At 43.3% G+C, this 72,089-nt stretch overlaps 4 protein-coding genes across 10 annotated transcripts in view; 1 reads left to right on the forward strand and 3 right to left on the reverse strand.

Annotated features, from left to right (window-relative positions):
- LOC115538241 (interferon-induced very large GTPase 1-like) overlaps positions 1–41 on the forward strand; it is a 6,688-nt gene extending 6,647 nt beyond the window's left edge. The window contains exon 5 of the mRNA XM_030349909.1: positions 1–41. This exon is cut by the window's left edge and continues 2,000 nt beyond it. The gene's annotated coding sequence lies outside the window, so the exon portion shown is untranslated.
- A 28,977-nt stretch (positions 42–29,018) lies between these two features.
- On the reverse strand, positions 29,019–30,229 carry LOC115538240 (protein S100-P). The gene is made up of 2 exons (XM_030349908.1): positions 29,890–30,229; positions 29,019–29,274 (listed from the first exon to the last, which is right to left on the reverse strand). Exons 1-2 carry the CDS (start codon positions 30,031–30,033, stop codon positions 29,146–29,148), a joined length of 273 nt encoding a protein of 90 aa, XP_030205768.1. The 5' UTR covers positions 30,034–30,229; the 3' UTR covers positions 29,019–29,145.
- A 2,451-nt stretch (positions 30,230–32,680) lies between these two features.
- Positions 32,681–47,103, reverse strand: LOC115538237 (uncharacterized). 5 transcript variants are annotated; one of them, XR_003975177.1, is made up of 6 exons: positions 46,961–47,103; positions 42,794–43,180; positions 40,363–40,840; positions 38,756–38,869; positions 38,214–38,311; positions 36,202–36,477 (listed from the first exon to the last, which is right to left on the reverse strand). XR_003975177.1 is itself a non-coding variant. In XM_030349902.1 (5 exons), the coding sequence occupies exons 1-5, from the start codon at positions 47,016–47,018 to the stop codon at positions 32,881–32,883; spliced, it is 699 nt and encodes a 232-aa protein (XP_030205762.1). In that variant the 5' UTR covers positions 47,019–47,038; the 3' UTR covers positions 32,681–32,880. The 5 variants fall into 5 exon arrangements, 4 of the variants coding, with proteins under 4 accessions (XP_030205762.1, XP_030205761.1, XP_030205760.1 ...); XM_030349902.1 differs by lacking the exons at positions 36,202–36,477; positions 38,214–38,311; positions 38,756–38,869; positions 40,363–40,840; positions 42,794–43,180 and adding exons at positions 32,681–32,949; positions 33,204–33,301; positions 33,708–33,815; positions 34,165–34,530 and having other exon boundaries at positions 46,961–47,038; XM_030349901.1 differs by lacking the exons at positions 36,202–36,477; positions 38,214–38,311; positions 38,756–38,869; ... (1 more) ...; positions 42,794–43,180; positions 46,961–47,103 and adding exons at positions 32,681–32,949; positions 33,204–33,301; positions 33,708–33,815; positions 34,165–34,530; positions 34,814–34,926.
- A 7,412-nt stretch (positions 47,104–54,515) lies between these two features.
- Positions 54,516–60,280, reverse strand: LOC115538239 (uncharacterized). Of its 3 annotated transcripts, XM_030349904.1 has the most exons (6): positions 60,137–60,280; positions 59,121–59,507; positions 58,697–58,810; positions 58,172–58,269; positions 57,531–57,587; positions 54,516–54,725 (listed from the first exon to the last, which is right to left on the reverse strand). In XM_030349904.1, the coding sequence occupies exons 1-6, from the start codon at positions 60,192–60,194 to the stop codon at positions 54,714–54,716; spliced, it is 726 nt and encodes a 241-aa protein (XP_030205764.1). In that variant the 5' UTR covers positions 60,195–60,280; the 3' UTR covers positions 54,516–54,713. The 3 variants fall into 3 exon arrangements, with proteins under 3 accessions (XP_030205764.1, XP_030205766.1, XP_030205767.1); XM_030349906.1 differs by lacking the exon at positions 57,531–57,587 and having other exon boundaries at positions 54,516–54,782; XM_030349907.1 differs by lacking the exon at positions 54,516–54,725 and having other exon boundaries at positions 57,319–57,587; positions 60,137–60,279.
- Between the last annotated feature and the right edge of the window lie 11,809 nt (positions 60,281–72,089).

Genomic DNA, 72,089 nt, shown 5'->3' on the forward strand with positions numbered 1-72,089 from the left:
TTTTTCAAGTGGAACTGAATAAAATAATTTCCCATGAAGGATTGACTTGTGGATGGGCGTGATTTATGTTTGAGAAACGTTCTAGTTCAGATACTTTACATTATTCAGGTTAAAACATTCTAATGCTTTTGTGTAAGCACTTTAATTGTGAAAAATGTCCAACCAACAACAAAGCTGAAGCAGACATTTGTAGAGAGGCTGTTCAACTTCTATGTTGGCATTCACAGTTACATATATTATTTTATTATATAGACTAAAATTGTATAGACTAAACAAAAATTGAACAAGGTCCAGTTACTAAAAATTCCTTCCAAGAAAGGTCCAAACATCTAACCTACCACGTCCGAATAGCCTAGTTTTGTCAAATACAATCAACATGGCATATTTCCTTATAATTTCAGATGTATTTATTTTCAATTTCCAAATAGCTTACTTTTAACAATGAAAAACAAGTAAGACAAAGTAACGCATATTAACATTTTCAAGTAAACAAAACAGGTACATTAGACCTGCATTTCAAGTACCGTAAACATAAAAAGTGCATAAGGCCTACATGTCAAGTATAAGCAGAACAGGTACAGATCATTATTATTCGTCTAATAATATTAGATAATTATTATTTGTGTAATAAAGTTTATCTATTGATAAACAATTGTGAGTGATATTGTAAGAGAACATCTTTAGATGGGAAAGATGTCATCAGATCATCAACACACTTTCTTATCATAAAATATCCCTTGTTTTACTAAAAGAAATAAACTGTTAACAAAATAAGCCAAAACAAGAGCATTCAATGAAGATTCAACAAATTGATAAACCAAGATAGTCTGCGTAGCACCTGAAGAAAAATAAGAAAAGCCCCTTTCTCTTTTCCAGCCTCTCACTATGTTTACACACACAGATGTACCTCTCACTATATTTAAATGTTTTTTCCATTGACCTTGTGTTTGACCTACTCTGCTTCATTATTTTCTGTTTTTTTAAATAAGTAGCTAATCCTATTACAGTATATGGTGATGATTAATCATTTGTGATATCATATCCCCCCTTGTGATGAGTCGACTAATTATACTTAATACATACAGAGGATGCCAAGACGTTTCTAAATCCTATAAATGTCACTGATTTTAACTAGGCTAGTAAGTAAGTAAGTACAATTTATTTATAAGGCACATTTAAAAACAGTTTTCACTGGCCAACAAGCTGGTTTAACAAGCTGGTCACACCAGACCAAAGCATGCTGAAACAACTAGAATCCCTATGCAAACAAGCACTCAGAACACCAGATACAACATAAAAGCATTTCCATTGCTGCCTAATTCTAAAAAATAATATCAAATTTAAAATGGCGCGACCGAAATAAGAATGCTAGTTTGTGCTTGGTATACTGGCATCAGTGCTTGCATCAGTTTTTAAATCCAGCTTCCGCTGCCGCCAAACTCCGTCAAACAGCTTCTCTAGCTTTGAACTGCAACTCTTCGAGATACATGTTCAACCTCCTGTTCTATGTGCTTTGATCTACCGTCCCCCGAAGTTTAATAAGGATTTTATCCAGGATTTTTATGACTTTGTGGCGGGAATTGTCTTGAACACAGATCGCTTATTAATCATAGGTGATTTTAATATCCATGTGTGTTGCGACTCCCGGCCCTTAGTTAAAGACTTCTTGAATCTCATTGACTCTTTTAACCTCACACAGTCCGTTACTGTCCCGACGCAGGAAAAGGGTCATACACTAGACCTTGAATGGTGTGAGAATAGCGTGTTAGATAAGTACACCCCCCCCATTTCGCCATAATTAGTTTAACAGTCATTCTTCTTGTTTTTGTTTCATTTTGTAAACATTGTGCTCCATTTACCTTTACACAGGCATAGAATGTAATACATGTAGTACTTAATTTCCGCCACAGGGTGGCGGTGATCTATTGGTGCACTCTGTCCCGTGAAAGCTACACATTTTGTAGAGCAGTGTTGAAACATGGCGGACAGAACGTGTCTTAACCAAATGTGTACTTTGCCTGTGTATGTTTACAGGTGAGCAAACAATATAAGAGACATGAATATACATAAGATGAGCTGGGCAAGGGTTAGAGATGTGGGGAAGAGTTGGCAAGTTAAGTCGTGAATGTTGTATTAAAAGGTTGTAACGCCGTAATAAGCAACTTCTGCTAGCAGCTAAGCTAATCTTCTTGCGTCGCCATTAGGGTCCGGTCGCGGTACATTTATGTAGATGGTGTTTGTTTACTTTGTATGCCAAGGTTAAGAACTGGGAATAATATCAGGAGCCACAATGTGCTTTTATTTTGTGTATTTCCATTGCCCATTACTATGTCTATTAATATGTATTTTTGCGAATTGTGTAATACTTAGATTAGGATGTAAACAGACCAAGCTACACATTTTGTAGAGCAGTGTTGAAACATGGCGGACAGAACGTGTCTTAACCAAATGTGTACTTTGCCTGTGTATGTTTACAGAACTCATTAAAGGAACTACTCTTCAAGTCACGCTTGAGTTTATTTTCAAGTGTGCAACAATGGCGTGTTTGTGAAATTTGTGATGTGCCGATCTCAGACCATTTACCGGTGCTGTTCACTCTGACTCTGCCTTGCGCTCAGGCTTCAACGTACGCCCCGACGCGCCGCCTGCGCGCGCTGAATCCGTTGACCGCATCACAGTTTTCCGTCGCTTTTATTGACTCTATGCCTCCCACAAGTGACTTAGAAAATACATCTGCGGAGGAGATACTCAGTTCTTTTAATGCTACCTGCTCTAATATTCTGGACTTGATTGCACCTTTTAAAGATAGACGCCCCAAACCTTTAACTGGGCCGTGGCTCAATGATTACACTCGTACTCTTAGACGGCACACACATGTAGGCGTGCTGAGAGAAAATGGAAGAGGGACAAACTCTATGTCTCCCTTGGGATTTTAAGAGACAGTTTAACAGAATACCAGAAAGCCGTTAAATCTGCAAAAACCCAATTCATATCCAACCTTGTGTCCAAAAACAGCCATAGTCCCCAGGTTCTTTTTGTCACTCTAAAAAATCTCATAAATCCCTGCAACTCTCCTGCTGTTGCGCCATCACTCCCTTTATGTGAATAATTTCTTGCGTTTTCTATCGATAAAATCTCTGCAATCAAGTCTTCACCTCCTCTGTCCACCGTAGATCCAGCGGTGTATCCTATACCCTACTGTCTTCGAGCAGTTCTACCCACTGTTGCTCTCTGAGCTATCGCAGGTGGTTACAAAATTGAGACCTTCACAATATCCGCTAGACAGTATTCCTGAAAGATTACTGAAAGACGTGTCTAACACTGTTGGCCCATACATTTTAATGTTAATAAACACCTGCCTTGCCTCAGGCTGTGTTCCAACTGTTTTTAAACATGCTATAGTCCAGCCCATTATCAAAAAACACAACCTCGACCCCTCTGTTCTCTCCAGCTTTAGGCCTATCTCTAAGCTTCCCTTCCTCTCTAAAGTGTTAGAAAAAGTGGTTTTAGAACAACTGCAGCTACACCTGGATCTTAATGACATAACAGAAAAGTTTCAGTCTGGTTTTAAATCACGCTTCAGCACAGAAACTGCACTTTTAAAAATCTTTAATGATCTTCTTTTAACTGTTGACTCGGGGAGTTCTGCTGCGCTCGTGCTTTTAGACTTGACTGCTGCCTTTGACACAGTCGACCACCAGATTATTTTATCCCGCCTGGAACTCTGTGTTGGTATTGCTGGAAATGTCCTAAAATGGTTCAAGTCATATCTGTCAAAGAGAACCTTCTCTGTTCATCTAGGCCAGTACTCCTCAGCTGCAGCCCCATTAGTCTGTGTGGTCCCCCAAGGCTCTATTTTATCTCCAATTCTTTTTGCGTTATATCTGCTTCCCCTAGGTTCCATTTTTAAAAAACACAACATTTCTTTCCATTGCTTCGCAGATGACCTACAAATCTACCTGCCGTTAAAATCAAAAAAGGATTCCACAAATGCATTGTCAAACTGTCTGAAAGATGTGAAAACATGGTTGGAACTTAACTTCTTAACACTAAACAATAATAAAACCGAAATAATTTTTTTTGGCAAATCCGAACTACTGGATGGCATCGACAGTGTTCTTGGTCCCCTTGCCTCCTACAGCCACCCTTTTGTCAGAAACTTCTGAGTTATTTTCGACAATGGTTTTAAATTTAACAAGCAAATAAGCTCAGTCGTGAAGACAAGCTTCTTGCAGCTGCGACTCCTAGTGAAAGTAAAGCCGTATCTCCCACCAAAGGACTTTGAAAGAGTCATTCAACTGTTCATAATGTCCCGTTTAGAGTACTGTAATTCTCTTTACTTTGGTGTGGACCAATGTCTGCTCCGTCGCCTGCAACTGGTCCAAAATGCTGCTGCGCATCTCCTTACTGGGAAAAGGCGATATGACCACATTACCCCTGTCCTGGCCGCTCCTCACTGGCTTCCTGTGGTTTTTAGAATTAAATTCAAAATCCTGTTGTTTACTTTTGAGATTACTAAATCCCTACATGGGCTGGCACCTAAATATATGTCAGAGCTGGTCTGCATCCATGCTCCAGCTAGAGAAACTCGTTCAGCTCAGCAGGTGCTGCTGGATGTACCTAGGTGCAGACAAAAAACAAAAGGCGACAGATAGAGATGCACCGATTGCAAAATTCTTGGCCGATACCGATTTCCGGTTTTTAAGGAGGTCTGACCTGCCAAAACCGGTTTTTCCGATACCGATTTTCTAAGAAATAATTATAATCATATAATATGTTGATAGGTTTTCAATGTAGTGAGTCCCCGGGACCCACAGGTGGCGAGTTGGGTGGGTCCCTGAGAAATTCAATGGGTCCCGACTCCCCAGTTTAAAAAATGTGTTTCTTTTTTATTATTATTCTATTTCTTAAATGAAATTAATAGTGTTAAACTCAATACATGAAATTGTCATCTGAAAAGCGCAGCCATTTGTATGTGGTGAGCCACTGCTTCAGAAAAGTTCGCTTTTTTTGGGAGGAACATGTAGAAGGTTGAGGCAATTCTTCTGCAGTGGGCTCATCAGGCTCAGTAGAGGGGGAGGCAGAAGTAGGTACAGGCAATGTTGAGGTACTCTCTCTAGGCTGATCAGAGTCAGGGAGGAGTGCAGAGGTAGTGGGGACAGAAAATGCAGCTGCAATAGTTTGCTGACCTGCAATAGGTTTCATCTTTTTCTTTGGTGGTATTTTTGCGTTCTCTCTTCTCTGCCTGTTTCTCGAGAAAAACGGGATCTCGTTGGAAGCGCGATGTATGCGCAGGCGCCGTTTGGGCATAACAATATGTAGGCTGCCGTTCAATGTAGTTTTCATCACCACCACCGGATTATGTTTCATTTATTTCATTACAGCACGTCCCCTAAACGTTACAACATAATCGACACGAATGAGCACAGCATCGAGCAGTGGAAACGTGGGTTTATTTACTATGAAGTTTGTATTTTTAATTGTTGAAATGAAATCAGCGGTGACGAGCTAGTTGTTTTGGTAGCGGCTAAATTAGCATGTCGCGATACTTTGAACAGGGGATCACGTCTGCGCCGAGTAGATGCGCAGAGGGTTGAAACAGTGCTTGTCTGGTCTGCTCACAAGAAGGTTTCTTTGGCCAGTTACTGTGATTAAACACGAGTTGTTTAATGTTCACAATGTATCGTTTTTCATGGGGAAAATTAGATGCGTCCCCGGGACGCATGGATAGTGAGTTTAGTGCGTCCTTTCAGATTTGAATGCGTCAGGGACGCAGGACGCGTACCTAGCAACATGATCCCCCACGGCTTATTTTTGACTTGCAAGCATTACAAACAGCGTGTTTTGGGTCGTCCTGGCACACAGTGAAATAAGTCCAAATCAGCGACATGTTTTTCTTCCCGCGCTCTGGGCGCCTTGAGCTGCTACGCACCGCGCATGCGGGTGAGTTTGATCGGCCGAAAACCGGAAATTACGACAGTGACCGGCAGGTCACCGATTGTGGCCGATTGGATACAAAACCGGCTTTTTTAATCGGCGGCCGGTTGATCGGTGCATCTCTAGCGACAGAGCCTTCGCTGTGGCCGCTCCTAATCTTTGGAACAGTCTCCCCCTGAGTCTGAGAACTGCCCAGTCTATCGACCAGTTCAAAACGCAACTAAAGACTCACTTTTTTACATTGGCGTTTAATACAGATTAAGATTTTATTTCATCTTATTCATTGTTGTTGCTAATATGCAATTTTAAGCCTTCTTGTTTTTTGTTTTGTTTTTATAGTGTATTTGTGTACAGCACTTTGGTCAACTACTGTTGTTTTAAAATGTGCTATATAAATAAACTTGACTTGAAGAAAAAGGGGGGGAATTGTATCCAACATGCGTGGAGAAAAATATCGAGAGCCCCAGGGCTTTGCCCCGAGGCTCTCAACGGGGCTGCCATATTGTATCTGACTCCAGCTCTGGGGCCGTATTCACAAAGCATTTTATCTTACCGCTAGGAGTGCTCCTAACTCGCGCTAAAACATTTTACGTAGGAGTTTTTTCTTAAAAGTTATTCACAAAGCCGCTGAGACCTACTTTTACCAAGGATGAATCACTAAGAATGAACTTAGAGTGACGCGCCGTTGCTATGGATTACGTCAATTCTCGTGCACGAGTTTAGAAGCGGTCAGTTCGGTGATTGGTTGTTCAGACGAGCCCACACAATCACCGAAAAACAAGGAAATAGCCCTAGGCTATAAATGAATTCCTATTATTAAGTAGTTATAGTGCAGTTAGCAGAATATACGCATGATGACAATTTTGTGAAGACCACGATAATGACGTTGTAGCCTGCACGTTCAAGAGAGACGGAAAGCAAACAATAAAAATACGTAAAATTGAAAAGAAAATAAATGTTATGAACTACACAAGTGTTGACTGATTTGTGCCAAGGTGTTTACCTAAAATGTGTATTCAAAGTGATCCCTAAATGCCAGTCGACTCGGTTCCACACGGCCAAATTCATTGTCATGTTGATCGCCATCATCATCATCATCATCATCATCATCATCATCATCATCATCATCGTCTGGCTGTGGAATGTTCCTCCGCTTGCAGAGGTCGTGTAGAATGGCACACACAGTGTTGACTGTCCTTGCCCCTCCTGGGGTGAGGCGTATTTCGCCGTGGAGGACATGAAACCGACGTTTCATCTGCCCAATTCCTCTCTCCACAACATTTTGTGTATGTTTGTGTGCTCTAGCATATATGGAGGAAAACAGTACAGAATAATAAATATTGATTCAACAAATACAAGGCGTCAAATAGCCAATACGATGTGTTTTACACATAGGACTAAGCGTAATCTGCGTAATCACTTACATGTTATACTTTAACTGTGCTCCCGGTTGTGGATTGAGGTAGGGTGTCAAGAGCCACGTTTTGCATGGATAGCCACTGTCACCCAGCAAGTGACACCCAACTGGTACATCTCAAAAAGCTGCATCAGACCGCTCACCATTAAAATGCGCGAATCATGGGTGGCTGAAGATCCAGGCCCCTTTGCAACAACATCCAGTAGGCTATGTTAAAATTTGCATCAAAAACAACCTGCGTGTTGATGGAATGCACTTTCTTCCTATTGACGAACACGTCCTCGTCTTTTGATGGCGCAATTATTTTTATGTGCGTCCCGTCAATAGCACCGACCACACCGGGCATACCTGCAATTGCCATGAAGTTGTTTTTGATCCTGTGTAATTGTTTAATGTCAAAAGGAAAGTTTATGGCACGGCTGACTGATGGTTGCGATATTTTTAAATCATCGGCATTGCAAAGTTGCATTTCCCCTGTTGCTAAATAACGTAGTGTGGCCAAACATTTTATTTCGGGACTAATCTGATTATTCCTGTTAGTCTGGGATGTTATTGCATCGCACACTAACTCCACAACAAGTTTAATACCCTAACATTTCGTCTCGCAGCCATTTTAAGATTCTTTGTGAATAGGTCTTACTGAGTTAGGAGTCCTCTTGAGGACTTTTAAGCTCTCCTAGACTTAGGTGCTACTTTTAGGCCTAAAATACTTTGTGAATTGCTCTTAGTGAAAAAAGTTAGGAGTCCTAAATTTAAGAGTGACACGCCCATTATTTTTAGGAGTTACTCCTTAAGATCCTTTGTGAATACGGCCCCAGATCTCTATCTCATCACACCAGTGACAGCAGGGCCTTGGCTTCAATGCAGAATGCCAGCAAGCATGGACTTGACCGAACGTCAGCCGTAGAGCCGACCATTGCCTCCCTCATTGTGGCACCAGAGGAGGTGTTGAGGCCGAATGCTCGCTGTCCCAGGCCACAGTGTCGCTTCACTGATGACCTGTTAACAAAGTGCTATGACACAGTGGCACGTATGGGCCGTATCGGGAACTCCTTGTCCCATTTGATACTGGCCCTGTCTCAGTCCTTGCAATCATCCAGTGCAGATGCTTCAGTGCAGAGTCTAAGTGATACGTCTTTGCAGGCATTTGCCTTCATGACCAGAGAGCTTGGTAGGCTGATGGCGTCGCTTACGCTGGCTCGCCGCCAGGTATGGCTGGCCCAGTCCCCATTATCAGAGCCGGAGGACCCTCCGCACTCTCCCCGTAGTTCCGGGAGAGCTGTTTGGCCCAGCAGCACAACAGGCCTTGGATCGTGGCATCCAGGCTAACCAGACACGGCAGCAGTTTGCTAGCCTTCGGGGAGCTGCATCCCTACCGAGGCAGCAGCCTCCACAAGGTTATGGCACCAATCGTCCTCTGCCGCTAGCACGTCCTAGTGGTTATCCCAGGACCTCACCAGCTCCTGAGCGACCCTATCAACCCCGTCAGGCTCCCACAAGGCCAGCACCACAGGCACAGAGGGGTCGGGGGTCGGGGTTTCCCCCCTCCAGGCCCCCAAGAGGACGTGGGGGCAGGTACTGACGGCTCAGGCCCGGGCGTCGGGCGCTTCACCCAGCAGCACCTAATCTGCTGGGGAAGTTGCACTACAGACCCTTGGGTGGTGACCACGCTTTCCCAGGGGTACAATCTCCAATTCTGACGCCGGCTCCCAGTTTTCAGGGGAATCAGACTGACTACAGTCAGCGATCCCACAAGGCGACAGGCCCTCAGCCAGGAAGTATCCACCCTCCTGGAGAAGAAGGCCATCGAGATCGTAGATCCTCAGACACAGCAAGGTGGGTTTTACTTAGTGTATTCTTTAGTCCCAAAAATAGAGGGTTGGTTTCGCCCTATACTGGACTTACGAGGGCTGAACAGTTTTCTGATAGTATTGCCCTTTCACATGCTAAAGACAGCGGAAGTGCTCCAGGCCGTCGCACGGCAAAGCTGGTTACAAATACGAATACAAATCCTCCCTTATCTGGAGGATTGGCTTATTTGCGCTCCAACCCGGCAACAGGCAGAGCAGGACACTACAGCCCTCCTAGGCCATGTGTAAAGGTTGGGTCTTACAGTCAACTATGGCAAAAGTTGTCAAATACCCAGCCAACAGGTACTGTTCCTTGGCATAACCCTGGACTCCGTCCAAATGCTTGCCTTCCCGTCTCCACTGCGGGTAGAGGCCATACTCCAGATCCTCCTGCATTTTCGGGAGGACAGGAGGGTAAGGTACAGCCTTTTTCTCAGACTGTTGGGAATGTTGACGTCAGTAACGTCAATAGTGCCACTGGGCCTCCTTCACTTGCGGCCGTTCCAAGTTTGGACCAATGGCCTCCACTTAGATCCAAGGTTGCACGGATCCAGGAAGGTCAGGGTGTCCAGTCAATGCCTCCTGGCATTACAACCCTGGAGACGCAGGGCAAATCTTGCCAAAGGTGTCGCACTGGGTTCGATCCCCTCCAACGTGAAGTGGTGGTGACCGATGCTTCGCTCTCTGGCTGGGGGGCAGTGTGGCAGCACAGGGTGGTGAGAGGGCTCTGGAGTGCGCAGCACAGGACACAGCACATAAATGTGCTCGAGCTCCGTGCTATTTATTTAGTGCTCCACCAATTCCTGCCATATTTGAGGGGCAGACATGTTCTGGTACGATGCGACAACAAGTCAGCTGTCTACAATGTGAACCACCAAGGGGGCACAAGGTCGGCTCAGTCAGTAAGGGTTGCACAGCAACTTCTTGTATGGGCGTTCCCTTACTTTTCCAGCCTCAGGGCTATGTATCTTCCAGGGCCACAGAATACGGTGGCAGACTTTCTTTCACGCCAGTCGGGGGAGTGGCGACTCCACCCAGAGGTAGTAGAGGCAATTTGGAGCAAATACGGCAGAGCAGAGGTAGACCTGTTTGCTTCAGAGTCCACAACACATTGCCCTCTCTGGTTCTCTCTGTCAGAGACGAGTCCAATGGGACAGGATGCCTTGGCACATCCATGGCCACGTCAGCTCCTTTATGCCTTCCCGCCATTTCCACTGATAGGGTTAACTCTACACAGAGTTCAGAAAGGGAACCACAGACTCCTGCTGGTTGCCCCAAACTCGCCAGGGAGACCTTGGTTTCCAGTAATGTACAGGCTGCTAGACGGAGATCCATGGTGCCTGCCGAAGAGGCGGGACCTGCTCTCACAGCTGGGGGGCCACATCTGGCACCCCAGACCAGAGTGCCTGCAGCTATGGGTTTGGCCCTTGAGGGGCCTGATCCACTTATAATGGAATGCGACCAGGAGGTAGTTCAAACCATCATGGACTCAAGAGCTCCCTCCACCAGGGCACTTTATGCTAACAGGTGGAAGATATTTGCAAAGTGGTGTGAGGCACAGAAAGAGGTACCGGAGTGTTCCTCAGTGCCAATGATACTGCGTTTTTTGCAGTCCTCACTGGAAAGGAAGCTATCTGCTTCCACTTTAAGAGTCTATGTGGCTGCCATTTCATCCAGGCACATTAAGGTTGATAGCCAGACGGTGGGGTCTCATTCTTTGGTGACCCGATTTCTTAAAGGAGCCGAGCGGAGGAACCCCCACGGGCTGTCAAGGTTCCCTCATGGGACCTACCCCTGGTACTTGGAGCCCTCCGTCTCCCCCGTTTGAGCCCCTGGACCAGGCCCCACTGAAATGGCTGTCGGCGAAGGTGGCCTTTCTTCTAGCGATCGTGTCAGCCAAGCGTGTGAGCGAGCTTCATGCGTTGTCAGTGAGTGAAGAGTGTATACGCTGGAAGTCAGACGGCACAGGGGTGGCACTGTGGCCTAACCCATCTTTTTTTCCAAAGAGGCTGTCTTTGGCCCACTATAATCAGGTCATAGAGCTAGCAGCTTATGGCCCCTCACACCCACCGGATGAGGAAGCTAGTTCAGCAGAACTACTCTGCCCAGTGAGAGCCTTGAGATGTTACATACAGGAAACTGCTGGTTTTCGCCAGTCTGATGGCCTGTTTGTCTGCTACGGGGGCCCGAGGAAGGGGCAAGCGCTTTCCAGACAGAGGCTTTCGAAGTGGGTGGTGGAGGTAATTGAGGAGGCATACAAGTCAAGAGGACTGCCTTTGCCTCTTAAGATCAGAGGCCATTCCACCAGGAGTGTCTCCACCTCCTGGGCAGCACTACGAGGAGTGCCTCTAGGTGAGATTTGTGCAGCGGCCTCCTGGGCTTCAGCGTGCACCTTTGCCCGATTTTACAGGGTCAATGTAGCTGCTCACCACGCAGTGGCTGCAGCTGTTATTCAGGAACCCTCAGGCCCTTCCTAATAGGTGGGTACAGGATTCCTCTTGACTACGTTGGTAATAGTCATCCAGTGTTAAGCACTGCCTCTGGCGGTCAGTAAGTATGAAATAGAACGAGAGTTAGGTATGTAACTACGGTTCTATGAATTCTGGATGACCGCCAGAGTTCTCTGTCACTCGGAATCTTGCGAGAAGATTCTGAAGGGACATCTTGGAGAGTGACGTGGGCTTATATAGACGGGCGGCCCGACGTCATATCCGGTCACGTGTGACTTTGTTGATATTAAATACTCGACCTGCGCATGCGCGATGGATAACATCCAGTGTTAAGCACTGCCTCTGGCGGTCATCCAGAATTCATAGAACCGTAGTTACATACGTATCTCTCGATTTAGTATTCTGGTATCATAGTAACTTTTGGGTCGTTGATATTAGGGATGAGCTTTCGATTAAGTTGTCTTAGTCGATCGTCGGGAGAATTAACGATCAATTAGTCGATTAATCGTTAATATTTTACATTACGTTTTATTATAGTTTTAAATTATATTCAAAATGAAATGAAAATACAAATGCAGTGTGTTTTCCTCATTGGGATCTTTATTATTAGATGAACAACTCCAGGGGCGGCCCCAGCACATTTGGCGCTCTAGGCGAGCTTCACTCCTGGCGCTCCCCCCCCCCTCCACAAAAAAATAAATAAATAAATAAAAAATAAATAGTTTGTTAATTCCCCACGAAAACTGAATTGCAACCTTGAAAAACTGTTTTGCCCTGTAACTGCATTTCTTTCACATAAACACAACAACGATCGCAACGATGAACAAACATTAATTCAAGAATAAAATCCACGGAGGAAAAAATTGCGCCCCGGATGGCTTTTGCCTCTTCATTTTCTTGATTTCGTTCTTGATTCTCGATTCTTGAAAACACTCTAACCAAACGCCTTATAGTACTAATAATAATAATAATAATACATTTAATTTAGAGGCGCCTTTCAAGACACCCAAGGTCACCTTACAGAGCATATAGTCATCATACATTTTTTAAAAAAACAAGATATTGGGTAAAAATAAATAAACATAAGCAATAAGAAATAAATAAAACAAAAACAAGACAAAACAAAACAAAAAAACAATCAAAACAGTGATCAGTTAGACGTTGTGTGCGAGTTTGAACAGGTGAGTTTTGAGTTGTGACTTGAAGGGTGTAATGGTGTCTGATTGTTTTATGTTCGGGGGGAGGGAGTTCCAGAGCCTGGGTGCTGAACAGCTGAATGACCGGGCACCCATTGTAGTGAGTCGTGATGTGGGGATACATAGTAGTCCAGCAGAGGTTGAGCGGAGGGAGCGGGAGGGAGTGTATTCTTGGAGGAGGTCGCAGAGATAACTAGGGGCTAGGTTGTGGAGAGCTTTGTAGGTGAGGAGTAGGGTTTTGTATTGGATACGGTAGTGTACTGGGAGCCAGTGAAGTTGAATGAGGACAGGGGTTATGTGGTCAGATGATTTGGTGCGGGTGATGATCCGGGCGGCTGAGTTCTGAATGATCTGCAGTCTGTTGATGAGTACTAGAATGTTCTGACGAAACCAAGGAGGTAGGTTCCCCTTCCGTTTTTGATTTTTGGCTCATTTTACCCTAATGTTAGATTTATTTTTTTTAATGTTAAAATATTGGTTGGAGATATAGAAGGGGCGCAAAAATATGCGCCAGGAGGGAAAAAAAATATAATTGTGTTTTTTTTTTTTTTTGGGCGCATTATTTTGCGCTCCCCCTCTAGATGGCGCTCTAGGCGGCCGCTTAACCCGCCTGTAGGGAAGGCCGCCCCTGAACAACTCAGTTAAACCAGATCCGTTCAATAGTTATGCGCTACTCTGCTCTAAGCAACGGAGCATGCAGCTCGAAGCCGTTGCTCATACACATAACTAAAAATAAACACAACCCTAGTTTCTCCCCAAAATAATAACAATAATATATCAAAAAAACAATCATGTTATAACTTAACCAACCAGTCTACGGATTTTTGTTCAGAAAGATGAGCATGTTGACATGCTCTGGGGTCAGACGCGACCGCAGCCTGGTGACCGTCAGTCCAGCCGCCGAAAACACCCGCTCTGAGGGGACCGACGTTGCCGTGATGCACAAATACCTCCGTGCTAACTTGGCAAGGCGGGGGAAAACTTTCCACAATCCAGGGGCTCAGAAAGTTCTGTATTTCTGCTTCGATGATAACCTCGTCTTGAGGCCTATAGTGCTCCCCAAGAAGTCATTTTTTAAATCATAATGGTCCCACACCAGACTTCGCCGTGGCCTCGTCCGCTTCATGATTACATCGCCGTGTTCCAATATCCATACTGTACGTAGGGCATTCCGATTCAGATCGGGCGAAAATAAGTGTACTGAAAACGGTGAAATCGCGAAGTGTGTGGCGATGTACACTTTTCGTACTCAACGGCAGCCATCTTAGCTACGTAGTGGAAGGGGGCGGAGCCAGGCTGAGCCAAAGTCGGCGCATTTTCCACATAGCCTGCATTAATAATCATTTTATAGTTTTTATAGCCTTTTATAGCTGCAAAGCGAGATATATTGCGGGGGAGGAGCCGCAAATTTAAATATTGCCCCCGTGTGGTAAAATGTTTAATTGCACACTGCATTAGTTTAATCTATGAAAAATGTACGTAATCTACGAAATTCTTAACGATAAATTAGTCGATCGTCGATTAATCATGCCCATCCCTAGTTGATATGACTTTGGCCAACAATCCCATAAATCCCATGAAATCCAATAAAACACTTGTGAAAGTGGTTTGACGAATATTGGAGGAGGAGGAGCTCCCTTGTGAACACCAACGTTTCTTTCCACCAATTAACTCTCAACCATGGCCGAGATAAACACCATTGCAAGACTTTTTTTTTTTCTCACTTTGTTTATTTCATTTCTCAGGACCATTACGAGGCTTGTTGTAGAAGTACCAGAGACGTTGCAGAACTCAACTCCGTCGTTTAGGGATACCAATATCATCCAGAGGCGCACACAGCCTTTGGCTGTGATATTATATCATTTCGCGATTGCTCATTCGCCGGTCCCGAGTGCCGCAAAGTATCCTGGGAGGGTTCAGCAGTCGGAAGCACCAGCAGAACGTAAAGCCGATCATAAATTCGGGTGTAAAGTCTGCCTTAACCCTACGCTCGACGTAGCTAGTGTCAAACAAAAGGTGTTCTAAATTTTGGTTGCACCACCATAACTTAAGTTGTAACGTTACTAGTAGTGCATAAATTGTACCAGTGTCGCTTTTAATGACGTTTAGATAATTTCAAGCCAATCATTGACAGCTAACAATGTAAACAGGAAATACCGGCAAGTTTCCACCTTATCCGAGTGAAGACGTGTTAGCACCCAAATGAGAGGGCAAACAAACAACCCTGTCTCGTCAAAATTACGTTCCCAGAGAACTATTCGGCATTCTCAATTACGTTTGTCATAAAACGTATTTTGTCCGCGATTACGTTTTATTGAACGTATTGCAAATACGTTCGTCCTCAGCCTATTTTTGGCCATTTATTAACCTCTAGGATTATGTTTGGTTGAAACGTATCCCAGATAGGTTAAATGTAAATGTATAGCACATTATTGTCATTAAGGCATATCTTCCTTTCAGGGAACGTTTCATTTGACGTATTTTGTCTGAAAAATGTATCTTGGCCGTGAATACGTTTTATTGAACATATCGCAAATACGTTCGTTGTCAGCCTATTGTTTTGCCATTTATTAACCTCTAGGATTATGTTTGGTTGAAACGTATCCCAGATAGGTTAAATGTCAACGTATAGCACATTATTGTCATTAAGGCATAGGTATCTCCCTTTCAGGGAACGTTTCATTTAACGTATTTTGTCTGAAAAACGTATCTTGGCTGTGGATACGTGTTATTGAACATATCGCAAATACGTTCGTTGTCAACCTATTTTTTGCCATTCATTTACCTCTAGGATTATGTTTGGTTGAAACGTATCCCAAATATGTTAAATGTCAACGTGTAGCACATTATTGTCATTAAGGCATATTTCCCTTTCGGGAAACGTTTCATTGAACGCTATTTTATCCCTGATTACGTCTTATTGAACATTGCAAATAGGTTCGTTCTCAACATTTTTGTTGTTCTTTATTTAAGCTACCTCTTGGATTACATAGGCTACATTTAATTGAAACGTATCCTTAATAGGCTACGTTAAATTTCGATAACACATTATTGTCAGCATATAGGCATAGGTCTACCTCTCGGGGAAGCGGACGTTTGATTGTAATGTTAATAGTCCAAAGTTATATCAACATGTCACAAGAGGAGAAATTAGCTGCTGACGGGGTAACTGTAGGAGCGGGGGTTGCTTTGTTGATTTCTTTATCTAGGGCTATAGCTGTGGTCAAAGCGGGAAGTGTGCGTTGTCTGGGCGGCTGCCTGAACTGAGCTGCAGGAAATTATGTCGTATAGCCTTCATTCATTCATGAAGGCTATACCAGTGAACGGTGACGTCAGACTCACGCCCACCTACAAACCAATCAATGTCCAGTATCAGCCTGTCCTCTCGGAAATACGACCACGTAGGTGGTTTGTTCCGCCACAGATTACGACCCATTGGAATTTATCCAAAACGAGCGAACGAGGCCCTCTACATGTGCGGGCAACCCTTTCTCATCAAAATTACGTTCCCAGAGAACTATTCGGCATTCTCTATTACGTTTGTCTAAAAAACGTATTTTGTCCGTGATTACGTTTTATTGAACATATTGTAATGACCTCGCCGGTGACATAACGATGTCGAGTCATTAGTAATTGAAGGAACTTTTAATGGACCAAAACCAGGTCACTGAAACCCGTAACCAACGGCAGAAATCCCACCCAAAACAAACCCTGGTTACCCCGGCAACCCCCAACACGGTCTCACTCACGTGCAGGCCCCCACCCTCGTGTTCTTCCAAGGCCCTCCCCCAGCTGACCTAATGATTCGCCCCCACACTGATTGACAAGAAGAACATTACAATACATGCACACAGAACAACTGGCATAACGGACAACGAAATACAATGCAACACATAACACACAAACTATTTAACTGTCCCAGGGTCGCTACAATATCGTAAATACGAATTCGTTCTCAGCCTATTTTTGCCATTTATTTACCTTGTTACTATGGCAGAATAAAGAATAAATTCATGCATTATCATTCAACTTGAACATGCGTTTTTACAGTATAGAGTTGTGGAGAGGGATGACGTATGTTGGCAAACCCGGAAGTGAGCGTCGCCCTCGGTTCCCTTGACAAAAAGCCAACGGGTTTTCCATTGGGTTTTTGGATTATTGCAGAAAAATCCTCAACTCCTCAAAAACGGAAAATAAATAAATAAATAAAAATAACCGTGCTCCAAAGAACGAAGTGTAAACCAATGCATTCTGAATGGGAGTGTTTCTCCGATTTTTCCATGCTACACAACGAAATGTAAACCAATGCAAATAAGGCTTCATGGTCATAATAATTTAAATATCATTAATCTACTACTGAGTGTGTAGGGAGGTATTCTATTTTTTTCAACGGGGCTGAATCCAGTCAATGGGTGCTACATATTGGTGGTGGTTAGTGAGGTCCCCCCTTCACTTTAGGCGTCTTTGAGTGTTATTAAATATTATTATTATTCATGTTTAACCTCTGTTTTCCTTTTATTCCTAGTCTGTTTTACATAGTTTTGAATGATGACTATATGCTCTGTAAGGTGACCTTCGGTGTCTTGAAAGGCGCCTCTAAATTAAATGTATTATTATTATTATTATTATTATTACTTGACCGTCATGGTTGCTATGGTGGTTGCTATCGACTGCCCCCTCTAATACTCGTGGCTCTAAAAACCACGCGGCAAAGGAGCTGCCGTCAATTGGGTTGTTTTTGTCGTAAACTAGGGACCGATGGTTGAAAAATAGACAGATATTCCAAGGTATCCTTAAAAGGCAGCTTGGATGTGTTTATTTTCTGCAGTTTAGACTTCTTCTATAACTAATTTCTGAAAGCAAAACACCAAGCTCATTGATTTAACGAGGGAGGGTTATTTGAAACAATTTATCAAATAAATATTTGTGAGAGGTCATTCCTTCTCCTGATTTTACTTCCTATTTATGTCTAGGGTAAACCCCTACTGTCCACAAGCATCCCCCCCTCCCCATATGGATTTGGAGAATTGTTGCCACGTCCCAGTGGTGGAGGTATCATATATATATGAAAGAGGGCATTCAATTATAGCCTAATGATCAATTAGGAGGCCGAAGCCCTAAAGGAAGTGATGCAATAGGTGACTGAGTCGACAACATTTAAGTAAGCTGTAAAGCGTCTCTTATATATCAAAGGGGGTCTCAAAGGACGCATACGCTTCAACCTGTGGCTCCATACAGGAAATGACTCAGCAAGTGCTCTATCTCGTTGCAACTCACCCAGCGGCTCGCTTGCAAGATTTTGGCCTGAAGTTCTTCCCAGACCTACACCCTAGCCATCCAACATGCATATCTGAGAATCAGGCCTCTCTTTAATAATGACAAAAAGTTATGAGAGAAACACACATTAACTTTTTGTTATCTCATAAGCGGCGTGGTGCCGGCTCCTTTTGACCTTTTGACCCCCGACTTCAAAAACGTGGCCAAATGTACACCTCCATCCCACAAAAAATGGGGACTAGAAACTAACCTCTGTCTTATGTACATTTACTGTACTGTTGGAGGTCACGCCCCTTTGCCGACCTTTTCGAGATAGCTAGGGATGCTAAAATGTTTACACACATTTCCCGGGGCCCCGTGAACGACATATCCGAGATTTGGAGTTCTAGCCCTTAGAGAAAAATTTTTTCCCAAATGGAGTGTCATTTGGACAAAGCCCCTCAGAAGTGTAGCCTGCAAGACCTAATGGTTCAGAATGTGGTGGAAAAACAGTTTTTGAGATAGGAAGGTCCTACCGCCCTGAAATTGTAATACCTTATTCTAGGGCCTAACAGGGACCTCCACACCGAAACTTGGCCCGGTCGGACCCCGAGGGCAGGAAGGGGGGGCCTGCCCTCGGGGTCTGACCGGGCCAAGTTTCGGGCAGGAAGGGCCCCCCCTTCCTGCCCTCGGGGTCCGACCGGGCCAAGTTTCGGTGTGGAGGTCCCTGTTAGGCCCTAGAATAAGGTATTAAAATTTCAGGGCGGTAGGACCTTCCTATCTCAAAAACTGTTTTTCCACCACATTCTGAACCATTAGGTCTTGCAGGCTACACTTCTGAGGGGCTTTGTCCAAATGACACTCCATTTGGGAAAACTTTTTTTCTCTAAGGGCTAGAACTCCAAATCTCGGATATGTCGTTCACGGGGCCCCGGGAAATGTGTGTAAACATTTTAGCATCCCTAGCTATCTCGAAAAGGTCGGCAAAGGGGCGTGACCTCCAACAGTACAGTAAATGTATATAAGACAGAGGTTAGTTTCTAGTCCCCATTTTTTGTGGGATGGAGCCGGCACCACGCCGCTTATGAGATAACAAAAAGTTAATGTGTGTTTCTCTCATAACTTTTTGTCATTATTAAAGAGAGGCCTGATTCTCAGATATGCATGTTGGATGGCTAGGGTGTAGGTCTGGGAAGAACTTCAGGCCAAAATCTTGCAAGCGAGCCGCTGGGTGAGTTGCAACGAGATGGAGCACTTGCTGAGTCATTTCCTGTATGGAGCCACAGGTTGAAGCGTATGCATCCTTTGAGACCCCCTTTGATATATAAGAGACGCTTTACAGCTTACTTAAATGTTGTCGACTCAGTCACCTATTGCATCACTTCCTTTAGGGCTTCGGCCTCCTAATTGATCATTAGGCTATAATTGAATGCCCTCTTTCATATATATGATACCTCCACCACTGGGACGTGGCAACAATTCTCCAAATCCATATGGGGAGGGGGGGATGCTTGTGGACAGTAGGGGTTTACGCCTAGACATAAATAGGAAGTAAAATCAGGAGAAGGAATAACCTCTCACAAATATTTATTTAATAAATTGTTTCAAATAACCCTCCCTCGTTAAATCAATGAGTTTGGTGTTTTGCTTTCAGAAATTAGTTATAGAAGAAGTCTAAACTGCAGAAAATAAACACATCCAAGCTGCCTTTTAAGGATACCTTGGAATATATGTCTATTTTTCAACCATCGGACCCTAGTTTACGACAAAAACAACCCAATTGACGGCAGCTCCTTTGCCGCGTGGTTTTTAGAGCCACGAGTATTAGAGGGGGCGGTCGATAGCAACCACCATAGCAACCATGACGGTCAAGTGACTGGATTCAGCCCCGTTGAAAAAAATAGAATACCTCCCTACACACTCAGTAGTAGATTAATGATATTTAAATTATTATGACCATGAAGTCTTTATTTGCATGGGTTTACATTTCGTTGTGTAGCATGGAAAAATCGGAGAAACACTCCCATTCAGAATGCATTGGTTTACACTTTGTTCTTTGGAGCACGGTTATTTTTAAGGGAACCGAGGGCGACGCTCACTTCCGGGTTTGCCAACATACGTCATCCCTCTCCACAACTCTATACTGTAAAAACACATGTTCAAGTTGAATGATAATGCATGAATTTATTCTTTATTCTGCCATAGTAACAAGGTAAATAAATGGCAAAAATAGGCTGAGAACGAATTCGTATTTACGATATTGTAGCGACCCTGGGACAGTTAAATAGTTTAGTGTAGTTAAGCTATTTACAGCTTTGTTTATACGGGGCTGAGGGGAGGCTGGAGGAGCTTAAAAACAAAACAAATCAATCGCATCAACGTGTCTTTCCTTTAGCGACACAAGAGGCCAATAGTGTGTTATGTGTTGCATTGTATTTCGTTGTCCGTTATGCCAGTTGTTCTGTGTGCATGTATTGTAATGTTCTTCTTGTCAATCAGTGTGGGGCATGGACATGGGGGCGAATCATTAGGTCAGCTGGGGGAGGGCCTTGGAATAACACGAGGGTGGGGGCCTGCACGTGAGTGAGACCGTGTTGGGGGTTGCCGGGGTAACCGGGGTTTGTTTTGGGTGGGATTTCTGCCGTTGGTTACGGGTTTCAGTGACCTGGTTTTGGTCCATTAAAAGTTCCTTCAATTACTAATGACTCGACATCGTTATGTCACCGGCGAGCTCATTACAATATGTTCAATAAAACGTAATCACGGACAAAATACGTTTTTTAGACAAACGTAATTGAGAATGCCGAATAGTTCTCTGGGAACGTAATTTTGATGAGAAAGGGTTGCCCGCACAAGTAGAGGGCCTCGTTCGCTCGTTTTGGATAAATTCCAATGGGTCGTAATCTGTGGCGGAACAAACCACCTACGTGGTCGTATTTCCGAGAGGACAGGCTGATACTGGGCATTGATTGGTTTGTAGGTGGGCGTGAGTCTGACGTCACCGTTCACCGGTATAGCCTTCATGAATTAATGAAGAAACGTGTGAACATAATTTCCTGCAGCTCAGTTCAGGCAGCCGCCCAGACAACGCACACTTCCCGCTTTGACCACAGCTATAGCCCTAGATAAAGAAATCAACAAAGCAACCCCCGCTCCTACAGTTACCCCGTCAGCAGCTAATTTATCCTCTTGTGACATGTTGATATAACGTTGGACTATTAACATTACAATCAAACGTACGCTTCCCCGAGAGGTAGACCTATGCCTATATGCTGACAATAATGTGTTATCGAAATTTAACGTAGCCTATTAAGGATACGTTTCAATTAAATGTAGCCTATGTAATCCAAGAGGTAGCTTAAATAAAGAACAACAAAAATGTTGAGAACGAACCTATTTGCAATATGTTCAATAAGACGTAATCAGGGACAAAATAACGTTCAATGAAACGTTTCCCGAAAGGGAAATATGCCTTAATGACAATAATGTGCTACACGTTGACATTTAACATATTTGGGATACGTTTCAACCAAACATAATCCTAGAGGTAATGAATGGCAAAAAATAGGTTGACAACGAACGTATTTGCGATATGTTCAATAACACGTATCCACAGCCAAGATACGTTTTTCAGACAAAATACGTTAAATGAAACGTTCCCTGAAAGGGAGATACCTATGCCTTAATGACAATAATGTGCTATACGTTGACATTTAACCTATCTGGGATACGTTTCAACCAAACATAATCCTAGAGGTTAATAAATGGCAAAACAATAGGCTGACAACGAACGTATTTGCGATATGTTCAATAAAACGTATTCACGGCCAAGATACATTTTTCAGACAAAATACGTTAAATGAAACGTTCCCTGAAAGGAAGATATGCCTTAATGACAATAATGTGCTATACGTTGACATTTAACCTATCTGGGATACGTTTCAACCAAACATAATCCTAGAGGTTAATAAATGGCCAAAAATAGGCTGAGGACGAACGTATTTGCAATACGTTCAATAAAACGTAATCGCGGAAAAAATACGTTTTATGACAAACGTAATTGAGAATGCCGAATAGTTCTCTGGGAACGTAATTTTGACGAGACAGGGTTGCAAACAAAACAGTTTCAGTCATTTATTCTCTAAAATTTGCTTCGACGGTATAGGCGTGAGGTTAAGCTATTTGATGGCGGATTTTATAATAAATAAATAAATATAATATTCCGCCCGGCAAAACCGAAATCGCACATATAATTCAACATCATCATAATAAAGAAATGGATCGATACGGTCACGGACAATCCGTTCCCGGCGCAAACCGCGTTGAAACTCCTCTTCCCATTGCTCAAAACGATTAGCCGTCTCTACCCTGCGTTAGTGTTGAAATCTTTTTATGTTTTTTTCTTTTAACGGTTCTTTATCGTTAGTATGGAACTTACACCAGCTAGAGGGGAGGTGTAAAAGATAAGTTGTAACTTAGTGTTACGTTGAAACTATCTGCTTGGTGCAACTGCTATTTTTTTAGTAGAGTGTAAAGTCGAACGTTTGGGTGATTTACGTTCAACGTAGCCTAAGTGGGACCTTACGTTCTGCTGGTGCAACCAGCTGCAGACCATTATTAGTTGGACCATCTAGCGCCATCCTGGGTACTTTGCGGTAGTGATATTAGATGGGGTGCAGTTATTAGTGCACACCTAGATGATTGGTGGGAGGTGGGATAAGCCGGCAAACTGCAGGGACGCCGGAAGTCAGTCCGAGTGGGGGGTGCTGAGAGAGTCTATATAATGACGTCATAATAAATGCTGCGCAACATCCAATGTTTACAGAGACGTTAGCAAGTAAACAATATGGAAATTAGAGTCAACTCGGCTGATACTGTGCTGAATTGCACACACTAACAACTTGCCGACAAGCTGTTGCGGTCCGGGATTATACACAGCGTTATAACAAGGATTCAGGAGGTTATTTCTAAAGGTTTACAAAGGAAAGTGACAGTAAACGAAAGCCTTCATCTTCATCCAGACTTACGAGTTGTCTGATATGAGGAAGGTGACGATTTCTCCGTCAAGTGAACCGTCCGTCCGTCTTTGCTCTTTTTTTGCCAACCAGTTTACGTGCGGGATTCCAGAATCAAAACGATAACATTCAACGTGTCTATTAATATGGCCAGCAACATTTTACACCAGTTTTAGAATGTTTTGCACTACAACAGATGTTGAACACCAACATGCTTATGTCAAATCAGCATTGTAGGCCTACCATATTGAGCTATGGATAGGTTACATACGGAATGCAGGGAATTGGATGTCCGGCTGGTGTTTTGATCGCAAAGTTTTGCCTTCTTGGTGCCAAAAAAATTGGAAAATACATATTTTCTGCGACACATTGCACTTTTAACAAGCTTGACTTTCGAATTTTCCCGTCGCGCACACAGCATTGTTCTGCGTTGTGCGTCACAACGTCAGCCTACACAGACAATGTCCTAAATAAAATGAAATGCTAATATGATAAATATAACAAAAAGGTTGGATGTCAATAATTTCATGAATAATCATGTTGTATGATACAATTCTACAAAGAAAAAAAAAAGTATTGATTCGTTCAGAAAACGTTCTCACTTGCAGTTACAGCCAGGGACCGCCAGGGGGGTGCTGCAGCACCCTAAGCACCCCCACTTCCCGCGTCCCTGGCAAACTGCAACAATTATTTTCACCTCTGTATTGCAGTTCAATTATTTTGAGCTGCAGGTTTTGGGAGTATTTGCCCCTATTCGTGTGAATTCAAGCAGCGCCTTCATTTCTGGTGGGACCGCAATTTAAATCAGTTTGTGCGACTAGTTCCGGGTAATTTGGGAAAATCTTAACTGTGAAATGCTTCAGGTGATGACGTGACGACTACATTTATTGCTCTCCCAGGGATTTGTTGAATAACCACTTTCATTTGATGCGTTGATATTTCACACTTGTGAAATAGTGTCATTTCCACACACATTACTACCTATAAATGTTTTTAAACGGCCAAATATGCCGGTTTTATGCAAGCCTTTTTCCCGGCATGGTCCACACGTTTACACTGACTGAGGTAATATACCTCAGTCAGTATATATACCTCCTGTAGGCTCGAGAACAAAACCCAAACGTTTCTAAGAGAAAGTACCAGAGGAACTTTCTTTACAAGGCTTTTTTCTTTCTTTCTTTCTTTTTTTGACAAGGCGTGTGCCTTTGATACTGTGTGTGTGTGTGTGTGTGTGTGTGTGTGTGTGTGTGTGTGTGTGTGTGTGTGTGTGTGTGTGTGTGTGTGTGTGTGTGTGTGTGTGTGTGTGTGTGAGTCCAGCTGTACTGATCCGTGTCTCTGTCCGTGTGTGTCTTTGTGTGTGTGTGTGTGTGTGAGTGCACATGTCTACAAGTGTGTGACCAAAGAGCATCGGAAGGAGATACAGAGCACTCTCGCGTGTGTATTTGTGTGTGTGTGAGTGTGTGTGCACGTTTGCAAACAGAGCTAGCTACCCTGTGGTTACGTCACAGCCAGGCCTCTGTCCTGGATCAGGAAGGAATGTCGCCCTGTTCCTGATTACATCATCCAGTCTGGATGTCGTTCTTAGCTACAGTTGCCACGAGAAAAGATTGCAGGTTGACGGTGAGCTGGTTCACCAGGTTACTTAAGGCTCCGAGGCTCAAACGTCTCTTGTACTTTTCCTTAATTTTACCTTACAACTGCACTAAACACTCTCAGGGGCTTTGATCTATGAGTTAGCAACAACGTTTTCAATTAGCCTGAGGCGGTAATCGGTTTAAAGGAATGCAGTACATTCAGAAGCTCTGGGGAAGCCTTTGCCAGTTAATAAATATTCAGATGAAATGTAAATGTTCAATGATAAATTGTAAACACACAGCTTTTATTTATTGTCTGGTAACATCGGCTAGAAAGGGGTTGTTGTCTTTGCTTTCAGACCAAAGGATACTTTATCTGTCATGTTGATAAGGAATAGAAAACACACACCGACACACACACACACAATAACATACAGGAATGGACACACACACACACACACGTACGTTTGCAAACATACATACACAAATACATATACATACACACACACACACACACACACACACAGACACACTCACACACACACACACACACACACACACACACACACACACACACACACACACACACACACACACACACACACACAGGCACTCACACTGTGATCACAAGAGAAGTGCATCAGTATGCTGATGCCGGATGTTTTGCAAAGAGGTGGAATCCGGTTTGAGAGGTTAAATATGTAAGTGTTCACGTATATATATATATATGTTTATGTATATATGTTATTCTGATATATGGGCATTCGTAGTGCCAATGAATATTTCATCTCACTCTTAGTGTTCCTGTGTCCTTAATAACCTTGAAAAGGTCTCCCATCACGCACCCTTTCAGTGCTCTAAATCTATTTATAGAAACACATTCATTCGTCTATCCGCCTTTACACGAAGATTCACCGAAGACTCCTGGATGAGAGAGAGAGAGAGAGAGAGAGAGAGAGAGAGAGAGAGAGAGAGAGAGAGAGAGAGAGAGAGAGAGAGAGAGAGACAGAGAGACAGAGAGACAGACAAACAGACAGACAGACAGACAGACAGACAGACAGACAGACAGACAGACAGACAGACAGACAGACGGACAACAGGTCCTTCTTGGTCAACTGGTTTAACAAATTCCCCATTACCTGCGTCAGAGGATTGCTCATTTTGCATTGCAAATGATACCGGCATCCTCCTCAGCTGTTTTGGGAAGCAAAACAATGTCAGGATAGATGCAGTTGAGGGGGAGAAAAAATGTCATGACTCACACACACTCGTAATGCCTTCTTCGTGAGGACCTTGCACCGTGAGGATTGGCCCTCCATGCATAGTCTAGGACTCCAACGCTGTCCTTTTTACATTGTGCCCTGTGTTTTCTTATGAGGTAACCGGTATGATGAGAGGGTTTTAAGGACCATCCCCTGGGGGCTCTCAGGGCTGAACGCTAAAGGCGCCACGACAGACGCCGAAGGTGTGGCGTTGTAGCTTGATGGATTTCGCGCGGCATAGATCTGCGGCTTACATGTTTATCTCCAAATCAGCAGAATGATGTATGGTGATAACAAATAGCATATCCATCACGTCTAACCGTCTACAGTCTGCTTCACTGAAGAAGATGATTCCCTTGGAGCGATAGAGAGATCCACAGGGCGGTGGGTGTTCTATCCCTGAGACGTCGGGTCAAAAGACCCAATACACTTTAGTGTTTCATCACATTGATAGTCACGGGACCCTGGTGTAGAAGATGCATGACGAATCAGCTTGCTGCATGATAGCCAAATGTATTCTTCCTGTATTTTTTTTTACTGCCACTTTATAACACAGTTAACCTGTCATAAACAAATGTGTGTTTATTGGTGTGCGTGCATACGTGCAAAAGTGTTGGTTTGCAATCATAAGATAGCTGGATGGATAATAACTTGGTCGAGTTACAAAGGAAGAGTGTGTGTGTGTGTGTCTCTGTGTTTGTGTATTTGTGAGTGTGGGTAGGCAGGTGTGTATGGGAATGTATGTCTCTGTGCATGCATGATGTGTGTGTGCCTTTGGCACACATTCCTTAACGTATTAATGCACTTGGCACACATCCTTACATAAGTCCAATCCGACCCAGGCTAGTGATCCACTGCCGGGACTTCTTTCCTCCCAGCTGGATCCACACCAATGTCCTCAAAGGACCTCAATATGGATTCACGAACCATTGTCCGTATTTCTTTATTTGGAAAATCTATTCAATTGAATGCAGGTTAACCTTATCATTTATGTTCTATTTTATAAACTTACTATCGTACTATTAGTTTAAGATAAGATAAGATATACTTTATTCATCCAAGCAGAGCTCTTATCAATGCTTAAATTCGGTTTTTTTACTCTCAATTTTGCTTTCACTTTTGTTCTTGCTGTGGAGACGACCCTTGCCCGGTCGGTTTCATTGACGTTATACTGCACATCTGATTGTAATAAAACGCAAGCCATCGTTCACAGGTTAAGCATCTGACCGGATGTGACAGTCAATAGTTGAGTTCAGACATTGTATCGCATGCAACACTATTTAATGCCCCTGTTTATTGTGGTCGTGGATGAGATTATATGAATGGGGACAATGTGCATAGGGCATAGTGTGTGTGTGTGTGTGTGTGTGTGTGTGTGTGTGTGTGTGTGTGTGTGTGTGTGTGTGTGTGTGTGTGTGTGTGTGTGTGTGTGTGTGTGTGTGTGTGCGTGCGTCTGTGGGTGTTTATGGGTGTGTTTGATGTGTAGGTTTGTGAGGGTGAGAGGAACATATTACCTTGTGTGTGATAGTGTGTTTGCTTGTGTTGGTTTGCTTACTGTGTGTGTGTGTGTGTGTGTGTGTGTGTGTGTGTGTGTGTGTGTGTGTGTGTGTGTGTGTGTGTGTGTGTGTGTGTGTGTGTGTGTGTGTGTGTGCGTCTGTGGGTGTTTATGGGTGTGTTTGATATGTAGGTTTGTGAGGGTGAGAGGAACATATTACCTTGTGTGTGATAGTGTGTTTGCTTGTGTTGGTTTGCTTACTGTGTGTGTGTGTGTGTGTGTGTGTGTGTGTGTGTGTGTGTGTGTGTGTGTGTGTGTGTGTGTGTGTGTGTGTGTGTGTGTGTGTGTGTGTGTGTGTGTGTGTGTGTTTGTGTGTGCGTGTTTGTGTGTGTGTGTGTGTGTGTGTGTGTGGTTTGCGTATGTGTGTTTCTCTGTTGGACTCTTTTTGTGTATGAATAAAGGGGAGCGTTGGAAGGAGAGAGGGTGTGGGGAGGATATTGTGCCACCACCTGCTCTGCCTCTGCCTCCCCCACCCCCTTCCTACATCACCTCAATGTGACCAGACACATTGTCATGTTCTAATGGCATACCCCAGTCGACTCCACTAGTGTCTTTCAAAATTTGTAACTATCAAAGCCAGTTAACTGCAAAGTTAACTTTCTTTTTTTTCTTTTTTTCTATAATATCCCACATTTTACTTTTTGTATATTGAGTACTTGTTTAATACCTGATGTATATATATTTTGTGTTTAACATTTTGACTACTTTATTGTTCACCTGCTTTGGCAATCTAAATGTTTATTTCTTATGCCAATAAAGCCTTATTGAATTAAAGAGAGAGAGAGAGAGAGAGAGAGAGAGAGAGAGAGAGAGAGAGAGAGAGAGAGAGAGAGAGAGAGAGAGAGAGAGAGAGAGAGAGAGATAGCGAGGGCAAGAGCGAGAGCGAGGGCGAGAGAGCGAGAGCGAGAGAGAGAGCGAGAGAGAGAGAGAGAGAGCGCTGTCAGACTGGGAGTGCATTTGTCCGCCACACAGGGGCAGTAGAGAATTTCTGTCTCCCCGAACCATTTTATTCTTGAAGAGCGAAGATAACACTGAGTTAGTCTGGTTAAAAGTTTTAAGGCAGTCACGACCCGACTACCTTACCTTAAAGAGGTTTTAACTATAGCTGAAATTAATTAAAATAAAAGTGTAACCTAAAGTGACCGATGAACCTTTTGGCTCACAAATGAAAGTTATCCTCAGATTAAAAGTCTGTTTGCTTAATAAAGGCGTAGCTTCTTTCATTATAAAAACTATATAACCACTCCTTAATTGGCAAAGCTGAGTTTAACATGGACGATGTTCAACTGTATGACCTCATAACAACCACCTATCAAGCAATTATGGACCACGGTGAAACAAAGGACAGAACATCTTAAGTTAATTGACCTTTTATTTATTTATGTGCATGTGCGCGCATGCGTGCGTGTGTGTGCATGTGTGTGCGTGTGCGTGTGCGTGTGTGTGTGTGTGGTCCCAACCTAAAATGCAATATTTTGAGTAACTTTTAATTTGTAGGATATAAGGCTTTCCAGAAAAAGAAAAAAAAACACTAGCAAAGACAATTGCCAAACATTGTATTCAAACTATTTTAACATAAAAATAAGAATGATGCCTTGATGGACTTTTCAGCAACGACATGTTCTCCCCCTTCTCAGCGGCCCCCGGAGGCATTGACCACAGCCGTGATCAGGACCACGAACTCGTCGAAGTCCACCTCGCAGTCCTCGTTGTGGTCCAGCGCCTTCATCAGCTTGTCCACTGCTTCCGGGTCTTTGGCATTCTGGGAGGAGGTGTTCAACGACACATTTTTAGAAAGTGTCACCGACGGCAAAGTCAAAACTTCCAACTTCTCTCTCTTCTTCCGACTCCCATTTTTATTTCCGTCCATCCCATCACTTGTAAAGTGCCTGGGGATATTGGAAAGGTGCTTTATGCATCAGGCAGCTTTGTATTTTTTATTATTTAAATGAATCGTCGTCTTCAGCCATGTAGCGCAGAACAAAGTAGGTAGCAGACATGGAACGCAGTTGGCTGCGGCAAATCCACAGTTTGTACATTTAACACTTGGGCCTATTTTATAATAAATTGCATTTTTCTTTCTTTTTGTGAGACACATTAAAACTACACATATTTAGTGACTAGTCGGACAAACATAAATGATTAGCCTACGTAATTTTCGGTTGGATCAGGCGCGAACCAAAAATAACGTCATCCCAGCCCTTGGCAAGATTCAAACGGCAACTATTAACGCCATGGGCCGTCAATGGGAAGCCCGTGAGCTACACGGATGGCACCTCACAGCAAATTTTTTATCCTCAAAACTAGCTTTAAAATAAAAAACAAAGAGCAACAAGTAGAGGGGAAGAGAGGGGAAAAGCCGAAGAAATAGGCCTACCTCAAGCAGTCCCGGGAACAGCTCATGCAGCAAGGCCTTCAGCTCTCCCTTGTTCATGCTGTTCTTTTTGCCGCTTTTGCCGGCGTGCTTGAGGAACAGCTCCTTGAGGCCTTTTGGGGCTAAGTCGAAGTTGGATGAGCTCATGATGGACGACAGGTACGTGGACGAAGAGACTTCGGAGAAGCAGAGCAGAGGACGACGTCCGTGGCAGTGAGACAAAGTCGGCCGACCTCCAGCCTTTTATAGCAACGGCCCCTCGCTCCCCAAAACCAACAGGTTGGTAAACGAGTTTTTTCCCCGCCTTCTATAACAACGGCTTTCCGCTCCCCAAAACAAACAGGTTGTTAAATCAGTTGAGTTTTTTTCATAAGGCTGCGATTGTTCCCCAGACGTGGTCAAAGCCCATGTCCATGGGTCTGGTGATGCCCGGGTGTTTACTTTGTGGGAGGCTCAGGGGCTTTTCTCCCTAGCGGACCACGCCTAATGTACACACTGATATCAATTATGCCTTTTAATTTTGTTTTGTTGCGTTGGTGTTTGCTCAAGAGCGGCGCGCCATGGTGTACAGCCACAGACACAGAGTCTTATGGGAGCTCATATGAATGCGACATCTCTCACTGGTGGTGTTTTAATACTACATAATGCTATAGGCTAATTATTGTTGTGTCCTTGTTTGTTCTGAGGTAACAGAAATATGAATCATAATTTTTCTTCTTCCTCTTCACGTACTACCCTTATCTTATCCACTCTTTAGTCATTTAGTAGATTGCTTTATGCAAAGTGACTTAGTGTGATAATGATTCAGACAAGGATCATGAAGGAGCAGGCAGGGGTTAGGGGGCATCTTGCTTCAGGAAGCTTACATGTTAGGCTGCAGACATTTGGGTGTCTGCAGGCAATCGGCTGGGAGTCAAGCACCCTAGCAAAGAGTAGAATATCTTGCTCCTGATACAGCGAACTGAACTTAACTAAACTGAAGTATAGTATTGTTTATAAACGATGACATCATCATCTGGCTGATTTCCCACAACGTTAAGCCCAAAGTTCAACTGCCATAATGAGCTGTTGTCTTGTGTGTCCGGGTCTTTTCGATCTTCTGATGTGTTTTTTCTTTCACAGATATACATGTTTGACCTCTAATACCATGGCTTTAAACCCACACTGAAAAATATTCATTTTAGTCGTCTTTCTTTCACTGCATTTTGTTCCTCAAAATAAAGTCAGTGGAAATCAACTTATGTCTCGCAATATTGAATTAGGGAGGGTCAAAACGCTGTTGATCCAACCGTGGGTGTTTTTTATCCTTTAAACAGTCACTAATTAATTTAATGGAACAAACGCGTTTGACTTGTTGTCTGTGAGAACCAACTCAACCAGCTCCTGAACCACAGGTTACACCAAACAGCAAGGTGTGAAAGCACACACCCAAACACCTACGTCTGAACTTCCTCTCACAATTATTTAAGAGCGTTCTTATCGCAGAACCGACTTCATGTCGGTTGATGTTTACACACTGAAAGCCGAAAAATCTGAATTGAGAATAACCAATTCTATGCATTGTTAAAAGGTTAAAAGTTCCAAGTATACATTAAACGTCAAACATTTTAAACAAAATTGCAGACAAATAAATACAGTGAAAGTCAGAGTCTATACGTTTGGAAAATCACAAGTCTATAGGTTGAGTCATGAGTCTTGCTGTGTATTTTTAAATGAATTGTTATTCATATTTGCATTATTACGAAACACGTTTGGATTAAGCAGTGGGTTCAATTTAACCTTGTACATGACCGATCTGCTCTTCACATCTCAAGACGTGTTTCAATGGATGCAGGTTACGAATTCTTTGAACTAAGCCAGTCATCCACTAAAGGAAGTCTAGAGGCTGACATTTGATGATAACGGACGTTACAGACGAGTTCTTCACTTCCTGTCCCTGACCTACTGCATAGAGCATCTTCCTAACCACGCAGAGAACACAGGCCCACTCCTCAACAGTTTACCATTAGAGACGGGCATAGTGATACCTGCCTCATGTTTAGCTTTTAGCTTTGTCAAGTCAACCAATCAACACCATGTTTTTCATTTTCACACTTTCAAACGTTTCACAATCTCACACTGCGCTTCTGTCAGAGAAAGATTGTTTGCACATTGCCAACCATAGACAAAAAAATGCATACACAAAATATCTACACATACATACACACACACACGCGTCTGTGTGAGAACAACAGTGAGATTTCCAATCGCATACTAAGGAAGGACCGACATAATGACCGTTGACACATAGACAAACAACAAATCAGCATTGAAAGTCAAGGTGCGTACACGTCAACGCCTAAAAATATACATTCAAAGGCAACACGTCTGTAAACATTTTAAGTCACAAGTCTAAACGCTGAAAGTCACACGGCTTGGTTAAACCCGGTTGGAATAAGCGAAGGACTTCTGAAGTTTTAAAAGAAAAGGCAGTTGACCACCAAAGGTAGCCTGGATGTGGGGCATGGTGAATCTGAATCATGTTTAGGTTTTAGCTCTGTCAAATCAACCAATAAACACCCTGTATCGTTAAGAGGAAGACAACCTCTTCCTTTTCACACTTTGCGCAGTCTCACGCTGTGCTTCCTCAGATAAAGATAGTTGGCACATAGTTGGCACATTGAGAACCAGAGACTAAAAACTGCATACACAAAATATGTCCATACGCATGTATGGACTCACACAGGCCTTGTTTAAATAAAGGGCAGACCACAATGAGATCTACTGTTCCATAGCTGAGACAGAGAACACAAGATACTATATTAAAAAACTTTATTCGACATTACATACAATCCTTTTCAATTTCATCTAACAAGGCTTAATTGCTATTTCGCAGTTAATGTATGGCTTTCAATTCGCTTATTTTAAAGCAACATGTATGGAGGCAGAGGATGACAGAACATATCAGAGATATTTACAAAACCAACAAGGGAAACAGAACCGATTGAGACTCCTTCATCCACTGCCCTTGCTTTCCACCCCATGCTTAAAGTTGTCGAAGGACTCATACACTGGTACCTGACACTGTCCGAGGGAAAGAGAGACAGAGCATGTCAAAACAATTATAGTATCATATTAATGATTTTTTTTTTTCGTTGCGTATGAGGCAGTACTGTTATGTTATTAAATAGCGAGAGTTGTGGTTCCTATATGAGGAACAGGTAGGGGTTATGATATTCTTGCTGAGTGATGCCTACAGGTTAGACTGGGGACATTGGGGATCAAACCCGGTACTTTCTGGCTGGGAGTGGAACCCCCTAGCCCTCCGACAGACTCACCCACTGGGAGGACCCTTTGGACGAGCTGGTGCTGGTTCCGTCCACCTCAGGGTCTCCATGGGGAACCTCATAGATCACCCTTGCTGCTTGGTCCAACCCTATCACACACACACACACACACACACACACACACACACACACACACACACACACACACACACACACACACACACACACACACACACACACACACACACACACACACACACACACACACATATGCACACAAACAGAGAAATTTACCCATAAGAAAAGCTTCACATTCAAGCCAAACAAATACATAAAATGCACTGACTCGCAAAAGTGCACACAAAAATAAGTATAAAATGTTTTCGTAAGCTGAAATCTGTTGACCACCTAGCTTTTTTTAAATTAGTTTTCAGACGTTTCCTTATGTGTTTACCAGGGTTAGTACAAAAAGTTGTGGGTTTATGCAACAGGCTGAAAGCTACTGGACTTGGCATGTTGTAAAATGTCTGTTCTTTCGATTGGAACGTTTTGTACCTCGTCTCCTCGGCAGCTTCCACAGATATATCAGAGTGACGAGGAACACGGCGGCCATTACTATTGCCAGCGAAACAACGACGGGGACCAGGTGCCGCAGTGGGGCGTCTATAGTCGGGTCCATGGTCAGACAAAGGGGTTGAAAAATGATTGACAATATTAGCATTTAGTACATAGTCCTTAAACAGAAGCTTTTATTCAGCTACCATAACAGTGAATTCAGATACATGCCATTAGGGAGCAGAAAGGGTGAGGGGGCAACTTGCTCAACAGGTAAGACTACTGACATATGGGATCAAACCTAGTACCTTTCGGCCGGGAGCTGAGCAACCCAAACCCCTAGCCTATCCTGTCTGATATTAGAATAGACGGCTAAACTCTGGTAATCTAAGACAACAAAATGTACTTTTGTTTTGGAAGGTAAACAAAACCAGTCTTTGAGGTAAAGAAAACGTACCTTCGTTGCTCCGTCGTTCTCTGACAGTGATCATCGTGCCGTTTCCACAAAACTGAATAAGCGTGGGCTTATTAATGGACACCTGGCAGATGTAGCGTCCAGTGTGGTTGCGGGTGACGTTGGGAAGGGTCAGGGCGGCACAGCCACAGGTAACGTTGTTCACAGGTGACAGGGCCGATCCACAGCCCTCTCCGTCGTTCTTTACGGCTGTCTGTTGGTGAAGAATTGTAACATTTTTCCTCCAGACCGCTCTATAGTGTGTGTGGTTGACGGCTGTCCAGCAACAATGGAGTGTGACGCTGTCTCCCTCGATGACCTCCAAATCTGCCGTCTGATACACCTTTATATCCTTCCCTTGAACAATTTCTGGAACAAGACAGAAGCGGAAGGACGTTGACAATTATTACTAAACAAGTGTTTCCCAACCTTTTCTGTCTTATACGTACCCCCATATCCTGATCAGCAAGATCTTGAATCATTTCTTACCAAGACTGATTTGCGGGTGTGATAAAGTTATATCCAAATCTTTCCAGGTACCCCCTGGAACTACTAACGTACCCCCTGAGTGCGGGTGTACCCCCGGTTGGGAATCCCTTTGCTTAAGGTCTTCATAGCAGCTGGAGGAAGATGAGTTATGAGCGGTACTCACCCCGAGCCAGCAGCGGCCCCAGAGAGAGAAGCAACATAGTCCTCAGTGGAAACTCCATCCTCCACTGATGCACAACTCAGCACTTGTGATCGCTTTCTTACAGACATCGCACCTCCCACTTCCCCCTTACACACACATAGACACACACACACACACACACACACACACACACACACACACACACACACACACACACACACACACACACACACACACACACACACACACACACACACACACACACACACACAAACTCTCTTTCTCAATCCAACCACAACCACGCTAATATCACTTTTAATGACAAACCAATTCAGAGGGTTAGAAGCTGAAACCACCTAGGCATTGAAATTGATGACCAACTCAAATTTGAGATAAGTACTACATCTGAGGTATCAAAACATAAGCTTAACTACTTTCAGGTGGACTGTATTATTTTAGAATTATTTTACAAAACGGTCCTTCAGAGTGTATTGTCCTTCGGCTTAGTCTGTGTACGCGGGATCATGCTCAAAAAATACCAAGATTAATTGTTTTGATTGGTAAAGACAGCAAGCAAAATGATTGGATTTAGTCAGAGGTCAGTTACTCAGCTATGGTCAGATCTTATTGATACTTAGTGATCCTACCCACCCATTATATAGGAGGTTTCAACTCAGCAATTGTGGCAGCAGAAGGCCGCTGCAAAGGTCAAAGGTCAAATGTCCCAACTCTGGGATAATAAAGTATACTTGGACTTTGACGTACACATACAGGTAAACGTAAACAAATCTATACATTGAAAGTCAACGTGTTTGTATACATTTAAAGTCATAAGTGTATACATTGAATGTCATGAGTCTTGCTTAAAACACGTTTGGAATAAGCAAGCAGACATGTGAGTTAAATGTAACCACTTCTTATCACTTCTTGGACGTGTTGCAAAGGATGAAAGCACAAATCATTTGAACTGTATCAAGGAAAAGCCGGACGACCACCAAAGGTAGCTCTGATGACGACCTTCGATGAGAAAGTACGTCTTAGACATGTTCTTCACTTCCTGTCCATGACCTACTTAGTACTTCCTGCATAGAGCCTTTTCTTCACCACACAGAGAAACACGCCCATTCCTCAAAGGTTTACCATTAGCGTTTGGCCCTATCTAATCAACAAATCAACACCCTGCATTGAAAGGTGCAAGATTACTTTTTCCCACACGTTTCGCATTCTCACACTGCGCTTCCTTAGATCAAGATAGTTTGCTCATCAACATCTACAAATAACACACACACACACACACACACACACACACACACACACACACACACACACACACACACAGGCCTTGTGGAAATAAAGGCCAGACCACATTGCGGTCTACTCTTCCATAGCTGAGGTATCAGAGGACATGATTTACTATATTAAAATTGTTTATTCACAATGAGATACAATCATCACTCATCATCAATTACATCTAATAGGGCTTCATTGCTATTTCACAGTAAATGTATGACTTTCAATTAGCTTATTTAAAAACAACTTGGATGGAAACAGAAGAGGACAGAACGTATCAGAGATATTTCCAAAACCAACAATGGAAACAACAGATTGAGACTCCTTCATCCACTGCCCTTGCTTTCCACCACACACTCAAAGTAGTCGAAGGACTCATACACGGGTACCTGACACTGTCAGAGACAAAGAGAGGGAGAGACAGAGAGAAAGAGAGACGGATTATGTAATGTTCATATGCATAAAACACAAAGTTTAAGAACTACTATGTAATCTCTGGGGATTTAAACAAACATATAATATCTATCCTTATTATGCTTAAAGGGGACCAATTATGCTTTTTCGACTTTTATAACCTATAAACGTTGTTATAATGATTGATGGTCATGTTTAACCATACTAAAGTGTCAAATAATGACGTAAATGCATTTAGACGTATTCCCTGCTGACAGTCTGGGGTGGCTGTGCAGAGCGCTAAACACTCGGGACAACAGCTGTGTTCGAAATCGTTCCCTATCACGGATATAGTGCACTATATAGGGTGCTCGCCATTTTGTAGTGGTGTCGAATTCTCAGTGGTTAATTTCATGCACTATATAGTGCACTTAAAATACCCCAAATTTGAGTGTACATACGATGTGCCCTACATGTTACTCCCGTATACCACAATGCAATGCGTTCGTGTTTTTCCGGAGGCGAAGAAGAAGCTGAATAACCGCGAAAAAGAATTCATTTAATTATGGAGTCTCCGGCTTTCGTATAGAAATGTCAACAATTTATTTGGGATTTAACGTAGAAAATGTAACATTCAAAATTAATTTAAAAAAACTTGAACAAGGAAATGTAACATTCAACATCAATACAACCTCCAGCTTTCCTCGAGAGTGCCCGGTTTGTTTACATGATGTGGGCGCATCTGTCTGCGTCACACAAATACCGGGCGCATTTACTGACGCAAATGGCGTTTAGAAATGTTCAGCGTAGTGTCCGAATTCTCGTTTGTTCGTTCCCTATATAGTGCACGATATCATGAACACTATATAGGGAATAGTGAGTGAGTGTATAGGAAACGATTCAAAAGGGAATAGTGAGTGAGTGTATAGGGAACGATTTCGAACACAGCTAACGTTTGTGATTCACTTGCTCACATATGCCTGGTCAACTCTGCCCGCGCGCGCGCTTCAAGGAAGGTAACCAATCACAATGGAGTTGGGTTGGCAGGAGGGGGGCGAGGGGGCGGAGCAGGACGAAACCGAGCGTTGACAGGGAATGCTGAAAACGCCCAGATGAGAGGAAGAGTTTCCCGAAAATCTACATCGTTTTTTGTGTATGGTTAAACATGACTATCAATCATTATAACAACGTTTATAGGTCATAAAAGTCGAAAAAGCATAATAGGTCCCCTTTAACGTTTATGATTGATAATTAGCTTTTAGAATTTATTTTATTTTCTTTGAATGGTATTCACCCACAAATAACACTTGGTCCAAAGTAATTTTCCCATTGTGTAAAACAAGACATGATGCGCAAGGAAAAGTTTAGTCCAATTTAGGTTGTTTTAGGGGCGTTGGAGAGTAATGCTTCATAACGCTTGTTGTGTAAAGAGCACAGTCATCAACTCCCCTTCCACTAAAAATTTGAGTTGGACGATTTTTATCCAGAATCTGACCAATGGAGAACGCAAACACTGCTCCAATTATGTCAATGTTCCATCTCCTATTGTTTTTCGTTGCGTACGAGGCAGTACTCTTATATTAGTAACTAGCGAGCGTTGTGGTTCCTCTATGAGGAACAGGTAGGGGTGATGATCTTCTTGCTGAGTGATGCCTACAGGTTCGACTGGGGACATTGGGGATCAAACTCGGTACTGTCTGGCTGGGAGTGGAACCCCCTAGCCCTCCGACAGACTCACCCACTGGGAGGACCCTTTGGACGAGCTGGTGCTGGTTCCGTCCACCTCAGAGTCTCTGTGGGGAACCTCACAGATCACCCTTGCTGCTCGGTCCAACCCTAACACACACACACACACACACACACACACACACACACAAAATCACAAAAATGAACACACACTCATGCACACAGAGACACCACCACACACGCATCCAGTACCACACAGACACACACATACAGCACAGACAGAAATGGACCTGTTAGAAATGCCAACGCATTCAAAGAGGAACAAATAAACCAAATACAAAGACTCACACAAGTTTGAAGAATAATATGACCATGCATGTAAAAATGACTATAAAAGGATTTTGATTCATGGTAATAAGCTGAAATCGGATTCTCTCTTTTAAAATGTTTGCATTAGCATTTTTTATGTTTATTTTCAGACATCTTCTTATGTTTTTATCAAATGATGTGGATTCATACTAACAGGCTAAAAGCTACTGGACTCATAGCATGTTATAAAGGCTGCTCTTTCGATGACAGCAGGTTTTTTTGTACCTTGTCTCTTCCGCAGCTTCCACAGACATATCAGAGTGACGAGGAACGCGGCGGCCATTACTGTTGCCATCGAAACGACAACGGGGAATGGCAGTGGCGTGCGTTTAGACAAGTCTTTGGTCAGACAAAGGGGTTGAAAAGGGATTGAGAATATTAGAAATTAGTGCATAGTCTTTAAACAAAGGCTTTTATCGAACAACCATTACAGTGAATCCAAGTAATTAGATGATCAGCATGACCAGAACATTACATCAAAGGGCAAACTATCAATCATACACTTGAATACCAGAACCATGTATGCAAACCTCAATAACAAGTAATATTTGACTAAATTTACACAACCATTCATCCATGTTTTCATATCTGAAACATGGATCAACACGGAAAAAGGGATAGACTTCGAACTAAATGGTTATGAGCTTCGGTATAATAACAGAAAAAACAAGGTTGGAGGAGGAGCAGCAATATATGTGGATGCGACATTAGACTTTAGGGAATTGGATTGTGTGACAAATTTGGTTCATAACTTATTGAAAAACAATTGAAATCTGCAAGAAAAAAAAAAAAGTCATTGAAATATTTAAGGACTGGATAGAGGGCATATTTTCTCAAATAAACAGCAAAATAGTTTTTGTCTGTTGAGATTTCAATATCGACCTGTTAAATCCTAATAAACACAAGATTACAGATTAATTTTTCAATACACTGTACAGTATGAGCCTAATTCTGAAAATCACCAGACCCAGTTAAATTACATCCCACTGTGCCACTTTCATTGATAATATATTCACAAATGAAATTGAAAACAACACAATAAGTGAATTATTGATTAATGATATCAGTGAACCCTTGCCAGCTTTAACAATCTATGACAGTAATTACAAGAATAATCTAGATGAACAAACAGAATACAAACGAGTGAGGTCAGAAGAATCCATCAATGGACTATAAAACGACTTAATGGCTCAGAACTGGGAAATAATATACCAAGCAAAAGACATTGACGGTGCATACGAAACATTTCTAAGAATATTTAGGTCATTATTAAAATTGTCCAATCCAAGAATAAAGTAGACAACTAAAATAAACCAAATGTCCATGGATCACAAAGGGATTAAAAAATGCCTGTAAAAAGAAAAACACACTTTACAGAGATTTCATAATGCACGGAACTAAAGATGCAGAGAATAAATATAAGATGTATGAATACGATTTCTAAATATATTAATATAATAAGAACAAGCAAGAAAAAGAAAACATATCATAAGAAAATATTAGATGATAACAAAAACAATATTAAAGGAATATGGAGTATACTAAACAGTATTATAAGAAATAGCCCCAGGCAAACAAGTTATCCTAAGTATTTTATTGATAAGGATAATGAATTATGATATGGTTGACGTAGCTAACAGTTTTAATCAAATGTTGGACTTGACCTGGCAGGAAAAATCCCTGATCCAGGGACATCTGTAATGGGGGGGGTTAGGCAGAACCCAAGTGCACAGACAGACGACAGTTGTAGGACAGTTTCAAGGATTTATTCTGTTACAGGACATTCTGTTACAGGATCGGGCAGACAGAGAGCAGACAGTAAAGTCACCGACCGGTGGGCAGGGAATTGTCGGTGGGTCAGCAGGCGAGGAGTCGGCAACGGGAGGGCAGAAGAGCGGATCACGAGTCGGGAACTGAAGAGCAGACAGACCTACAGGGACTCGACGTCGGGCGGGAGGTCAGGCAGGCGAAGGGTCGATAACAGGAAGTCAGGCAGGTGGATCAGGAGACGGGGACAGAGGAGCAGACAGACCGACAGGGACTGGACGGCAGGCAGAAGGTCAGACAGGCGAGGGTTCGTTAACAGGCAGAGTGGAGTAGACGAAGCAATCAGGAGTTGCGGGAAAGCCCTCAATGAAACAAGAGACAATCTGGCAAGGCCTGAGTGAAAGGAGAGGACTGTTATAGGGGGAGCACAGGTGAAGGTGGTTGGGTTAATCAGGGGAGATCAGGGTGGCAGGCAGGTGAATGGGAAAACCAGGGGCGGACCATGACAATACCCCCCCCTGGCAAGGGACGGCTCCAGACGTCCTACATCAAACAGGGAGGGTGGAGGGGGCCCGGAGGAGGGTTAGAATTCCTCCGAGGCAATCGGAGATTGCGTCCTCCGTAGACGAGGAGGACGCAACATCTGAGTGGTCAGAAGAACCACCCGCAGGTGGAACCGTAGCGGGCAGACGAGAGGGCGGGGCAGGTTGGTCAGGATGGGACCGGCGTCAGAGTTGAGACAGGAGTCCATGATGAAGCGAGCCGGGATCCAGGAGCGCTCTTCCGGACCATACCCCTCCCAGTCCAACAGATACTTTCGAAACCATTGACATTCATCTATAACTTATCATTCCAAACCGGAACTTTTCCAAACAAATTGAAAACAGCAAAAGTCATTCCATTGTACAAAACTGGGAACAAGTTTTCTCTCTACTTCCACAATTCTCCAAAATATTAGAAAGAATCTTCAACAATAGACTAGACACATTCTTAGAAAAGAACACATTAATTAATGACAGTCAATATGGATTCAGATCCAACAGATCAACATCACTCACAGTAATGGAATCAGTTATATCTGTTACTGTCTGTCTGCGTGCGGCCCACAAATGTACCATGAAGTGAAAAAGAATTTCCCCCAGGGGACAATAAAGTAAAAGTCTAAAGTCCAAAGTCAGTTGAGGATATAGCAAACGCCATTGAACAAAAACAATATGCAGTTGGGGTATTTATTGATATAAAAAAAAGCCTTTGATACAATCAATCATGATATTTTATTAAATAAACTAGAAGGGGGGTAGTATTGGATTGGGTTAAAAGCTATTTGAGTAAAAGGCAGCAGTTTGTGAAGTTGGGAAATTGTTCTTCATCATGTTTGGACATTGCTTGTGGCATCCCCCAGGGGTCAGTATTGGGTCCCAAACTGTTATATTGTATATGCATGATATTTGCAATGTTTCAAATGCCTTGAGGTTGGTTTTGTTTGCTGATGACACTAATATTTTCTGTTCTGGGGAGAATTTAAAATAACTAGAAGAAATCGTCACTGAAAAAATGAGCAAAATAAAAACATGATTTGATAAAAACCTATCATTAAACTTAAGTAAAACAAAAATAATGATATTTGGTAACTACAGAAAGAACACACAAATACACCTAAAGATAAATGGAGTTGAAATTGAAAGAGTTTAAGAAAATAAATTTCTTGGGGGATTAATTTACGATAGAGTCAGGTGGGAATCACACATCACACATGTACAATCAAAACTATCAAGAAGCATTTATGTTTTAAACAAAGTAAAACAGGTTCTAGATCAAAAATCCGTATTCACTACTGTTCACTAGTCTTACCACACCTTAGTTACTGTACGGAAGTGTGGGGCAACACTTACAGAACTTCATTACATTCCCTAACTATACTTAGTGAATGTAAAACAAATACAATATTATTCGATAAATACATAATTGGTAATGAATTTTATACTATTGATAACTAACGTATATTAATATTATATTTATTTTTATTTTTATATCAGTAATTAGGAAGCTGATAACTCATTATGGATAAATAAATTAGGGAGAAGGGGTGAGATTAAATAACTTTTTCTTCTTCTCACCCCTTTTTTGAACAGGTAAAGCAAGCGTTAGGCAGTTTATTTGTATGTGTGTTAATATTACTTTATTGTAACTGTCCACTTGTTTCATCATTTTATTTTATTGTTTAATGTTGCTTTTTTTCTTTTTCTATAATTGTTCGAAATAAAAACATTTTCAATTCACTTCAATTTTCAATTAATTTCAATTCAATGCCTAGGTTAGACTACGGACATTGGGGATCGAACCATTACCATTCGGCTGGGCGTTGAAAACCCCAAAACCCTAGCCTATCCTGTCTGATATTAGAATGGACTACTAAATTCTGGTACCAAACTAAACTAAATATATTTTTTGTTTGGAAGAGAAACAACGCCAGACTTTGAGATAAAAACAACCTACTTTCTTGTGTTGTGCCGTTGGTGGGGCTCTGTCGTTCCGTGACGGTGATCATCGTGCCGCTTCCCCAAAACTGATTATACGTGGGTCTCTCCATGGTCACCTGGCAGACGTAGCGCCCAGCGCGGTTGAGGGTGACGTTGGGAAGGGTCAGGGTGGCCCAGCCGCAGGCACCGTTGTTCACAGGTGAAAGGGTAGAACCACAGCCCTCTCCATCATACCTTACGGCTGTCGGATGGTGAAGAGGTTGAATTTCAGATTCTTTCCAGTTTACTTTAAACTTTTGTTCGCTGTTGGCTCTCCAGTAACAATGGAGTGTGGTGCTGTCTCCCTCGACGATCTCCAAATCCGCCGTCTGATACACCTTTATATCCCCCTCTATAATGGTTTCTGGAGCAAGAGGAAAGTGGAAGCAAAAGAGCAGCAATGGTTTAAAGTATAATTTATTTCACTATTTCCTTAATTAACAGGCATTCTGGGAAGAAACCTGGTATCTTTCATCTGAAAATCGAACAGCCTAGCCCCCACACTACACATAATCCTCACCCGGATATACTCTGTAAAATGCTTATAAAATTGCATGATATTTTAGGATATTAAATATAACATATTTTTTCTGTTGAAATGTTCAATGAAACTAGTTTTTCCCAACCTTTTCTGTCTCATGTGTACCCCCATATCCTGATCAGTACGGCTCAGGTACCCCTTCATCGACAACAAAACAACAAATGATGTCCTTGAGCTAATATCATACCTTTTAATTTAGCATTATGGTTCATATTTAAGACGCCTCGAGAGGCCCAGAGGATTCTAAAGCAGAAGAAGCAGAGGGGTACTTCTATTTCTGGTCTTCACTTTAGTGATCAGCAACATTCGGCAATCGGCATAATATTGAACACATTTCAACAAATAATGTATTTTACTTTATTTACTTTATGAAGAACGAAAAAAGAGGAGATGTGACCCGGCCCGGAGGAAGCCCGGGGCCCCCGTCTGGAGCCAGGCCCAGACGGAGGGCTCGATGGCGAGCGCCTGGTGGCCGGGTTTGCCACGGAGCCCGGTCGGGCACAGCCCGAACAAACTACGTGGCACCCCCCCTCTCTTCATCCCATGGGCCCACCACCTGTGGGAAGACCCGTTGGGGTCGGGTGCGCAGCCACATGGGTGGCAGCGAAGGTCAGGGGTCTCGACGGACCAGACCCGGGCGGCAGAAGCTGGCTCTGGGGACGTGGAACGTCACCTCGCTGTGGGGAAAGGAACCGGAGCTTGTGAGGGAGGTGGAGCGCTATCAGTTAGATCTGGTGGGGCTTACCTCCACGCACAGTCTCAGCTCTGGTACCGTACTCCTGGATAAGGGTTGGACTCTATTCTTCTCCGGAGTTGCCGAGGGCGTGAGGCGCCGGGCGGGTGTGGGGATACTCATAAATCCCCGGCTGAGCGCCGCGGTGTTGGAGTTTACCCCGGTAGACGAGAGGGTCGCCTCCCTGCGCCTAAGGGTTGTAGGGGGGAAAACTCTGACTGTTGTTTGTGCATATGCACCAAACAGCAGCTCAGAGTACTCGGCCTTCTTGGAGACCCTGAATGGAGTCCTGTATGGGGCTCCAGTAGGGGACTCCGTAGTTCTGCTGGGAGACTTCAACGCCCACGTGGGCAATGATGGAGACACCTGGAGAGGCGTGGTGGGGAGGAACGGCCTCCCTGATCTAAACCCGAGCGGTCGTTTGTTATTGGACTTCTGTGCTAGTCATGGATTATCCATAACAAACACCATGTTCGAACATAAGGGTGCTCATAAGTGTACCTGGTACCAGAGTACCCTAGGCCGAAGATCGATGATCGATTTCGTGATCGTGTCATCTGATCTGAGGCCGCATGTTTTGGACACTCGGGTAAAGAGAGGGGCGGAACTGTCAACCGACCACCATCTGGTTGTGAGTTGGATCAGGGAATGGGGGAAATTTCCGGATAGACCTGGTAAGCCCAAACGAGTAGTGCGGGTGAACTGGGAACGTCTGGAGGAGGCCCCCGTCCTAGGTATCTTCAACTCACACCTCCGGCGGAGCTTTTCTGGCATTCCTGTGGAGGTTGGGGGCATTGAGCCGGAGTGGGCGGTGTTCAAAGCCTCCATTGCTGAAGCTGCGGTGGCTAGCTGTGGCCTCAGGGTCTTAGGCTCCTCAAGGGGCGGTAACCCTCGGACACCGTGGTGGACACCGGTGGTCAGGGAAGCCGTCCGACTGAAGAAGGAGGCCTTCCGGGATATGATATCCTGGAGGACTCCTGACTCGGTTGCAGGGTACCGACAGGCTCGAAGGGCTGCAGCGGCTGCCGTGTCGGAGGCTAAGCAGCGGGTGTGGGAGAAGTTCGGAGAGGCCATGGAGAAGGACTTTCGGTCGGCACCAAAGTGTTTCTGGAAGACTATCCGGCACCTCAGGAGGGGGAAACGGGGAACCGTCCAAGCTGTGTACAGTAAGGATGGGACTCTGTTGACCTCAACTGAGGAGGTCGTCGGACGTTGGAAGGAACACTTTGAGGAACTCCTGAATCCGAATAACACGCCCTCTATGTTGGAGGCAGAGCTCGAGGTTGATGGTGTTTCGTCGTCAATTTCCCTGGTGGAGGTCACTGAGGTAGTCAAACATCTCCGCAGTGGCAAAGCCCCAGGGATTGATGAGATCCAGCCAGAAATGCTAAAGGCTCTGGGTGTTGAGGGGCTGTCATGGTTGACACGCCTATTCAACATCGCGTGGGAGTCGGGTACAGTGCCAAAGGAGTGGCAAACCGGGGTGGTGGTTCCCCTGTTCAAAAAGGGGGACCAGAGAGTGTGTGCCAATTACCGGGGTATCACACTTCTCAGCCTCCCTGGTAAAGTCTACTCCAAGGTGCTGGAAAGGAGGGTTCGGCCGATCGTCGAACCTCAGATTGAAGAGGAACAATGCGGTTTTCGCCCCGGACGTGGAACTACGGACCAGCTCTTCACTCTCGCAAGGATCCTGGAGGGGGCCTGGGAGTATGCCCATCCGGTCTACATGTGTTTTGTGGATCTGGAGAAGGCGTATGACCGGGTCCCCCGGGAGAAACTGTGGGAGGTGCTGCGGGAGTATGGGGTAAGGGGGTCTATCCTCAGGGCCATCCAATCTTTGTACTCCCAAAGCGAGAGCTGTGTTCGTGTTCTCGGCAGCCAGTCAGTTTCGTTCTCAGTGGGTGCTGGTCTCCGCCAGGGCTGCGCCTTGTCACCAATCCTGTTTGTGATATACATGGACAGGATATCGAGGCGTAGTCGTGGTGGGGAGGGGTTGCAGTTCGGTGGTCTGAGGATCTCGTCACTGCTTTTTGCAGATGATGTGGTCCTCATTGGATCATCGGCCTGTGACCTTCAGCACTCACTGGATCGGCTGGCGGCCGAGTGTGAAGCGGCTGGGATGAGGATCAGCACCGCTAAATCTGAGGCCATGACTCTTAGCAGGAAACCGGTGGATTGCTTACTCCGGGTAGGAAATGAGTCCTTAGCCCAGGTGAAGGAGTTCAAGTACCTCGGGGTCTTGTTCGCGAGTGAGGGTACTATGGAGCGTGAGATTGGCCGGAGAATCGGAGCAGCGGGGGCGGTATTGCGTTCGCTTTACCGCACCGTTGTAACGAAAAGAGAGCTGAGCCGCAAGGCAAAGCTCTCGATCTACCGGTCGATCTTCGTTCCTATCCTCACCTATGGTCATGAGGGCTGGGTGATGACCGAAAGGACGAGATTGCGGGTACAAGCGGCCGAGATGAGTTTTCTCAGAAGGGTGGCTGGCGTCTCCCTTAGGGATAGGGTGAGAAGCTCAGCCATCCGTGAGGAACTCGGATTAGAGCCGCTGCTCCTTTACTTAGAAAGGAGTCAGCTGAGGTGGTTCGGGCATCTGGTAAGGATGCCCACTGGGCGCCTTCCTTGGGAGGTGTTTCAGGCACGTCCAGTGGGGAGGAGACCTCGGGGAAGACCCAGGACTAGGTGGAGAGATTATATCTCAACACTGGCCTGGGAACGCCTCGGGATCCCCCCGTCAGAGCTGGTCAATGTGGCCCGGGAAAGGGAAGTCTGGGGCCCCTTGCTTGAGCTGCTCCCCCCGCGACCCGACCCCGGATAAGCGGATGACGATGAGGATGAGGATGTATTTTTGAGTTATGAGCGGTACTCACCCTGAGCCAGCAGCGGCCCCAGAGAGAGAAGCAACATAGTCCTCAGTGGAAACTCCATCCTCCACTGATGCACAACTCAGCTCTTGTGATCGCTTTCTAACAGACATCGCACCTCTCACTTCCCCCATACACACACACACACACACACACACACACACACACACACACACACACACACACAAACTCTCTTTCTCTATATAACCACAACCATAAGTGAATGACGTCAACAAATATATACATTCAAAGTCAACACGTAGGTATACATTGAACGTCAAAAGTCTATACGTCGAATGTCATAAGTCTTGCTTAAAACATGTTTGGAATAAGAAAGCAGGCATCTGATTTAAATGTAACCTCTTTTTATCATGTCTCGGACGTGTTGCATGGGATGCAAGCACAAATTATTTGAACTTTTTAATATATTTTACATAGTTCTATTTAACATAGTTCTTCACTTCCTGTCCCTAACATATTGCAAAGAGCCTCTTCTTAACCACACAGAGAAATACACAGACCGACAGACAGACAGACACACACAGACAGACACACACACACACACACAAACTCGTACACAGGCCTTGTGGAAATAAAGGGCAGACCACATTGAGGTCTACTGTTCCATAGCAGAAGTAACAGAGAACATAAGTGACTACATTAAAATACTTTATTCACAATTTCATACAATCCTTTTGAATTACACCTAGCAAGGCTTCATTGCTGTTTCACAGTTAATGTATGACTTTCACTTAGCTTGTTTAAAACCAACATGGATGGACACAGAAGATGACAGAACGTATCAGAGATATTTCCAAAACCAACAAGGGAAACAACAGATTGAGACTCCTTCATCCACCGCCCTTGCTTTCCACAACACACTCAAAGTAGTTGAAGGACTCATACACGGGTACCTGACACTGTCAAAGACAAAGAGAGGGAGAGACAGACAAAGAGAGACGGATTATCTAATGTTCATATGCATAAAACACAAAAGTTTAAGAACTACTATTTATTCTCTGGGGTTTGAAACAAACATTTTACATCTATCCATTTTATGGTTTATGATTGAAAATAAGCTTTTAGAATTTATTTTACAACTTTCTTTGAATGGGAATTCAACTACAAGCAACACAGGGTCAAAAGTAATACTCCCATTGTGCAAGACAAGTCATGATACGCAAGGAGAAGTTTAGTCCAATTTAGGTTGTGCTAGGGATGTTGGAGAGATCTGCTTCATAACACGTTTTGTGTAAAGAGCACAGTCAGCAACATCAACTCCCCTTCCACCAAAAACTTGAGTTGGACGATGGACGTATTTTTATTCAGAATCTGACCAATGGAGAACACAATGATGTAAGTGTTCCAACTCCTCGGATTATTGTTTTTCGTTGCATAAGAGGCAGTACAGTTAAATTAGTAACTAGCGAGCGTTGTGGTTCCTATATGAGGAACAGGTAGGGGTGATGATCTTCTTGCTGAATGATGCCTACAGGTTCGACTGGGGACATTGGGGATCAAACCCGGTACTGTCTGGCTGGGAGCAGGGGTGGACTGGGAGAAAAATTCAGCCCTGGCATTTTCTCTCCAGACCAGCCCACTACATTATTAGCACTAGGGGTGGGAGGAGACGAACGGGAAGAGCCTATATCCGAATAATAGTACAGTTTTTTGTTTTTCAAGTTTGTGTTTCTTGTGCTGCTGACAAGAAAGGTGTGAAACCCGAACAGGAAGTTAACAGACAACCTGTGGTTGCTGCATCTCCACCCGCCATATCTACTACAAAACCCTTGTTAAATATCACACATGATCCAACGCTAAATCCTCTCTTGCAGTTATTAGTCTGTGACTGTGAAAATCGTTTGGTGTAAGCCCAGCATTAGTTAAAACCAGACTCGGACAATAATAACAAAATCTCCTGACAAATAATCTAAATAGAAACATATTACAGACAGTAACATCATTAGAGCTGAAACCAATTTGTTTTAACGGTGACTCAGTCATTATGAAACCATAAATAGAGAATTGAATTTTTTTTCTCATATACTTCTCATATTCTCATACACTTGTATGTGCACATGTATGTATACATGTGCACATACTGCACATACATGTATATGAGAATGCATATCTATTCAGACCTGTAATTCGGCCTACCTGCATAACTGTTAATTTAACTTAAAAGATATGCAAATGTTTGAAATTAAAATCTATGTGAAAATCTTCAACCAGGAAATAATCATAATCAAACCTTTTGTTTCAATCTGAGGCAAAACAAGTTGCATAATAAACTCACAAAGTCAAGAGAAGCTCTCTCTCTCTCTCTCTCTCTCTCTCTCCCCCTCTCTCTCTCTCTCTCTCTCTCCCCCTCTCTCTCTCTCTCCCTCTCCCTCTCCCTCTCTCTCTCTCTCTCTCATAGAATAACTTCTAGCAGGTGAGGAAAACCTGTTTGACAGGAGATGATGGTAGCAGAGAATATAAAGAGACATTTATGAATAACCAATTGTCATTTTATCACACATATAGTATGTTTCTTCACATAAACCTTTAAACATACACATATTGCATTCCTCTCGAAATAGTCATCACCTCAGTAAACAATAAATGAATTGAAAGATTACAATAAATTCAATGGCAAATATTGCAAATTAAACTAATTATTTCCAATAGGTTTACTTGTATTTTGTGCTAAAATTCAAAGTGTCACATCTGTATTTACAATACAGCTTGATTCTGCATCTCTATTTACAGCTCATTATTAGTCCATGTCAATGTTTACTGTTGCTATGGCAACAAGGGACTGCTGACGTTAGCAGCTGTTAGCTAGCTTAGCCAAATCATCTGAACAATAATAACCAATAATATCACAATTCGGCCTATTTAAACAAAATCAACCACAACTACCAACAGTCACAGCCCTTCAACTCTGGGCTAATATGTTGTCACAAGTATGCAGTTAATTAGGTCACATCACATTCAATGTAAAAACGTTTTCTACTTGGTTTTGGACATGTCTCAAAATGTAGCCTAGGCTAACGTTACTTAGCATATATGCCTCCACTCGCTCGTCTCCTGGCGCAGCAGCACCTGCTGGGGTGTGGACCCTGGCACCAAATAGGTCTGTCAATTTTGAACATTTAACTTCCATCTCCAGAGGCTTAACTGTCCGTCCACACCAGAAGCGAATTGAGCGACCAAATCGCCGGAAGTCATTCACTTTCTATGGGCAAGAGCGACCAAAGCGACCAACGCTACCAGCGGCCAAAGTTGAGCGACCAGAGCGTCAAAAAGAAGTTGAAAACTTTTTAACTGTACGTCCACACCAGGAGCGACCATAGCGTCAAAGACGCTTTGGTCGCTCACAAAGTTTCGCTGCGAATTTTTCTGTTCGCTTTGGTCGCTTTGGTCGCTCATGACGTACAATTCAATTATGCAGACGCATTTAAAGGAGCCGTATGCGTTTAGTAGGCCCTACAGACAGCCATATCAAATAGTGAACTCTCCCATACACCTTGGCCATATTGCCGAGACGGTTTTGCTTGTTCGATAAAGTGCTTCGACAACAAGTAGGACAGTGATTCCCCCCAATATACAAAAAATCCTAAAATGTAGGCTAATTACAACCGAGAACAAAAACCCTGCGTGCTGTAGTATTTAAAATATGTTTCACTGATCTGGATCTGCAAATCATGATCTGCACTCATTCGTCGCATTCAAAACAAATAGACATTAGCGCACATGGCTAATTTGCATACGTGCACAGGACTGGTTGGCTCCGCAAGGCAAATAAATCTATCTAGGCCTTTCTGTCTATCTATCTATCAACGCGTGTCTAGTTTTAATGTGATGTATTGTGTGTATGTCCAGCCAGACTTGTTCTGTGTGGTCTTGTAGGCTATGTCCTGTGTGGGACGAACCACCTAAATGGATTCCCGACGATTTGTGTCGTTTGGTATTAATAAAGACTTGACTATCTATCTAGACTATTTAATTAAAAATTATTCACCTCAGGCTCCGTGAATAGTGGGGAAAAGAGGGATAAATGACAAGGGATATATCTCTTGTCTTTTATCCCTCTATTCCCCACTATTCACGGAGCCTGAGGTGTGAGCCTCGTCTTGTCGATTAGTTTGTTTATGTGACGATTTCAAAAACGTTTTTGGTTTTGTTTAAAGCATGCTACACGCGATTGGTTGGTTAGATTGGTGGCATGGAGAGCAAATTATAATGATTCCCGGTTAAATACGAACGTTCTAGATGTAGCCTATAAATACTCCCGCTTATCATCACTTGATATCCAAACCACTATGGCGTTTCGATCTCTGAACTGAAAAAGGGTTGGGTCGTACAACACCGGGTGCCCAGTTACAGCCGCGATTAATACTTCAGCCGACATTTTGTTCAGTGAGTGAATAAAGGAAGGTAGGAACCAAAGTGCCTGCCGATGTTCCCTGGGATCCACGCAAGCGAAGAGCGTCTACATTCCGATTGGCTGTCAGTGTTTGGTCGCTGAAGCGAATAATAGTAATTTGCATAAAGTTAAAAAGTTTTCAACTTCTTTTTGACGCTCTGGTCGCTCAACTTTGGCCGCTGGTAGCGTTGGTCGCTTTGGTCGCTTTGGTCGCTTTGGTCGCTCTTGCCCATAGAAAGTGAATGACTTCCGGCGATTTGGTCGCTCAATTCGCTTCTGGTGTGGACGGACAGTTATGCAAATGACTATTATTCGCTTCAGCGGCCAAACACTGACAGCCAATCGGAATGTAGACGCTCTTCGCTTGCGTGGATCCCAGGGAACATCGGCAGGCACTTTGGTTCCTACCTACCTTTATTCACTCACTGAACAAAATGTCGGCTGAAGTATTAATCGCGGCTGTAACTGGGCACCCGGTGTTGTACGAACCCACCCCTTTTCAGTTCAGAGATCGAAACGCCGTAGTGGTTTGGATATCAAGTGATGATAAGCGGGAGTATTTATAGGCTACATCTAGAACGTTCGTATTTAAGCGGGAATCATTTTAATTTGCTCTCCATGCCACCAATCTAACCAACCAATCGCGTGTAGCATGCTTTAAACAAAACCAAAAAAGTTTTTGAAATCGTCACATAAACAAACTAATCGACAAGACGAGGGATAAATGACAAGGGATATATCTAGTCTAGATAGATAGAAAGCCTAGTCAAGTCTTTATTAATACCAGACGACACAAATCGTCGGGAATCCATTTAGGTGGTTCGGCCCACACAGGACAGTAGCCTACAAGACCACACAGAACAAGTCTGACTGGACATACACACAATACATCACATTAAAACTAGACACGCGTTGATAGATAGATAGACAGAAAAGCCTAGATAGATCGATATGTTCCATTATTTGCCTTGCGGAGCCAACCAGTCCTGTGCACGTATGCAAATTAGCCATGTGCGCGAATGTCTATTTGTTTTGAATGCGACGAATGAGTGCAGATCATGATTTGCAGATCTAGATCAGTGAAACATATTTTAACTACTACAGCACGCAGGGTTTTTTGTTCTCGGTTGTAATTAGCCTACATTTTAGGATTTTTTTTGTATTGGGGGGAATCACTGTCCTACTTGTTGTCGAAGCACTTTATCGAACAAGCAAAACCGTCTCGGCAATATGGCCAAGGTGTATGGGAGAGTTCACTATTTGATATGGCTGTCTGTAGGGCCTACTAAACGCATACGGCTCCTTTAAATGCGTCTGCATAATTGAATTGTACGTCATGAGCGACCAAAGCGACCAAAGCGAACAGAAAAATTCGCAGCGAAACTTTGTGAGCGACCAAAGCGTCTTTGACGCTTTGGTCGCTCCTGGTGTGTACGTACAGTCGCCGTTTTTCAGCCCCACCCGGGCGTTTTCAGCTCCGTACCGGCTCCCGGCTCCGGACCATGCCATGAGGTCCCGCCAACCCTGGTTTGTGTTGTGATTGACAGCACTGTCAGGGCTCTCTGAGCCAGTCAGCCCATGATTGATTGACAATGACAAACATAGACCAATAATATGCGTCGATGCTGGCAACACACTGCTAGCTCTCTGTAGCCCATTGGCCGGCCCAATTGGAGGGAATTTAGAGAGAGAGGAACATAGCGGACCGGACCGGCCCACATTGGGTCAACGGCCCACCGGGACGATGCCCGGTATGCCAGATGGCCAGTCCACCCCTGGCTGGGAGTGGAACCCCCTAGCCCTCCGACAGACTCACCCACTGGGAGGACCCTTTGGACGAGCTGGTGCTGGTTCCGTCCACCTCAGAGTCCTCGTGGGGAACCTCATAGATCACCCTTGCTGCTCGGTCAAACTCTAACACACACACACGCACACGCACACACGCACACACGCGCACACACACACACACACACACACACACACACACAGTACAACACCCCCCCCACACACACACACACACACACACACACACACACAGTACAACACCCCCCCCCCCCCACACACACACACACACACACACACACACACACACACAAACATATGCACGCATAAACAAACAGAGAAATGGACCCATTAGGAAAGATAACACAATCACACAAAACAAATACACAGACTCACACAAGTGCAATATCGATAACAATCATATATTAATACCAACACCAGGAGACGTTGGTAGAGGAGGGGGTACTGTCAGGATTCTCGTATGGACTGTTGTTTTGGTCTCCCCCTACCTGTTGGAGTGTGATAATTCTGGACTTTGTTTATGTTTGTAGCCATGTGTTGGTCATATGCCTGGAGTAACACCCATGTCCTTATTTGGGCAACTTCCTGCCTTTGTTTGGTTCCCTCAATTTTCTCTGTTCACCTGTCTCTCATTTTGTATTGATGTGTGGAGTATTCAACCACTGCCCTTTCTGTTCACTTTGTCAGATCGTCACGGTATGCACTGTTTGCTACCTAACTGCCACGTGAGTGAGACTAGCGTGAAGCTCTTTAAAGAGAAGCTATAGTTTACTGTTCTTCCCGGTTTTGAACCCTGCCTGTTTTTGACCAAGTCTTCTGCCTATCGGTTTTGGATCTCCTGCCTGTACCTGTCCGTCTGTACCTGTCTGCCTGCCTGCCTGTTTACGAACCCTGCCTTTACCTGGAATCTGATTTGCCTGCTGGACTTTTTTTGAATAAATCCTTTTTGATCTGCAATTGATTCCCGTTCTGAGTCGTGACAGGAATAAGCAGGCAGGACTTCTGAAGTTTTAAAAGAAAAGGCAGTTGACCACCAAAGGTAGCCTGGATGTGGGGCATGGTGAATCTGAATCATGTTTAAGTTTTAGCTCAGTAAAATCAACCAATAAACACCCTGTATCGTTAAGAGGAAGACAACCTTTTCCTTTTCACACTTTGCGCATTCTCACGCTGTGCTTCCTTAAATAAAGATAGTTGGCACATAGTTGGCACATTGAGAACCACAGACTAAAAACTGCATACACAAGATATGTCCATACGCATGTATGCACACAAACAGGCCTTGTTTAAATAAAGGGCAGACTACAATGAGATCTACTGTTCCATTGCTGAGACGGAGTAACCAAGTTACTATATTAAAAAACTTTATTCGCCATTACATACAATCATTTTCAATTTCATCTAACAAGGCTTAATTGCTATTTCGCAGTTAATGTATGGCTTTCAATTAGCTTATTTTAAAACAACATGTATGGAGGAAGAGGATAGAACATATCTGACATATTTACAAAACCAACAAGGGAAACAGAACCGATTGAGACTCCTTCATCCACTGCCCTTGCTTTCCATCCCATGCTCAAAGTAGTCGAAGGACTCATACACTGGTACCTGACACTGTCCGAGGGAAAGAGAGACATGTCAAAAATTATATTATCATATTAATGATGGAGTTAAACGATGGACATATTTTTTATTGAGAATCTGACCTAAGGGGAACACAAATCCCGCTCCAATGATGTCAATGTTCCAACTCCTCAGATAATTTTTTTTCGTTGCGTGCACGGTAGTACTGCTATATTATTAAATAGCGAGAGTTGTGGTTCCTCTTTAAGGAACAGGTAGGGCCGGGGTTATGATATTCTTGCTGAGTGATGCCTACAGGTTAGACTAGGGACATTGGGGATCGAACCCGGTACTTTCTGGCTGGGAGTGGAACCCTCTAGCCCTCCGACAGACTCACCCACTGGGGGAACCTCATAGATCACCCTTGCTGCTCGGTCCAACCCTAACACACACACACACACACACACACACACACACACACACACACACACACACACACACACACACACACACACACACACACACACAGAGAAATTTACCCATTAGGAAAGCTTCACATTCAAGCCAAACAAATACATAAAATGCACTGACTCGTAAAAGTGCGCGGAATTCTTGCTAGTAAGCTGAAATCTGTTGACCACCTAGCTTTTTTTTAATTCGTTTTCAGACGTTTCCTTATGTGTTTACCAGGGTTAGTATAAAAAGTTGTGGGTTTATGCAACAGGCTGAAAGCTACTGGACTTAGCATGTTGTAAAATGTCTGTTCTTTCGATTGGAACGTTTTGTACCTCGTCTCCTCGGCAGCTTCCACAGATATATCAGAGTGACGAGGAACACGGCGGCCATTACTATTGCCAGCGAAACAACGACGGGGACCAGGTGCCGCAGTGGGGCGTCTATAGTCGGGTCTTTGGTCAGACAAAGGGGTTGAAAAATGATTGACAATATTAGCATTTAGTACATAGTCCTTAAACAGAGGCTTTTATCCAGCTACCATAACAGTGAATTCAGATACATGCCATTAGGGAGCAGAAAGGGTGAGGGGGCAACTTGCTCAACAGGTAAGACTACTGACATATGGGATCAAACCTAGTACCTTTCGGCCGGGAGCTGAGCAACCCAAACCCCTAGCCTATCCTGTCTGATATTAGAATAGATGGCTAAACTCTGGTAATCTAAGACAACAAAATGTACTTTTGGTTTGGAAGATAAACAAAACCAGTCTTTGAGGTAAAGAAATGTACTTTCTTGCGTTGTGCCGTTGGTGGGGCTCCGTCGTTCTCTGACAGTGATCATCGTGCCATTTCCCCTAAACACAATAAGCGTGGGCTTATTAATGGCCACCTTGCAGACGTAGCGCCCAGTGTGGTTGCGGGTGACGTTGGGAAGGGTCAGGGTGTCACAGCCACAGGTAACGTTGTTCACAGGTGACAGGTCCGATCCACAGCCCTCTCCGTCGTTTGTTAGGGCTGTCAGTTGGTGAAGAATTGTAACCTCATTTTTCCTCCATTCCGCTCCATACTGTGTGTGGTTGGCGCCTGTCCAGCAACAATGGAGTGTGACGCTGCCTCCCTAGACGACCTCCAAATCTGCCGTCTGATACAGCTTTATATCCTTACCGGTAACAATTTCTGGAACAAGACAGAAGCGGAAGGACGTTGACAATTATTACTAAACAAGTGTTTCCCAACCTTTTCTGTCTTATACGCACCCCCATATCCTGATGGATCTGGAATAATTTTTTACCAAAACTGATTGCGGGTGTAATAAAGTAATATCTAAATCTTTCCAGGTACCCCCTGGAACTGCTAACATACCCCCCGAGTGTAGGCGTACCCCCGGTTGGGAAGCCCTTTTCTTAAGGTCTTTATAGCAGCGGGAGGAAGATGAGTTATGAGAGGTACTCACCCTGAGCCAGCAGCGGCCCCAGAGAGAGAAGCAACATAGTCCTCAATGGAAACTCCATCCTCCACTGATGCACAACTCAGCACTTGTGATCGCTTTCTTTCAGACATCGTACCTCCCACTTCCCCCAGACACATACACACACAGACACACGACACACACACACACACACACACACACACACAGACGCACACACACACAGACGCACACACACACACACACACACACACACACACACACACACACACACACACACACACACACACACACACAAACTCCTTCTCGATCAAACACAGCCATACGTGAACGTACATGAGTCAACAAATATATACATTCAAAGTCAACACGTCTGTATACGTTGAACGTCACCAGTTTAGACGTTGAACGTCATCAGTCTTGCTTAATACACGTTTGGAATAAGCAAGCATGGATGTGATTTAAATATAACCACTTCTTATCACGATGTGTTGCAAAGAATGCAAGTGCAAATTCTTTGAACTTTTTAATTCTTTTTAATTCTTTTTAAAGAAAAGCCAGTCGACCACCAAAGGTAGCCTTCCAACATCGACATGTTGTTCACTTCCTGTCCCTGGCCTCCTGCATAGAGCCTCTTCTTAACCACACAGAGAAACACACAGACAGACACACACACAAACATAGCAGAAGTAAAAGAGAACATAAGTGACTATATTAAAAATCTTTATTCACAATAACATACTGTACAATATTTTTTTATTAAACCTGGCAAGGCTTCTTTGCTATTTCACAGTTAATGTATGACTTTAAATTAGCTTGTTGAAAAAAACAAAATGGATGGAGGCAGAAGATGACAGAACGTATCAGAGATATTTGCAAGACCAACAAGGGAAACAACAGATTGAGACTCCTTCATCCCTTGCTTTCCACCACACGCTCAAAGTAGTCGAAGGACTCATACACGGGTACCTGACACTGTCAGAGACAAAGAGAGGGAGAGACAGAGAGAAAGGGAGACGGATTATGTAATGTTCGTATACATAAAACACAAAGTTTAAGAACTACTATGTATTCGCTCTATATAAGCTTTTAGAATTTATTTTACTATTTCTTTGAATTGGTATTCACCAACAAGCATCACTTGATAAAAAGTAAATTTCCCATTGTGTAAAACACGTCATGATACACAAAAATATGTTTAGTCCAACTTAGGTTGTTTTAGGGGTGTTGGAGAGATCTGCTTCATAACGCGTGTTGTGTAAAGAGAACGGTCAGCAACATCAACTCCCCTTCCACTAAAAACTTGAGTTGGACGATTATTATCCAGAATCTGACCAATGGAGAACACAAACTTAATTAAGAACTTAATGTTCTTGTTTCGTGTGAGGCAGTACTTTTATATTAGTAACTAGCAAGCGTTGTGGTTCCTCTATGAGGAACAGGTAGGGGTTATGATCTTCTTGCTGAATGATGCCTACAGGTTAGACTGGGGACATTGGGGATCAAACCCGGTACTTTCTGGTTGGGAGTGGAACCCCCTAGCCCTCCGACAGACTCACCCACTGGGAGGACCCTTTGGACGAGCTGGTGCTGGTTCCGTCCACCTCAGAGTCCTCGTGGGGAACCTCATAGATCACCCTTGCTGCTCGGTCCAACCCTAACACACACACACACACACGCGTGCGTACACAAAGACACACACACACATATAAAATCACAAACACAAACCCACGCTCATACACACACACACACAAACACATACCGCACAAACAGAAATGGACCAGTTAGGAATTCCCACACATCCAAACGGAAAGAAATGCACAAAATACACAGACTGACACAAGTGCGAGGAAATATATGTCCGTGCATACAAAAAATACTATAAAAGGTTTTTTGATTCATGCTAATAAGCTCAAATCTCTTGAGTACTTAGCATGTTTTAAATTCGTTTTCAGACATTTCCTTATGTGTTTATCAGCGTTAGTCTAAAAAGATGTGAGTTCATGGGAACAGACTGAAAGCTACAGGACTCATAGCATGATGTAAAATGTCCGGTCTTTCGATTGGAACAATTTGTTTTGTACCTTGTCTCTTTCGCAGCTTCCACAGACATATCAGAGTGACAAAGAACGCAGCGGCCATTACTATTCCCAGCGAAACGATGACGGGGAAGGACATTGCAGGGTGTTTAGCCGAGTCTTTGGTTGAAAAGGGATTGACAATATTAGCATTTAGTACATAGTCATCAAACAGAAGTTTTTATCCAACGATAATTACAGTGAATTCAGATACATGCCATTATGGAGCAGGAAAAGATAAGGGGCATCTAGCTCAAGGATACCCACAAGTTAGGCTATGGACACTGGGGATTGAACCCAGAAACGTTCGGCAGGGAGCTGAATAACCTGAACCCCTTGCCTATCCTGTCTGATATTACAATGGACCATTAAACTATGGTACCATGTAATAATATAAACCAAGCCAGTCTTTGAGATAAAAAAAACATACTTTTTTGTGTCGTTCCGTTGGTTGGGCTCCGTCGTTCCGTGACAGTGATCATCGTGCCGTTTCCCAAAGACTGAATAAGCATGGGCTTATCCATGGTCACCTTGCAGACGTAGCGCCCAGCGTGGTTGCGGGTGACGTTGGGAAGGGTCAGGGTGGCACAGCCACAGGCACCGTTGTTCGAAGTTGACAGGGCCGAACCACAGCCCTCTCCCTCATACCTCACGGCTGTCGGTTGGTGAAGAATTTGACCCACATTTTCCAACCAGTTCACTTTATACTTTTTGGGGTTGACGGCTCTCAAGCAACAATGGAGTGTGACGCTGTCTCCCTCCGAGACCCTCACATCTGCCGTCTCATACAGCTTGATATCGTCCTTGGTAAAGGTTTCTGGAACAAAACAAAAGCGGAAGCAAAAGAGCAGCAATAGTTTAGAGTGCCATTTATTTCACTATTTACCAATTTAAAAGCCATTCCAGGATCGAACACGGTGTCCTTTGTCCAAAAGTCAAACCGGTTAGTAAACTACCTATAATCCTCATTTGGATTTACTCAGGAAATTTTTAATATTATTTTAGGATATTTTAGGATATTAAATTACATTGTTGAAATATACACTAGCGTTTCCCAACACTTTCTGTCTCATATGTACCCCCATATCCTGATCAGTACGGCTCAGCTATCCCCTCATCGGCACCAAACCACAAATGTAATCTTTAAGTTGATATCATATCTTTTCATCTTTCAAATTTAAGATGCCTCTAGTTTGATCAGCAACATTCAGCAATATATTGAACACATTTCAACAGATGTTGTAATTCACACTATAATATATTTATTCTTTTTACCATTTTTACCAAAACTGATTTGTGGGTGAAATAAAGTAATATAAATGCTTTCCAGGTACCCCATGTAACTGGTAACGTACCCCCCGAGTGTAGGCGTACCCCCGGTTGGGAATCCCTATTCTTAAGGTCTTTATCGCAGCGGGAGGAAGATGAGTTATGAGCGGTACTCACCCCGAGCCAGCAGCGGCCCCAGAGAGAGAAGCAACATAGTCCTCAGTGGAAACTCCATCCTCCACTGATGCACCACTCAGCTCTTGTGTTCGCTTTCTTACAGACATCGCACCTCCCACTTCCATCAGACACACACTCACACACTCACACACTCACACACACACACACACACACACACACACACACACACACACACACACACACACACACACACACACACACAAACACATTCACACACACACATTTTCTTCCTCTAACTACAAACATACGCAAGCGTACAGGTAAAAGTCAACAAATATATGCATTTAAAGTCAACACGTCTGTATATATTTAAAGTCAAAAGTCGATACGTTGAACATCATAAGTCTTGCTTGGAATAAGCAAGCAGGCATGTTAGTTAAATGGAACCTCTTATCCCTTCTTGGACGTGTTGCAAAGGAGGCAAGCACAAATCCTTTGAACTTCTGAACTTTCAAAAGAAAATCCGGTCGACCACCGAAGGTAGCCTTGATGTCGACATTCGATGAGAACGGATGTCACAGACGAATCTCACACTGCACTTCCTCAGATTAAGATAGTTTACTCACTGACAGCATTCGCAAAAGATCTAGACGCACGCACGCACGCACGCACGCACGCACGCACGCACGCACGCACGCACACACACACACACACACACACACACACACACACACACACACACACACACACACACACACACACACACACACACTCTCTTCCTCAATCTAACCACAACCACCATAACAGCATTGTAAATGGCAAACCAATTGAGAGGGTCAGAAGCTACTAATACCAAGGCATTGAAATTGATGACCAACTCAAATTTGAGATGTACGTCTCAGGTAAATATATTGAAACGTCTCGGGTAAAAAAATGACAATGGTGGATGTTTTTTTTACATAAGTTTAACTACTTTCAGGTGGACAGTATCAGTAGTAGTACCCAGGTAAATCTGCGAACACATAAATATTTAACCGTTTAGCCCTTCCGTCCTCACTAAAACGGCGAAATCCAACACTGAAAACGATGCTTTTTCAAAAACGATCGCTGAGGTGGATAAATGTGAAAGCGCTGGGTTGGCGTTGTTGTGTCGTCAGGGTAGACGGAGGCTTTCAGAAACGATGACATTTGGTTGCCATGACACTGCCATGACGCTGCCACAAGCTGACCGAGACGCTCATCAAAAAATGGCAGGTGAAATTCGAAATGATGATTTCTCTGTACAATGTACTTTTGTATCTCCAGTTACAACTCGATATATTGTCTCAAACATATTCGTTAGTCCAACGCCGAGGGCGAGCGCTGTATTTGCTGTGCTTAAAGGGATTCTTCACCGGCGGAGATATGAAGGTTATATGAAGGAAATAATTCTATGCATTATAAATGTGCAAAAAATATTGAAATCGGTTCATCCTAGCCTGATGAAAGGCAGAAAGTGTCTCTCTGACTCAAAAGTAAGAAATCCTCAAACTTCCACAGTGCATTGCGCCCGCTGCCCCGCCCGGAGGGGGAAGGACCCATGGTCCTAGCGCGAGTGGTAGCGCGAGCAAACTTTGTGTAAACATATCCCCGTGGCTGTACAGCATAAAAACAGTTGCTAATTACAGTAGCTCAGCATATCAAGTATTTGTACTCCCAGTTGAAATAAGTGTTTATCTTATACAGTAGGCCTACTTTAGTATAACAACTAGAGCTGTCAAGGGATTAAAATATTTAATCGTGATTAATCGCATTAATGTCATAGTTAACTCTAATTAATCGCGATTAATCGCAAATTATTTTTCTATGCTAAATATCCCTTGATTTTTTTGTCCCATAATTCTTCTCATTTTAATTCTCTTATCAACATGGTGAAGTGCATCGGCTTGCCTTGTGCAAATTATTTTTTATTGATAACAACATTGGCATATACACTGATCAAAACAGGACGATACAAAAAAAGAGCCTATAGTGCAATTAAACGACTGCTTTGAACAAATGCCATTTGAACATAGCAGTCAGGCTACTGCTTCTTTGTTTTGAGCCAAAAAAAAAAAAAAAAATTTATTATAAAATTATTGCGTTAATCGCGCGATAAAAAATTTAACACCGTTAAATTTGGTTTGCGTTAACGCCGTTAATAACGCGTTTAACTGACAGCTCTAATAACAACACTTAAGTTAGTAAACAAATCACATCAACCAACATGAATATAAAGTTTTATTCATGAAAAAATGTGAACTATTTACAAAAATAAAACGTGTAGGGTGCGTTTGCTAGAGTCAAAAAAGTCACAGCTCATCTTGAGCATCCACTGTCTCCTGTTAGCCAGGGTACTGCCCATCTTGTGCTGGGTAATTAGCTCTGATGGCCTGGACAACACAGGAAGCCGTTACTGTCTAAGAAAGAAAGAGAACAACATCAGCAAAGCAAAATTGAAATTATGCCTTAGCCTATACAGCATTACACAGACTTCAAGCTAACGTAACGTAGCCTATGCTCTGCCAATAAGATCGGCTACTTTCGGATACGTTGTCACATTCACCGGGATTCAAAACTATTGTAGCCAATGTGTTAGTAAAAAACCACAACATTTACTCTATGCTCAGACGTCCGTTTCTCCCGGCGGGCTTTGGCTGGTGTTTCCAGTCACTTTCTGGGTCCAGAAATATGTATCCAATACCCAACTGTTTGGAATCTATAAAATGGCTTCAAAACAGCGCTACACAAACTGGACCTTCTTCACCATTCAGCTATCCGCTTTGCCACCAATGCTCCCTCCAAAGCCGTCGACTCCGACATTGGCTTCAGTTTATTTATAAGACACTCCTGGGCAAGACCCCGTCTTACCTTTCCTCCCTTCTCCATCTCTCTAGAAGCACTTCCGCACAAGATCATCTGAGCTTATCAAACTCATCAACCCACTCACCAGGACTACCTTCGGCTGAAACTCCTTTCATTTTGCAGCAGCTTTTAACTGGAACAAAATTCAAGACAACCTCAAACTTACAGCTTTCATATCACAGTCTGCCTTCAAGCAGAAACTTAACTATGTCTTAGTAGACCCCCCTTGCTCCTGTTGATTCCACCGTTTCTCATTTGCATACACCCTTCACACACAATATAAAATTGACCCATCTTAATTATTATTATTATTTATAGTTCATTGGTGTTTTCTATTTTCTTTCTGTACATAGGCTATGCATTTGTATATCCGTTTTATATTTGTCTAAATGAGTCATTCTTGTGTTTTTGTTATTTGTACCTTTTATTCCTGGTGGGGCCTCTTGGACCAGATCAATATTGTAAATAAGAAACTGTTCTTAATGTTTTATCTGGAAAAATAAAGGTTAAATAAAAAATAAAAAAAGTAATAGCCCTGACTGCAAGGGCGTAACTTTGGTTTGAGAAGTGGGGAGGACACAATAATCCGGGGGTCTGGAGGTACTCGCCCAGAATTGTTTTTTGATTTGTATACCATTTTCTGCATTTCTACATACATTTAGGGACTACGGTAACCAATACAAAATCCGGGAAATAATTAAATTGGTCATCATGCTAAATTTTGCCAGAATAAATATGTATAATCAAAATGAATCAAACTTTTAATATAAAGAACATTTCTTTATTCATTCATCATATGGACAGAGGTCAGTGAACAAGAGCTACTGATATGATCATTTTCCTCCTTTAAAGGTGATCTAACATTATCAGGCCCTGAACAGGCACCTGCCAGCCCTCCACCTGATAGTTGAGTTATCCTAATGAGCCCGTGGTGTGTGAGTCTAACGTTAAAGTCAACTAGCAGAGAGAGAGACTCTGCTTTTCTTCCATTGTTGACGGATACTTGCTGCTGTTTAAGGTGGACTCGTTTTCAAGTTAAGTAGGTTAATTGAAAAATCATGCTGTTTTGCAACCCATAATCAACCAACTCACATGCCCCTTCTTTCTTTTCATCCCCTCTCCAAAGAAATACATTAAATTGAACTGCTGTTGCCGTTCAATTTTTATGAAAAACCCAGCGAAGCCTCTTCATTCAGTGAGCAATTTTTCAAGTGCTTATGCGTGGTGGAACACGTCCGAGACTCCGAGTCCACAGACGCCATAGAGTACTATAGAACTGCGTGGGCAGGCTGTCCGTGTACGCTACTCGTCTGTGGCAATTTGTAATATTTTTATTTTTTATATATCAGGGGCTTAACAATCAGCAGCTCAATTCACATTCTCAGCCAGTCGTCTCGCCAAACGGTCAATAAGCACGATTTTTGCTGTTAAAAAAAGTGGGGGGGGACACAAACGGGATTTTGAAAAGAGAAGGGGACATGTCCCCCCTGTCCCCAGTGGAAATGGCGCCCATGCCTGAATGTCCAAATTGTGAAGAAACATGGCGGACATTGTGGTTACATCTCGTACGCAAGCATTCCGAAAACGATATGAAAACGATAGCTTGCTGCCTTAAGGCAGGGGTTGACACTAAGGTTTCAAAAGCACTTGCCCATCGGGCAAGTACAGGTCAGGTTCAACTTGCCCGAATGTAATGTTCACTTGCCCAAATTATAATCAGAATCGTGAACGGGCCTCTTTTTGCCAGGCACCCGGCCTGGTTTTGGGGGGGCTCAGAAAAATCATCCTAGCTCAGACTGAAGCTGAATGTTAGCTTCCACACATGTGTTTAAAAAATAACAAACTTCTCTTTGTTTACTTATTTATCGAGCGGTCACATCGTGCCATGAAGTGATTTCAGTCCACAGTTGCAACCTATTAAAGCTATCGCCAAGTTATATGTAGACCTGCATGATTTGATGCAAATGTACAACTAAATGTCAGAGGTAGTAGCAAAGATATGTCTTTTTTAACTTTCAAGTTTCTTGTAGCTCTAACTGAATAATCACAATCGCGTTTCTAGTAGGGTTGTCAGTCACGATACTGGATTTTCTAACTTCAACACTATTCCTGGAAAAAGATCGATATTCTATACCATTTTCGATATCAGGGGAAACGTCTTTTTCAGGAAAGAACATACCCAAAGTAAAGAGATTATATCTCCACAACTGCAAGGGCAATAATGTCATCTTTGGGCCAAAAGAAAGAATGTTGTGCAAGTGAAATATTCAATGGGGATAATACTTGGTTAAAGTGAATAAAGCCATGGAACACAGCATAAGTGGAAGATAACATTTCCACCTGAAATAATTATCAGTTGGTCGTTATCAGTTGGGAGCGCTGTCTTACTATGAGACACAAATAAGGTAGATATCTTACAATTTTGACACTTGACACCTCTATTTAAAGTTCAGGGCAATCGAATGCACCAAGCCAAACACTCGCAAATAAATATATGGCCACTAGATTGCGCTGAAGAATATGTTTTCTGATTGAAAGCAATTTACCTATTTCCTAAGAAACCTTCTCTTATTCATTGATTAAAAACACCATGTTAAGTTGCAAAATTTGGCCCAGATACTGGATAATCTGTTTATGGTGGTTTTATTCGATCAGAATCAACTTTGTGGACAAAAATCACAAAGGTAATACTTCATTTTTGGTTGTTAAAAGAAAAGGGGACGTTTCTTCTTAAGTTGTTATTTGCGAGTTTTAGTCACAGAATGATATGGTTTGGACTGTTGGAATAAGTGGAGGCTCAGCTTTCATGTAATATATACAGTAGTTTGTGAGGGTCCAATTTCGTGAAAAAGATCGCTATTGCTGTGCGCATGTGCACAGTTATGAAACACAAAACCGTGTTCTTGACTTTCCTTGATAATTTGCCTCAATCCAAAGTACTTCCAAACTGCACTCCTCCATCACTACTCCATTTAACTTCTACCTAAACCGTTCGCGGAGGTGCTGCACTTGAGATGCTAGCTGTGTTGGCTAACCTTTAGCGAATCACTGCCAGAGACCGCACTGCGAGTGAGTGACAGAAGGCGGGGCTATATTCGCACTGAAGCGATGCGTGTCTGTTAACTCGCTTTCCGAGAGAAGAGAAGACAGCGCGCTGATCAATTGCAAATACTTCTATTTTATGTGGTTTTGCGGAACAAAAGGTTGTTCTGCCGTTTCTAAAAACATTTGAATAAATAGCTTTTATATTAACATCCACCCAAAATCCACTTGCCCGTTCGGGCAACCAGAAAAAATCTCAACTTGCCCAAACATTTTTTTTACTTGCCCCGGGCAAGCGGGCAACCGTTAGTGTCAACCCCTGCTTAAGGTGCAGTAAGCTGCAAATTTGATACACAAAATCAGAGATCCCCATAACAAAATACATTTTAATTAAACCAGAGGAAATAGAAAAGGTCTTCAAAAAATATTATGAAAACTTATACTCAGCCATCAGCAAAAGAAAAACACAAGATGCAAACATTTCTCAATTCATTGGACTTACCGGCTATTGGAGAAAATAGAAAATCAAAATAGAAAATTAATTTCTAAAATTACTAAAAAGGAATTTGACAGTGCTATTAGCAGACTAAAATTGAACAAATCCCCAGGCAGTGATGGCTAACCGGGCGAGTGGTATAAAACATGTAAAGAGGAATTATCACCACTCCTTCTGAACTCTTTTAATGTAACTCTGACAGAGGGTAATATGCCCCCCTCATGGAAAGAGGCAGTGATTTCAGTGATACTAAAGGGAGTTAAAGAAAAGGAATTATGTGAATCTTATAGACTAATCTCAATTTTAAATGTAGATTATAAGATTTTTACATCAATAATTTCTAAATGGTTTGAAAATGTTAAGTCTGATTTGATCGATGAGGACCAATCGGGATTTATTGAGGGGCGACAGTCTCAGGACAATATTAGACGTACTCTACACATCAAAGACAACATCGAGAAACCGGGATTGAAATCAGTATTATTCAGCCTTGATGTCGATCAAGGCTTGTTAATTGGGGATTTTTATATCAGGTACTGGAGAAATTAGGTTTTCAGAAACAGTTAATACAATGTATTCAAAGTCTCTACAAAGACCCCACAGCAAGGATAAAAATCAACGGTCACTTAACCGATTGTTTTATTTTACAAAGAGGCACTCGCCAGGGATGCTGCCTTAGCCCCACTCTGTTTGCCATATTTATAGAACCTTTGGCACAGCTGATCAGACTGAACAGCAGTCTGAAAGGAATCCAAGTAGGAAAACAGGAACACAGCATAGGACTTTTCGCCGATGATATTGTGATTCTGATGCACCCAGATAAAACCTTTCCTAAACTGATGGCAATACTAGATGATTTTGGTAAATACTCAAGTTATTAAAATACCTTGGAGTGACATTAACAAAAACTCTTGGCAGCACATCTGAAATCAATTATAAACAGGGCAACAAAAATATTGAAACAGATGTCAGGAGATATGGGGACACGTATTGATTTGATCAAATGAACATACTGCCAAGACTACTATATCGGTTTCCACAGATGATCCCAGAAGCACAATTCAGGTTGTGGGACAAATTGATCTCAAGGTTTTTTTGGGCCGGCAAGAGACCAAGGGTCAGATAAAAAAAACACTTAAAATAAATAAAGAGGAGGGCGGTGTGTCACTGGCAATATTTCTATGCAGCCCAAATGAGATTTGTAATATGCTGAAGCTGCCTGCAATATGAAGCCAGATGGAAAGACATAGAAGTCAACATAGACACCTTTCCAATCCAAGCAATGTTGGATGTTGACTTGGCCTGCCCTGGATCACAAATTTAAACCAGGAGATAATGACATTGGTTTCAGACAGTGGTGGGACAAGGGTATAAAAGCTATATGAACACTCACACAGGGTGGGCACTTCAAAAGTTTTGAACAATTACAAAAATAATTTGATTCAAAAAAAAAAAATATTTGCAAATGAGAGATTACTATGATAAGAAATTTAAACCAGAACTAGAGGGTAATGCAGTGGTTGAAACCGTAGTTGAAGCTTATGAAAAAAAGAGTACCGTGATACAATTATTTCCCAAAAATATCTGGGCCCACAGAAAGAAAATGGGGATAACACAGGATATGTTAAAGAAAAATGGGGGAAGGAATTAAACATAGAAATATCACAGGAGGATTGGTTTTCTATGTGGAAAGCACAGCACTCATCCACAAGGTCAAAGAAGTGGAGAGAATGTAGTTGGAGGAATTTAATTTGTTATTTTATAACACTGCATATTAAAAGTAAGCCAATTCAGTCAGAGGAGCAGTGACGGAGGCTGTGCGGAAACACGAATCACTCTCTTGTTTTCTGGCTATGCCCAAACATTCCGATATTTTGGGGGAAAATATGTCTTACTAAGATTCTGGGATATGAAGTCACGAACAATGTAAAGGTGCTTTACTTCTGTATTTTAAGGATACAGATTTGTGTCTGTGCAAAATATTGCTGATGGCCTGTAAGAAAACAATCACTAAGAACTGGTATCAACCGGACACTCCAAACCTCAAACAATGGATGGACATAGTGAAACAGATCTATGCAATGGAAAAAATTACTTTTTGCCTAAGATCCAGAGAAGTGATCTTCTCAAGTAAATAGAAGAAATGGACTACCTTCATTAAAGAAATAGATGACGCTACACAATCAGGATGAGCTTTAAGCTCATCCTGCACTCTTTTGAATGCCTTGTTTTTAAGCTTCCTGGCCCCTCACCTACCATCATTGCTACATTTTACCACCCCCCCAAGCCACACAGTGATTTTATCAGTGAATTCTCTACTCTGCTCACTCATATATCCACTCTCTCACCCAACGTAATTCTGCTGGGGGACTTCAATATTCACATGGACAATATCAACCTGCCTCTCACCAGAGACTTTGCATCCTGTCTTGACAGCTTTGGACTACATAATCTGATTGATTTCCCCACCCATATCAAAGGCCACTCTCTTGACCTAGTCTGCTGCTCCGGTCTCACCCCCTCCAAGCCCACTGCTGATGTTTTCCCCGCCACAGATCACTCCCTCCTCACTTTCAAAGCTGTACTCCGCCTCTCCACAATCAAGCTGCCCCGCCTCATTTCATTTCGCGATATCAAGAACATTAACATTGCCACCCTCTGCTCCCTCATTGACACTTTTCCGACCTCCGACTCTACCTCAAACCCTGATGAACTCGTCACTCTTTACAACACCTGCCTCACAAACACTCTCACCTCTATCGCCCCCCTAAAAACCCGGTCTGTTTCCTTTTCCACATCTGCCCCCTGGTTTACCCCCGAGCTCAGGTCCATGAAAGCTAAAAACCGTCAACTTGAGCGACTTTATAAACGAACCGGTCTCACCATCCACAATGACATGTACACCTCCCACATTGCACAATATAAGGACCTCATATCCCTGACCAAATCCACCTACTACTCCGGCCTCATTTTAACCAATGAAGGTAACTCAAAAACCCTTTTCTCGGTTCTCAAAAAAATCCTCCACCCACCCAATTCTCTCCCCCCCCACTTGTACTCCACTGAATCCTGCAATTCCATCTTGGACTATTTCAATCTGAAAATCCAAACCATTCATCAGCACCTACATCCCAATTCCCCCCCTCTCTCCCCATCTGCACTTCCCCCTACTTGCCATCTCTTCGCCAGTTTCCTTCTCCCCACTGCCTCCGACCTCTCCGTTCTCATTCTCAAATCTAAGCCCACCACCTGCCAGCTTGATCCCCTCCCCACAACCCTAGTCAAATCCTGCCTCCCCTCCCTCCTCCCTCTCATCACCGCCATCATTCACTCCTCACTCTCATCTGGAATAGTCCCCTCACTTTTCAAAACTGCCGCTGTCACCCCCATATTAAAGAAACCCGGTTCAGACCCCAACAACTTCAGTAACCTCCGCCCCATCTCTAACCTACCATTCATTTCCAAAACCCTAGAAAAGATTGTCGCCTCCCAACTTCACTCCCACTTATCCCTCCACTCACTCTACGAGCCTTTCCAGTCCGGTTTCCGCCCCCGTCACAGCACAGAGACCGCCCTCATCAAAATCACTAACGATCTCCTCATTGCAGCTGACTCTGGTTCCTTCTCCATCCTCATCCTCCTCGATCTGAGTGCAGCGTTCGACACCATCTCACACCCCATCCTTCTCAGTAGACTCTCCTCGATTGGCCTCTCCCACACCCCCCTAAGTTGGTAACCCACCGCATTAACTACAAACTCCTAGTGTTTACATTCATGGCCATCCACAACCTCGCCCCGCCCTACCTCTCTGATCTCCTGCACATTAACATCCCCACCCGTTCCCTTCGATCCTCCTCCTCCATCCACCTCTCTGTGCCCCCTGCCCGCCTCAGCACTATGGGGGGCAGAGCCTTCAGTCGCTCTGCTCCCCAGCTCTGGAACTCTCTACCACCCGACCTCCGAAACTGTGACTCTCTCCCCATTTTCAAAGCACAACTAAAAACCCACCTGTTTCGGACTGCCTACTCTCTCTAACCTCCATGCTTCCTGCCATTCTGCCCTATGTATTTTAACTTATTATGTTGTCCTTTCTATGTCTATTTTATCATGTTTTTTGTATATTTCATTGTGTGTTTTATTGTGTGTGATGTACAGTGTCCTTGAGTGACCTGAAAGGCGCTTTTCTAAATAAAATACATTATTATTATTATTATTAAGCAATCAAAGTAAATGTGTATAAAACTAAATTTATACTGGTGTGCCCCCTTTCTATTGTTCATGTTATTGTAGGCCTACTTGTATTCTGTGTATGACTTCAAAAATGTAAAAAGACCTAAGAAAAGAAAGACACAGGTCAAGTGGTTTCGTCCACTATTGCAACACTGTGTTTTTATTTTAATGTTTTTAATTTAATTTGGAATGTTGTTAAAGGCCTATGTGTTTCAAGCCTGCTACTGATTGACTGAAGAGTAAGTGGGGGAAGGTTGTGAGTTGTATTCATACCTACCTATTTATTCCTAAATGTTATGTGTGTTTCGGGTACCAACTTGTATGCCTAGATGTGTCTTAAATGTGCTGCATTGGGACCAAACAAATGTCCCAACTCTGGGATAATACAGCATACTTTGACTTTGACGTCCACGAACAGGTAAATGTTAACAAATATATACATTCAAAGTCAACACGTCTGCATACATTTAAAGACATAAGACTATATACCACAAAAACTAAAGAGATCATCCTGGACTTCAGGAAAAGCAGAGCAGACCCGGCTTCCCTCTACATCAACGGTGACTGTGTAGAGAGAGTCCACACCTTCCGCTTCCTGGGCACCATGATCTCCACTGGCCTCTCCTGGACTGCCAACACGGCGGCGGTCGTCAAGAAGGCTCAGCAGCGGCTTCACTTCCTCAGGGTGCTCAGGAGGAACAACGTGGGAGAGAAGCTGCTGGTGACCTTCTACCGCTCCACCATCGAGAGTGTTCTGACGTTCTGTATCTCGGTGTGGTTTTCACTGTGCACTGAGGCAGAGCGGAAGAAGCTCCAGGGAGTGATAAACACCGCACAGAGGATCACCGGCTGCCCCCTCCCCTCCCTGAAGGACATATACATCTCCCGCTGCCTCAGCAGAGCGGAGAGAATCACAAAGGACAGCTCACACCCTGGCTTACACCTGTTCGACCTGATGCCCTCTGGCAGGCGCTATAGGTCCATCAGAACCAGGTCTTCACGGTTCAGAGACAGCTTCTTCCCAAAAGCTGTATCAGGGATGCCCCCCCCCCCCCACTGACCCCCAACCCCACTGACCCCCGACCGCACTGACCCCCGACCGCAAGCATAGTTCTATTTCAATTGCACTGAATGTGCATGTGGTTTCTGTGGACGGTGTGGGGTGCACAACCTCCAACTGCTGTACTGTACTTTACTTTACTTTATTTATTTTACATTATTTACATTCCTATTTGGTATATTGTTGTACTTGTTCTATTTATATTTTTTTATTTTCTCGAATGCACCAATTGGGAAAGCTTACCAAAAATGTTGTTGTACTTGACTCGTGCAATGACAATA

The sequence above is a fragment of the Gadus morhua genome, unplaced genomic scaffold (assembly GCF_902167405.1).
Source record: "Gadus morhua unplaced genomic scaffold, gadMor3.0, whole genome shotgun sequence".
In the NCBI taxonomy this organism is placed as follows: domain Eukaryota; kingdom Metazoa; phylum Chordata; class Actinopteri; order Gadiformes; family Gadidae; genus Gadus; species Gadus morhua.

Bases quoted from the DNA above. Each gene is read 5' to 3' on its own strand.
- LOC115538239 (XM_030349906.1), bottom strand. From the start codon at position 60,194: ATGGAGTTTCCACTGAGGACTATGTTGCTTCTCTCTCTGGGGCCGCTG. The intron at 59,508-60,136 runs GTGAGTACCGCT...GTTTTGTTCCAG, and splicing joins GGGGCCGCTGCTGGCTCGGG to AAACCTTTACCAAGGACGAT. The intron at 58,270-58,696 runs GTACAAAACAAA...TGTGTGTGTTAG, and splicing joins GAAGCTGCGAAAGAGACAAG to GGTTGGACCGAGCAGCAAGG.
- LOC115538237 (XM_030349900.1), bottom strand. From the start codon at position 47,018: ATGGAGTTTCCACTGAGGACTATGTTGCTTCTCTCTCTGGGGCCGCTG. The intron at 43,181-46,960 runs GTGAGTACCGCT...CTCTTGCTCCAG, and splicing joins GGGGCCGCTGCTGGCTCAGG to AAACCATTATAGAGGGGGAT. The intron at 38,312-38,755 runs GTACAAAAAAAC...TGTGTGTGTTAG, and splicing joins GAAGCTGCGGAAGAGACAAG to GGTTGGACCGAGCAGCAAGG.
- LOC115538240 (XM_030349908.1), bottom strand. From the start codon at position 30,033: ATGAGCTCATCCAACTTCGACTTAGCCCCAAAAGGCCTCAAGGAGCTG. The intron at 29,275-29,889 runs GTAGGCCTATTT...ACCTCCTCCCAG, and splicing joins TGTTCCCGGGACTGCTTGAG to AATGCCAAAGACCCGGAAGC.